The sequence below is a fragment of the Lolium perenne genome, chromosome 4 (assembly GCF_019359855.2).
Source record: "Lolium perenne isolate Kyuss_39 chromosome 4, Kyuss_2.0, whole genome shotgun sequence".
Taxonomy (NCBI): Eukaryota; Viridiplantae; Streptophyta; class Magnoliopsida; order Poales; family Poaceae; genus Lolium; species Lolium perenne.
Window position 1 is genome coordinate 60,034,655 of NC_067247.2, and position 72,089 is coordinate 60,106,743.

The 72,089-nt window shown below is 44.7% G+C and overlaps 5 protein-coding genes across 5 annotated transcripts; 1 reads left to right on the top strand and 4 right to left on the bottom strand.

The window, feature by feature from the left end:
• The first annotated feature begins 24,795 nt into the window (after positions 1-24,795).
• Positions 24,796-28,610, top strand: LOC127292684 (uncharacterized). The gene is made up of 7 exons (XM_051322128.1): positions 24,796-24,981; positions 26,056-26,125; positions 26,672-26,734; positions 26,820-26,934; positions 27,395-27,510; positions 27,604-27,728; positions 28,271-28,610. The coding sequence occupies exons 1-7, from the start codon at positions 24,905-24,907 to the stop codon at positions 28,389-28,391; spliced, it is 687 nt and encodes a 228-aa protein (XP_051178088.1). The 5' UTR covers positions 24,796-24,904; the 3' UTR covers positions 28,392-28,610.
• Positions 28,611-32,670: 4,060 nt separating this feature from the next.
• On the bottom strand, positions 32,671-33,414 carry LOC127292685 (uncharacterized). Its single transcript, XM_051322129.2, has 2 exons — positions 33,255-33,414; positions 32,671-33,174 (listed from the first exon to the last, which is right to left on the bottom strand). The coding sequence occupies exon 2, from the start codon at positions 33,153-33,155 to the stop codon at positions 32,805-32,807; it is 351 nt and encodes a 116-aa protein (XP_051178089.1). The 5' UTR covers positions 33,156-33,174; positions 33,255-33,414; the 3' UTR covers positions 32,671-32,804.
• Positions 33,160-37,396, bottom strand: LOC139838968 (uncharacterized). Its single transcript, XM_071828984.1, has 2 exons — positions 37,000-37,396; positions 33,160-33,197 (listed from the first exon to the last, which is right to left on the bottom strand). Exons 1-2 carry the CDS (start codon positions 37,394-37,396, stop codon positions 33,160-33,162), a joined length of 435 nt encoding a protein of 144 aa, XP_071685085.1.
• Positions 37,397-48,638: 11,242 nt separating this feature from the next.
• Positions 48,639-50,727, bottom strand: LOC139838969 (uncharacterized). Its single transcript, XM_071828985.1, has 2 exons — positions 49,777-50,727; positions 48,639-48,644 (listed from the first exon to the last, which is right to left on the bottom strand). Exons 1-2 carry the CDS (start codon positions 50,725-50,727, stop codon positions 48,639-48,641), a joined length of 957 nt encoding a protein of 318 aa, XP_071685086.1.
• A 16,301-nt stretch (positions 50,728-67,028) lies between these two features.
• LOC127292686 (uncharacterized) lies at positions 67,029-70,561 on the bottom strand. The gene has a single exon (XM_051322130.1). The coding sequence runs from the start codon at positions 70,266-70,268 to the stop codon at positions 67,470-67,472; it is 2,799 nt and encodes a 932-aa protein (XP_051178090.1). The 5' UTR covers positions 70,269-70,561; the 3' UTR covers positions 67,029-67,469.
• Between the last annotated feature and the right edge of the window lie 1,528 nt (positions 70,562-72,089).

Sequence of the window (72,089 nt, forward strand, 5' to 3'; positions counted from 1 at the left end):
GGCCTTGGAGGTATCACTTGATCAACTTGATCATTTGGGTCCCCGTCTTGACCTTCAACTTGAGCTTCCTCAATTTCTTGAGAGTGCTCAACGTCATGTGCTTGATCTTGGACATCATTCGGTGAGAGGAGAATATTGAATGGATACTCATCGGATCCATCATGAATCCTAGGTTGATCTTGTCCTTGATCTTGCACACAAGAGGGAGGGTCTTGTTCTTGTTCTTGGGTTGGTGCATCATTAGCTTCAATAGATGGAGTTTGTTGATGTTGAGAAGATGAGGGCTCCACCGTGGTAGAGCATAGTCCTTCCCGAGATGCCACACCGTGTCCCTCAATGGGGCGGAAAAATCCCACACCCATTCTTACTATGGCATTTTGAGGTATTTCACACCTTCACAAACATCAACTTGCCCCACTTGGGAGCCATCATTTTCCTCGAACTTCACACTACAAGATTCGATGATAATCTTGGAAGATATATCAAAGACTCTATAAGTGTGAGATTTGGCACCGTAACCAAAAAATATACCCTCCAAAGCTTTAGGAGAAAACTTAGATAAGCGAACTCCTTTGATTTTATAGAAACACTTACACCCGAACACCTTGAAGTATGAGATATTAGGCTTGTTGCCGGTGAGTATTTCATATGGAGTCTTGTTCAATCCCTTACGGAGATAGAGCCGGTTAGAAGAGTGGCAAGCGATGGAAATGGCTTCGGCCCAAAAATTATAGCGGGATTTATATTCCGCCATCATAGATCTTGCCATATCCATAAGAGTCCGGTTCTTCCTCTCTGCAACACCATTTTGTTGAGGGGTGTATGTAGTAGAATTATCTCCAAAGGAGACGGTGATATTATTTATGTTGGGACTCAACTCCTTGACGAGATTCTTGCCGCCGGTCATATGACTTGTGCATTGATACGTCTCAAACGTATCTATAATTTCTTGTGTTCCATGCTACTTTTATGATGATACTCACATGTTTTATACACATTATATGTCATTATTATGCATTTTCCGGCACTAACCTATTAACGAGATGCCGAAGAGCCAGTTGTTGTTTTCTGCAGTTTTTGGTTTCAGAAATCCTAGTAAGGAAATATTCTCGGAATTGGACGAAATCAATGCCCAGGGGGCTATTTTTCCACGAAGCTTCCAGAAGACCGAAGATGATACGAAGTGGGGCCACGAGGCGGCCAAACACTAGGGCAGCGCGGCCTGGCCCCTGGCCGCGCCGACCTGGTGTGTGGGGCCCTCGTGACGCCCCTTGACCTACCTCTTCGCCTACTTAAGCCTCCGTCGATAATAGCCCCAGTACCGAGAGCCACGATACGGGAAAACCTTCCATAGACACCGCCGCCGCCAATCCCATCTCGGGGGATTCAGGAGATCGCCTCCGGCACCCTGCCGGAGAGGGGAATCATCTCCCGGAGGACTCTACACCGCCATGGTCGCCTCCGGATTGATGTGTGAGTAGTTCACCCCTGGACTATGGGTCCATAGCAGTAGCTAGATGGTCGTCTTCTCCTCATTGTGCTATCATTGTCTGATCTTGTGAGCTGCCTAACATGATCAAGATCATCTATCTGTAAAGCTACATGTGCGTTTGTTGGGATCCGATGGATAGAGAATACTATGTTATGTTGATTATCAATCTATTACCTATGTGTTGTTTATGATCTTGCATGCTCTCCGTTATTAGTAGAGGCTCTGGCCAAGTTTTTACTCTTAACTCCAAGAGGGAGTACTTATGCTCGATAGTGGGTTCATGCCTCCATTAAATCTGGGACAGTGACAGAAAGTTCTAAGGTTGTGGATGTGCTGTTGCCACTAGGGATAAAACATTGATGCTATGTCCGAGGATGTAGTTATTGATTACATTACGCACCATGCTTAATGCAATTGTCTGTTGTTTGCAACTTAATACTGGAAGGGGTTCGGATGATAACCTGAAAGTGGACTTTTTAGGCATAGATGCATGCTGGATAGCGGTCTATGTACTTTGTCGTAATGCCCAATTAAATCTCACAATACTCATCATGTCATGTATGTGCATTGTCATGCCCTCTCTATTTGTCAATTGCCCAACTGTAATTTGTTTACCCAATATGCTATTTCTTATGGGAGAGACACCTCTAGTGAACTGTGGACCCCGGTCCATTCTTTTACATCGAATACAATCTACTGCAATACTTGTTCTACTGTTCTCTGCAAACAATCATCATCCACACTATACATCTAATCATTTGTTACAGCAAGCCGGTGAGATTGACAACCTCACTGTTTCGTTGGGGCAAAGTACTTTGGTTGTGTTGTGCAGGTTCCACGTTGGCGCCGGAATCCCTGGTGTTGCGCCGCACTACATCTCGCCGCCATCAACCTTCAACGTGCTTCTTGGCTCCTACTGGTTCGATAAACCTTGGTTTCTTACTGAGGGAAAACTTGCTGCTATACGCATCACACCTTCCTCTTGGGGTTCCCAACGGACGTGTGTTTACACGCTATCAAGCATATTTTCTGGCGCCGTTGCCGGGGAGATCAAGACACGCTGCAAGGGGAGTCTTCACAATCCAATCTATTTACTTTGTTTTTGTCTTGCTTTATTTTATTTACTACTTTGTTTGCTGCACTAATACAAAACACAAAAAAATTAGTTGCTAGTTTTACTTTATTTACTATCTTGTTTGCTATATCAAAAACACACAAAAAAATAGTTACTTGCATTTACTTTACTTATTTCATCATGTTTCCTCCTAAGTTCACTCTAAAAGACATACCGGTAGGACAAGGGTCTATTATTGGGAGAGATAATATAGAGGAATTTTTCACTCATGTTAGTATGGTTGAAGATTTTGAAGATAGACACTTGGTAGAACTTGCTCCTACTTATGAAATTGCTGCTGCTTCTTTAGTACACATGATAGAAGCTAAATTTGTTAATCTCAATCCTATAATACAACATATGTTTCTTACACTAGGAGATATGGAAGAAGGAGAAAATAAAGATTTTGTTTTAGAAACCCTTCTCAAAGAATTTGGAGGTATAGCAAGAGAAGCTAGAAAAGTTTTTACTAAATATAATATGCTTAGCTCTTATACCAACTTTGCTAGTATCCTTGAAAAAATGGATATGGATAGAATAAGGTACACTAATATGTTAATGATAGTGGAGAGATTAAAGTACCGATACCTATTAAGCTCCTAGGAATGCATGAAGCACTAGAAAAGAATTTTTATTGGATTGTTCCTGAAAATTTGTTTGATGAGAGTAGCAAGCCTAAGAGTAATGAAAAAGGAGCCTCTGAAACTTACATAGATAAGATACAATGCATTGATGCTTCATCTCTTGATAATACTTGATACACACTTTCTGCGCCTAGCTGAAAGGCGTTAAAGAAAAGCGCTTATGGGAGACAACCCATCATTTTACTACAGTACTTGTATTTTATATTTGAGTCTTGGAAGTTGTTACTACTGTAGCAACCTCTCCTTATCTTAGTTTTATTGCATTGTTGTGCCAAGTAAAGTCTCTAATATAAGTATGATACTAGATTTGGATTACTGCGCAGAAACAGATTTCTTTGCTGTCACGAATCTGGGTCTAATTCTCTGTAGGTAACTCAGAAAATTATGCCAATTTACGTGAGTGATCCTCAGATATGTACCCAACTTTCATTAGTTTTAAGTTTTCTCATCTGAGCAAGTCTGGTGCCTCTTAAAAATACGTTTTTACGAACTGTTCTGTTTTGACAGATTCTGCCTTTTATTTCGCATTGCCTGTTTTGCCATGCTTGATGGATTTTTCGATTCCATTGACTTTCAGTAGCTTTGTGCAATGTCCAGAAGTATAAAGAATGATTGTGTCACCTCTGAATATGTGAATTTTGATTATGCACTAACCCTCTAATGAGTTTGTTTCAAGTTTGGTGTGGAGGAAGTTTTCAAGGATCAAGAGAGGAGGATGATACAACATGATCAAGGAGAGTGAAAGCTCTAAGCTTGGGGATGCCCCGGTGGTTCACCCCTGCATATATCAAGAAGACTCAAGCGTCTAAGCTTGGGGATGCCCAAGGCATCCCCTTCTTCATCGACAACACTATCAGGTTCCTCCCCTAAAACTATATTTTTATTTTGTCACATCTTATGTACTTTACTTGGAGCGTCTGTTTGTTTTTGTTTATGTTTTGTTTGAATAAAATGGATCCTAGCATTCATTGTGTGGGAGAGAGACACGTTCCCCTGTTGCATATGGACAAATATGTCCTTAGCTTTACTCATAGTATTCATGGCGAAAGTTTCTTCTTCGTTAAATTGTTATACGATTGGAATTGGAAAATGATATATGTGGTAATTGGTATAATATCTTGGATAATGTGATACTTGGCAATTTTTGTGCTCATGTTTAAGCTCTTGCATCATATACTTTGCACCTATTAGTGAAGAAATACATAGAGCTTGCTAAAATCTGATTTGCATGTTTGGTTTCTCTAAGGTCTAGATAATTTCTAGTATTGAGTTTGAACAACAAGGAAGACGGTGTAGAGTCTTATAATGTTTACAATATGTCTTTTTATGTGAGTTTTGCTGCACCGCTTCATCCTTGTGTTTGTTTCAAATAAACCTTGCTAGCCTAAGCCTTGTATCGAGAGGGAATACTTCTCATGCATCCAAAATCCTTGAGCCAACCACTATGCCATTTGTGTCCACCATACCTACCTACTACATGGTATTTCTCCGCCATTCCAAAGTAAATTGCTTGAGTGCTACCTTTAAAATTTCCATTCTTCACATTTACAATATATAGCTCATGGGACAAATAGCTTAAAAACTATTGTGATATTGAATATGTACTTATGCACTTTATCTCTTATTAAGTTGCTTGTTGTGCGATAACCATGTTCCTGGGGACGCCATCAACTATTTCTTTGTTGAACATCATGTGAGTTGCTATGCATGTTCGTCTTGTCTGAAGTAAGAGTGATTTATCATGATCAAATGGTTTGAGTATGCATATTGTTAGAGAAGAACATTGGGCCGCTAACTAAAGCCTTGATCCATGGTGGAAGTTTCAGTTTGGACAACAAACCTCAATCTCTTATGAGAATATTATCTGTTGTTGAATGCTTATGCATTAAAGAGGAGTCCATTATCTGTTGTCTATGTTGTCCCGGTATGGATGTCTAAGTAGAGAATTATCAAAAGCGAGAAATCCAATGCGAGCTTTCTCCTTAGACCTTTGTACGGGCGGCATAGAGGTACCCCTTTGTGACACTTGGTTGAAACATGTGCTATGCTATGATAATCCATGTAAATCCAAGCTAATTAGGACAAGGTGCGGGCACTATTGGTATACTATGCATGAGGCTTGCAACTTGTAGGATATAATTTACATAACTCATATGCTTTATTACTACCGTTGACAAAATTGTTTCTTGTTTTCAAAACCAAAGCTCTAGCACAAATATAGCAATCGATGCTTTCCTCTTTGAAGGACCTTTCTTTTACTTTTATGTTGAGTCAGTTCACCTATCTCTCTCCACCTCAAGAAGCAAACACTTGTGTGAACTGTGCATTGATTCCTACATACTTGCATATTGCACTTGTTAGTTGTTATATTACTTCACATTGACAATATCCGTGAGATATACATGTTACAAGTTGAAAGCAACCGCTGAAACTTCATCTTCCTTTGTGTTGCTTCAATACCTTTACTTTAAATTATTGCTTTATGAGTTAACTCTTATGCAAGACTTATTGATGCTTGTCTTGAAGTACTATTCATGAAAAGTCTTTGCTTTATGATTCAATTGTTTACTCATGTCATTTACCATTGTTTCAAATCGCTGCATTCATTACATGTGCTTACAATAGTATTGATCAAGATTATGTTGGTAGCATTGTCACTAAGAAATTATCTTTGTTATCGTTTACCTACTCGGGACGAGTAGGAACTAAGCTTGGGGATGATTGATACGTCTCAAACGTATCTATAATTTCTTATGTTCCATGCTACTTTTATGATGATACTCACATGTTTTATACACATTATATGTCATTATTATGCATTTTTCGGCACTAACCTATTAACGAGATGCCGAAGAGCCAGTTGTTATTTTCTGCTGTTTTTGGTTTCAGAAATCCTAGTAAGGAAATATTCTCGGAATTGGCCGAAATCAACGCCCAGGGGCCTATTTTTCCACGAAGCTTCCAGAAGACCGAAGATGATGCGAAGTGGGGCCACGATGCGGCCAAACACTAGGGCGGCGCGGCCTGGCCCCTGGCCGCGCCGACCTGGTGTGTGGGGCCCTCGTGACGCCCCTTGACCTACCTCTTCGCCTACTTAAGCCTCCGTCGATAATAGCCCCAGTACCGAGAGCCACGATATGGGAAAACCTTCCAGAGACGCCGCCGCCACCAATCCCATCTCGGGGGATTCAGGAGATCGCCTCCGGCACCCTGCCGGAGAGGGGAATCATCTCCCGGAGGACTCTACACTGCCATGGTCGCCTCCGGATTGATGTGTGAGTAGTTCACCCCTGGACTATGGGTCCATAGCAGTAGCTAGATGGTCGTCTTCTCCTCATTGTGCTACCATTGTCTGATCTTGTGAGCTGCCTAACATGATCAAGATCATCTATCTGTAAAGCTACATGTGCGTTTGTTGGGATCCGATGGATAGAGAATACTATGTTATGTTGATTATCAATCTATTACCTATGTGTTGTTTATGATCTTGCATGCTCTCCGTTATTAGTAGAGGCTCTGGCCAAGTTTTTACTCTTAACTCCAAGAGGGAGTACTTATGCTCGATAGTGGGTTCATGCCTCCATTAAATGCAGGACAAAGGTGTGAGAAAGTTCTAAGGTTGTGGATGTGCTGTTGCCACTAGGGATAAAACATTGATGCTATGTCCGAGGATGTAGTTATTGATTACATTACGCACCATACTTAATGCAATTGTCTGTTGTTTGCAACTTAATACTGGAAGGGGTTCGGATGATAACCTGAAAGTGGACTTTTTAGGCATAGATGCATGCTGGATAGCGGTCTATGTACTTTGTCGTAATGCCCAATTAAATCTCACAATACTCATCATGTCATGTATGTGCATTGTCATGCCCTCTCTATTTGTCAATTGCCCAACTGTAATTTGTTTACCCAATATGCTATTTCTTATGGGAGAGACACCTCTAGTGAATTGTGGACCCCGGTCCATTCTTTTACATCGAATACAATCTACTGCAATACTTGTTCTACTGTTCTCTGCAAACAATCATCATCCACACTATACATCTAATCCTTTGTTACAGCAAGCCGGTGAGATTGACAACCTCACTGTTTCGTTGGGGCAAAGTACTTTGGTTGTGTTGTGCAGGTTCCACGTTGGCGCCGGAATCCCTGGTGTTGCGCTGCACTACATCTCGCCGCCATCAACCTTCAACGTGCTTCTTGGCTCCTACTGGTTCGATAAACCTTGGTTTCTTACTGAGGGAAAACTTGCTGCTGTACGCATCACACCTTCCTCTTGGGGTTCCCAACGGACGTGTGTTTACACGCTATCATGCATCCACTATCAAGCACTCATTTAGACCCTCCGGCGGCATAATCCTACATGAGATCAATTCTTGGATTTAGGTACCCATTTTTCAATGGGTCCTCTTTTGTTAGCAACAAGGGTCTTTGGGACCCAAATAGACCAAGCAACATAAATATCATAAGGGCCAACATATTTTTCATACACATCACCATAATAATCTTTAAATAAAACATAGTGAGGGTTAGCAATTCCCGCACTATCATCATTAATAGTTTTGCCTTTGGAGGCTTCACCATTAGTGATAACTTTCTTCTTTTCTTGTGCGGGCTTGGCCATCTTCTTGTTTTCCTTCTTTGCCTTGGCCTTAAAGCCAATGCCCTTCTTCCCATTGTTTGACCTTTGCTTACTCAAAAGGTCATCCAAAGAAAGTTTACTTTGGGGAGAGGAGGCCTTAGCAAGTTCATCCTTCAACCTAGCATTTTCCTCAACAAGATTTGCATGATCACAAGAGGGGGTAGAGGAGCTAGGCACATCATATTTAGCAAGCCTAATTTGAAGTTGCTCATTAGACTTGGAGAGGAGAGAGTTTTCACTCTTCAAAGCTTTGTGAGCCTTGTCTAGTTCCTCTAGATCCTTCACAAGTTTCTCATGATCAACACCAAATTTGGCTTTTTCCTTTTAAAGCACTTTTACCTTAGCCCTAGCAAGATCTCTATCTTTAGTAAGCTTATTAATTTCATCTTGAGGATCTTCAAGAATTTCTAGCCTCTCTTCAAGAGAAGCTATAGTTTCTTGTCCTTCCTCAAGGGCATTTTTAAGAGCATGTATTTCAAGAGAGTCCTCTCTCTCTCTATTTGACATTTTTTATCAAGGGTATCATCTAGTTGTGCTAGTCGAACCATGAGATTTGAAACATGCTTTTTAGTGTCACCTTTCAAGTTAAGAATGAACTCATCAAAATCAAGCATTTCTTGTTTCACTTTTAAACTAGCATGATCAATCCCTAGATCATTTGATATCTTAGGCATAGAGGGGTTAGGGGATGATACCTCGGAAGATTTAGCCATGAGGCAACTTTCTTCCTCCATGTGAATGTCTTCATTGGGGAATTCATTTGGTGATTAAGAGTTAGTGGAGAGAGAAGCAAGAGCAACCAATCCATTCGAAGTTTCATCTTCTTCATGATCATCATCACCGGAGGTGTATTCTTCTTGAGTTGATAGCACAATAGATGTGTCCAAGGAGGACCTAGCCATGAAGCAATGTGCATTCTTGATGTGAGGGTTCTCATTGGGGGATTCAAAGAGAGATGAAGAGGGAATATTGGTGGTGGCAATGGCGGCCACTTCCTTTGAGGTTTCTTCTTCATCACTACCACTCTCAACTTCATCGGAAGAATACTCTTCCTTAGTCATTAGCACAATCCTTGAAGGCCTCTTGTCCTTCTTACCCTTGTTGTAGAATTTCTTGTTGGGAGCCTTTGAATCTTTGCTCTTGTCCTTGGGAATGAGCCTTCCACCGCGAGTTTCCCTATGCTCATAGGGGCATTGTGCGATGAAATGGTTCTTGTCACCACAATTGTAGTACGATCTTGTTTTTGGGCCCAAGCCCTTGAATCCACTTGAGTTGTTTCTCTTGATGTTGTCTTCCTTTGCCTTGGATGGATCAACCCAAAAGGTTTTTGCATGGAATTCCATGTGATCATTGTAGTGGTATTCCAAATCATCCGGATAGGACATACTGCAAGATGCCCTATATGGTTCTTCAGGGTTCACCTCTTCCACGGTATTGACCGTCAAGGCAAGGTTTGTACCTCTAGACATTCCAATGGCACGATTGCGTGAGTCATGGGAGTTTTGTTCGGCCACCTTGAGAGCTTGCAACTCGTGCACAACTTGTTGAGAGGTGAGAGAGTGGTAGATTTCTCTTCCAAGGAGACTCTTGACATCAACGAGTTCAAAAGGCATCATGCAATCGATGTACTTGTCCTTGATCCAAAAATCATCAATATGTTGGGCACCCACATTCCGAAATGCATCGGCAACAGAGGTGAGCCTTCGATACTGTTGGAGATATGCCCAAGAGGCAATAATAAAGTGGTTATTATATATCTTTGTGTTTATGATAAATGTTTATATACCATGCTATAATTGTGTTAACCGAAACATTGATACATGTGTGTTATGTAAACAACAAGGAGTCCCTAGTAAGCCTCTTGTATAACTAGCTTGCTGATTAATAGATGATCATAGTTTCATGATCATGAACATTGGATGTTATTAATAACAAGGTTATGTCATTATGTGAATGATGTAATGGACACACCCAATTAAGCGTAGCATAAGATCACGTCATTAAGTTATTTGCTATAAGCTTTCGATACATAGTTACCTAGTCCTTCGACCATGAGATCATGTAAATCACTTATACCGGAAAGGTACTTTGATTACATCAAACTCCACTGCGTAAATGGGTGGTTATAAAGGTGGGATTAAGTATCCAGAAAGTATGAGTTGAGGCATATGGATCAACAGTGGAATTTGTCCATCCTGATGACGGATAGATATACTCTGGGCCCTCTCGGTGGAATGTCGTCTAATTAGCTTGCAAGCATATGAATGGTTCATAAGAGACCACAAACCATGGTACGAGTAAAGAGTACTTGTCAGGAGATGAGGTTGAACAAGGTATAGAGATACCGATGATCAAACCTCGGACAAGTAAAATATCGTGTGACAAAGGGAATCGGTATCGTATGTGAATGGTTCATTCGATCACTAAGTCATCGTTGAATATGTGGGAGCCAATATGGATCTCCAGATCCCGCTATTGGTTATTGGTTAGGAGAGAGGTCTCAACCATGTCTGCATAGTTCGCGAACCGTAGGGTGACACACTTAAGGTTTGATGTCGTTTAAGTAGATATGGAATATGGAATGGAGTTCGAAGTTTTGTTCGAAGTCTCGGATGGGATCCAGGACATCACGAGGAGTTCCGGAATGGTCCGGAGAATAAGATTCATATATAGGAAGTCATTTTATAAGTTTGAAAATGATCCGGTGCATTTATGGAAGGTTCTAGAAGGTTCTAGAAAAGTCCGGAAGAAATCACTATGGAAGGCGGAGTCCCGAAGGGACTCCACCTAGCATGGCCGGCCAACCCTAAGGGGGTGGAGTCCCAGGTGGACTCCACCATAGGTGGCCGGGCACCCCCTTCCAAGGGAAGGTGGGAATCCCACCTTGAGTGGGAGTCCCTCCTTGGGTAGGTTTCCTACCATATGGAAGTTTTTGGGTTGGGGTCTTATTCGAAGACTTGTAGTCCAACACTTGGGGGTTCCACCTATATAATGAGGAGCAAGGGGAGGGAGCCGGCCACACCAAAGCCTTGGCCGCCCCCTATAGTGGCCGGCGCCCCCCTCTCCCTGAACCCTAGCCGCCCTCCTCCACCACCTCCCCCGCATACGCTTAGCGAAGCTCCGCCGGAGATCTCCACCACCACCGCCACCACGCCGTCGTGCTGCCGGGATTCCAAGGAGGATCTACTACTTCTGCTGCCCGCTGGAACAGGGAGAAGGACGTCTTCATCAACACCGAACGTGTGACCGAGTACGGAGGTGCTGCCCGATTGTGGCACCGTCAAGATCTTCTACGCGCTTTTGAAAGCGGCAAGTGATCATCTTCTGCAACAACGAGATCTAATCTCGTAGGCTTTGGAAATCTTCAAGGGTTAGTCTCGTTATCCCCTCGTTGCTACCATCTACTAGATTGCATCTTGGCTTGGATTTCGTTCTCGCGGTAGGAAATTTTTTGTTTTCTATGCTACGAATCCCATCAGATACATCACTTGATGATCTTCATCCGGCAACCTCATGAATCCTTCGTCTTGATTCCGAAGAGCGCTATACTTGTTTCTCTTCATGCTTTCACTTCCCATGAAGCTAATGGCCAAACCCTCCCATGCTTCCTTGGCGGCTGTGAAACTCCGAACAAGAGCCAAGTCTTTTGTCCCCACACTAGTTTGAATCATGTGCAAGGAAATTGAGTTGAGTTGGTTATCAACCTCTTCTCTTCTAGTCTACTTTTCGGGGTTGTAAGGCTTGTACCCTTCCAAGATGATTCTCCAAAGTTCATTTGAGGCACTGCACACATAAGAGCGAAACTCAAATTGCCATGTACTAAAATCTTTATCATTAAATTTAGGTGCATCACCCCTAGTGTTTATATGAGGATGGGGAACCGGGATATCGGGTGAGCGGAAAGGTGGAGCCACATTATTGTAGCTCACATCCGCACTAGATGCTCTAGGAGAAGCATTGGGGGCTTTATTCTTATCTAAGTTCTCTTCATCCAAGAGTGGGCTAGAAGAGGGTGAGCCCAAAGCATCTCCCTTTTCTAATGCACTCTTGTCCCTTTCCTCTGTGATGGGGATTACAGAGGGAGCCGATGGCAAGCGATCGGAAATCATTTTCATCAAGCTTTCCATTTGAGCTTCCATGGCGGATCTCAAAGATGTTTCCATTACTATGAGATCATCCATGTAAACCGCCTTAGCGACCCCTCCCGTATCCTCATCGTCCGGCATACTCTTAGGCGGTTAAGCCCGAAATAAGAGTCGAGGCTCTGATACCAATTGAAAGGATCGTATGCCGCACCTAGAGGGGAGGTGAATAGGCGCTAACCAGTTTTTAGTTCTTTTTCAATTTAGGATTGACACAAAGGTAAATTCTCTAGATATGCAACTATGTGAATTTACCTATATGACAAGGCCAACTACTAAGCAAGATATAGCTATACAATATAGGTAATAGGATAGAGGTAACCGAGAGTGGAGCACGTGGAGACACGGAGTTAATTCCCGTAGTTCCCTTCCTTTGCAAGAAGGTATGTCTACGTTCGGAGGAGTGTGGTCGCTACGAAAGCCAGACCAACGCCACGAAGGCTTCACTCAGGTCTCCTGTGAGCACCGCCACGAAGGCCTAGCCCACTTCCACTAAGGGATTTCCTCGAGGCAGAAACCAGGCCTTTACAAGGTTCTTGGGGCACACATCCACAACCAAATTGGAGGCTCCTAAATCTGTAACAACAACAACAAGAACATATATCAACTACAAACAACTAGGGTTTCTCAAAAGAGGAACACTAGCAAAGGGGCCCTCAAGCATATGAGGGGGAAATGCAAATCGCTTCTGTGAGGATGTAGATCGGGGTCTTCTCCTTCGGATCTCCAAAGATCAAGAGCTTTGGATGGTTTGAGGAGGAGATCTTGTGAATCTTGTGTTTCTTGAAGTGGCTCTAATGGTGGATGAACTTGGCAAATGATTGAGCAACTTGTCCCAATGGAGAAGAAAGCTATTTATATGAGTAGGTTATTCAGATCTGACCGCTGTGGACGTTTTTGTGTAACACCGGAAGTTCCGGCCACAGGGGCCGGAAGTTCCGGCTGGATCCCTTCGCACCTGAGCAGCTGATGGACTGAGTGTGGGCGGAACTAGGGTGGAACTTCCAGCGACCGGAACAAGAGGGGGGGGGGGTGAATGGCGCTACGGCAAGTTTTAGTCTTTTCCAATTTTTATGCAACGAAAGGTAAAGGTGTGAACTTTAGCAATAGGGGTGATCCTACAATGAATATTGGGCGAGTGCAACAAGTAAAGGAATCAACAAGATAACGAGAGTAAGGAGCAAGACAACCGGGGGGCGCGAGGCGAGTCGAGGTTTGTTTCCCGCAGTTCCTTCCACTAAAGGAAGTACGTCTGCGTTGAGGAGGTGCTAGTCTCACACAAGAGACTAGGCGGCCACACCACGAAGGAAGGCCTCACCTTCTTCCTCGAAAGAGCTCCACGAAGGTGCTCTCCCTCTTCCACTAAGGCACCGGTCGAGGCGGTGATTCCTTCACAAGGTTGGGGCGAGCTCCACACACAAGGATGCTCCCAACACCCTATGGATCTAGTACATCACCAAGCTAGACTCCATAGCTGCACATCTCCAATGCTCCACCACAGGAACCCATCACCAATGCTCCACCAAAGGAACTCTTCCAATGCTCCACCAAAGGAACTCTTCTCCAAGGCCCCACCAAGGAACTCTTCCAATGCTCCACAAAAGGAACTCTTCTCCAAGATCCACCAAAGGAACCCTACCACCAAGATCCACTAAGGAATAGCTAGTATTGGTGAAATCTCTCTTGGTAGAACTATAGATCGGGGTCTCCTCCACCTATCCTCAAAGTTTAGGCATGATTGGTTGGATGGGGAAGGAGATCCTCAAGGATTAAGCTCAACAACAATGGAGGAGAGAGAAGGGGAAGAGATAAAATCGTGTTGGAGAAGAAGGGGCCCTTAAATAGGCTCCTCCAAATCCAACCATTATGTCCAGATTTGGCCTAAGCGGTACTACCGCTTTTGGGAAGCGGTACTGATAAGGGGTGGCCCGATCTTCTCAGTAAGCAACGGTGGTGATGATGATCACGGGGTGATAGCAGCGGAGGAACACGACGATGTAGTGGATGATAACTTGTATGACGCAACGAGATCTCTCGATTGGTCCCTGTCGCCAATGCAACAGCTCTCAACCCTGCAAGATATTCGCAACTCCACACACTTGCGCACGTAGCCGCCGACCACGAAGCGGTAAGTTGCAACCGTCTAATTCCCAATGGAACAGCAGATCACACAAGACTTTATCAGGATCTACACAATATCAAGCAATATGGTGTAGGGATTCAATAGTTTTGCATAAGCAAACAACTAAGAACTAGGGGTTATCTTAAACGTGGTCTAAAGCAACTAGGGGGGCGTCCTGGGCACTTATATAGGCGTCCGGGACAAGTTCAGGTCGAAAAGATACAAAGAAAACCGACCCAGAATAGATCTGGTCGAGACAGACTCGGACTCGTCCGGTCTGGAATCCGGTTGACCGGGCTGTGGACCGGGTCGTCCGGTCTGGGGTCCGGTTCAACCGGGCGGCAACCGGATCGGCCGGTCTGTGGTCCGGTCAACCGGGCGGCAACCGGGAAATTGCGAGGTTTTCCGGTTTTCACCCGGTACGATAAATCCTGTCCGGTTGGCGCCCGGTCGACCGGGCCAGGGACCGGGTCGGCCGGTCTGGCGGCCGGTCGGACCGGGTGCTGGACCGGCCTGGACTTCTTCTTCTCCTCTCGCGCATGCCTCCCGCTCCTCCCTCGCGCGTTCATGAGATATCTTCATGTCCAGCTCCATGTCCAGCTTCACGGCCATCTTGACGTCCGTCTTCATGTCCAGCTGCTCCTCTCCTCCTCGTGCGATGCTCGTCTCTTCTTGATACCTGATGATACATAAGTAATAGGACTTAGGCAGTATAAAGTTCTCATCAATCAAAGTACCGTTGAGAAACAAGTTCACCTGTTGTTTAAGTAGCTTCGCACGAGCCCTTGTAATTGGTCCAATCCGAACTTCATCGGACTTGAGCTTCACAGCATGTTCATCTTCAGCTTGTAATGACGGAGGTGGCATTGAGGTAGGGATGTCCTCATCATCTCCCCCCCCCCTTCAAAAGGCGTCGACCCCGACGCTCCAAGGTCTTCTCCGTCATATGGTGTCAAATCAGCAACATTGAAAGAATTACTGACACCAAACTCATCAATTGGAAGATCTATTGAGTATGCATTATCATTGATCTTGGCCAGCACTTTGTAAGGACCAGCACCACGAGGCTTCAACTTAGACTTCCTCAGCTTCGGGAACCTATCCTTGCGAAAATGTACCCAGACCATATCACCAGGCTTGAACAACATCTCCTTACGCTTCTTGTTCATCCTTGCAGCATTGCTCTTGCCTTTCTTTTCTATCAACTCTTTAGTCTTCACATGGATCTTACGCACAAAATCTGCCCTCTTGGATGCCTCCATATTAACTCTCTCATGTATGGGCAAAGGCAACAAGTCAAGTGGAGTAATTGGTTTGAAACCATACACCACCTCAAAAGGACATAGCTCCGTGGTAGAATGTACTGCCCTGTTATAAGCAAACTCCACATGCGGCAAACAATCTTCCCACTCCTTCAGGTTTTTCTTGATCATGGATCTCAATAGTTGTGACAATGTTCTATTCACCACCTCAGTTTGACCATCAGTTTGTGGATGACAAGTAGTACTGAACAGCAGCTTCGTCCCTAGCTTTCCCCACAGCGTCTTCCAGAAGTAGCTCATAAACTTCACGTCACGATCAGAAACAATTGTCTTCGGGACTCCATGTAATCGCACAACCTCCCTGAAAAACAGGTTAGCAACATGCGACGCATCGTCGCTTTTGTGGCAGGCAATAAAATGTGACATCTTAGAAAATCTGTCCACTACCACAAATATAGAATCATGGCCTCTCTTAGTACGCGGCAAACCCAACACAAAATCCATACTTATATCTTCCCAAGGTGTAGTAGGTGCCGGTAAAGGAGTATACAAACCGTGAGGCTTCAGCTTGGACTTGGACTTGTTGCAAGTAATGCACCTCTTCACATACCTGTCCACGTCCCTCCTCATCTTTGGCCAATAAAAGTGGTCAGCTAGCATGAGTAGCGTCTTCTCACGCCCAAAGTGACCCATCAAACCTCCAGCATGTGATTCCTGCAATAAGAGCAAACGCACAGACGATTCTGGAACACATAGTTTGTTAGCTCTAAACAAGAACCCATCGTGTATGTGATATTTGTCCCATGCTTTACCAAGAGCACATAAGCGATATGGTTCAGCAAAATCATGATCAGTAGCATATAAATCACATAGCACCTCTAATCCAGGAATTTTAACATCAAGTTGAGTTAATAGCATATTCTTCCTAGATAGAGCATCAGCAACAATATTATCTTTTCCCTTCTTATGTTTAATAATGTATGGAAAAGATTCAATGAACTCAACCCACTTAGCAAGACGCTTATGCAAAGTAGACTGAGCTTTCAGGTATTTCAAAGCTTCATGATCAGAATGTATGATAAATTCTTTTGGCCATAAGTAATGTTGCCAAACCTCAAGAACTCTAATTAAAGCATACAATTCTTTATCATAGATAGGATAGTTCAACTTAGCACCAGACAGTTTCTCAGAAAAATATGCAATTGGGCGACCCTCTTGCATCAACACACCACCAATTCCAATACCACTAGCATCACATTCAATCTCAAATTGCTTATTGAAATAAGGAAGTGCAAGCAATGGTGCAGAAGTTAACAATCGTTTTAGTTCATCAAAAGCATGATCTTGGGCTGCGCCCCACTCAAAAACAACACCCTTCTTAGTCAAGTCATTCAAAGGTGCAGCAATAGTACTAAAGTTGGGCACAAATCTTCTATAAAACCCAGCTAGACCATGAAAACTTCTTACTTGACTCACATTCATGGGAGTAGGCCAATTTTGAATAGCTTCAATTTTAGACACATCTACTTCTACTCCATGCTTAGAGACAACATAACCCAGAAATATGACCTTATCTTTGCAAAATGTGCACTTCTCAAGATTACCATAGAGTTTATTATCACGCAACACTTGCAAAACATGTCGAATATGTATAGTATGATCAGATTCATTGCGGCTGTAGATTAATATGTCATCAAAGTACACAACCACAAACTTGCCAATAAATTCCCGCAAAACATGGTTCATCAGTCTCATGAAAGTGCTAGGTGCATTAGTTAGACCAAAAGGCATTACTAACCACTCATATAAACCAAATTTTGTTTTAAAGGCTGTTTTCCACTCATCCCCTTCTTTCATCCTAATTTGATGATAGCCACTACGCAAATCAATTTTAGAGAAGACAGCAGCACCACTCAATTCATCTAGCATATCCTCTAAACGGGGAATAGGGTGACGATATCGAATAGTGATATTGTTTATAGCTCTACAATCTACGCACATACGCCATGTACCATCTTTCTTAGGAACTAGAATAACAGGAACATCACAAGGACTAAGGCTTATGCGAATATAACCTTTGTCGAGTAGCGCTTGTACTTGCTTCTGTATCTCCTTCGTTTCTTCGGGGTTCATTCTATATGGTGCCCGATTGGGTAGCGAAGCTCCGGGAATCAAGTCGATTTGATGCTCAATACCTCGCAATGGTGGAAGTCCTGCGGGTACCTCATCCGGAAACACGTCGCCAAATTCCTGCAAAACATTAGAAACACCAAGAGGAAGAGGGGTCATGTCGTTAGAAACCAAAACTGTACCCCTGTACAAGAGCACAAGAGGCATGGCTGTAGGATCCTCACTAAATTCTCTCATGTCTTCTGTGGTGGCTAATGAGACTAAGGAATTCACTCTCTCACTTTTCGTTATATCACTCACAACATTACAATTCTCTCGTCTATCAATGGATGCATCTTCCAAGTTTACTTCAACTTTCTGACGAGACTCATTGACAATTTGTTGTGGTGTCATAGGCTGTAAGTTGATTTTCTTGCCCTTGAACTCCAAGTGATATGTATTGGCACGGCCATTGTGTTGCACAGAACGGTCATAGAGCCAAGGCCGACCCAATAGTAGGTGACACACCGTCATAGGAACGACATCAAAGTCAATGCAATCCTTATACGGTCCAATAGCAAATTCAACACGCACCATGTGGTTTACCTTCATCTCACCATTGTCGCTCAACCACTGAATATAGTATGGATGCGGGTGCGGTAGATACTTCAACTTCAGCTTGGTGCACAACTCTTTGCTTGCTAAATTGCGGCAACTCCCGCCATCAACAATGACCTTGCAAGCCTTGTCAGGACCAACTAAAGCTTTTGTTTGGAACAAGTTGCAGCGCTGAGTAGATGCACTAGGCAACACATTAAGAGCACGCTGCGACACAACAATGGTGCGAGCATCAGACGGATATGCATCTTCACCATCAGTGTCATAGTCATCATCTTCTGGAGCATTAGGATCAACATCATCTCCAGTCTCATACTCATTGTCCTCATTGATAATCATGACTTTGCGGTTAGGACAATCTCTCTTGAAGTGACCCTTGCCACCACATGTATGACAAACCATATCACGGTTGCGCGCAGTAGACACATTAGAGCCACTCGTACTTGCAGCAGATTCGGACTTCTTTGTGTTAGACACATTGGAGACCGGCTTACTAGGCTGATGAGAGTAAGGGGCGGAGCGCGTCGAAGGCGCCGGCGCCGTAGACGGGGCCGCGCGGGGTGTGTAACGCCCAGCTCCTGTAGCTCGTCCTTTGATCTTTGCTTCGTCAGCCAACTGTGATTCAGCTTCTCTTGCATGATGTAACAATTGATTCATATTGGTGTAATTGTAGTGACGAACAATGCCTTTGATATCATACTTCAAACCATGCAGAAAACGCTGCATTGTCATCTCAAGAGACTCACGGACACGGCCACGCTGAATAAGCATCTCCATCTCCATGTAGTATTCATCGACAGTCTTCACACCTTGTCTCAATAGAGTCAGCTTATCATATATATTCCGCAAGTAATTTGTAGGCACAAAACGAGAAGTCATCGCCTCCTTCATAGCAAGCCATGTGCGTATAGGTCGTTCACCATCCTCTTCACGATTGCGAACAAAAGCATCCCACCAACGCAATGCATAGCCATCAAATTCAGAAGAAGCAAGCTTGATCTTTCTATCTTCAGTGTAGTGCGGATGTAAATTCCACAACTTCTCAATCTTGAGCTCCCAAGTGAGGTATTCTTCAACATCAGCACCTCCTTCAAACTTGGGGATAGAAAATTTGGGCTTACCCAATCCATCTTCCTCATCTTGTCCACGACCATTGCGGCCAAGTGGAGCCCAATTGCGAGCACGATCGCCACGAGGCGCACCACGAGCATTGTGGGCGTCATCTTGAAGCTCAGGATCTTCATCATCGTCTTGTTGTTGTCGTGTAGTCAAATTCTGGACAAGTAAGCGCAAGTCATTAAGATTGCGTTGTATATCCGTCGTTTGATCTTGTATCCTTGTAACGGTCACATTTGTAGCATTCAGCTGCTGGGAGATCTCTTGGACCGTCCCTTTAAGCGCATCATCCTGAGCGTGGAATTCATGTCGCATCTCATTACGAAGAGCCTCATACTCCCTCCATGTCATCAAATCCGCGGAGTTCTTGTTCTCCTGGTTAACAATTTTCTCATCACTAACAGACATGGTTAGTAGGTTAGTGCACGTAAATCAAGAATATATGGTGGTACTCTCACAACTCACTCAAAAACTGATAAGAAAAGGAGATCTTACCGTTCCAAAGTAAATTAGTGTTGCTTACCACTTGTAGTAACAACTAGTGCACGGATGTAGCGAAGCGAATATCAAAGGTATAAGAACAAATCACACGACAAAGCAGGATATATGTGGGGCTGTAGGTAGGCTACCTATTTGCACCAATAACAAGCTCTAGCGCTGACCGTAGACAACCAAAGATACTCACACAAGGCGATGTAATAGGGCAATGCAACTATATGTGGGAAAGGTTGCAAAGCACACGAGAGACGCTAGCAAAGCTCAACGAGACAGGCACAAGATTGCTCAACTACAGGTGCAGTAAAGAAAACTAAGGCCTTCACTTGATTCAACTAGCACTTCACTTCTTTTTGGATTGTTCTTTTTGTAGAACACACGCAGCTATGTAGCTCTTTTTGCTTCTTTTCAATTTTGTGGATTTTTTTTTTTGACTCAACTCCTTGATTACACGGCCAACAAAATATGCAAAGCACCAAACCCTAATGAGCAGCCTGACGAGCAGTAAAACTAGTCTCTTCTGGGGAAGTTCCTAGTCACGTATATCGATAGGCTGTGGCTATGGTTGGGAAAAGCACACTGTACGCTATGTGGACTCGGAGAAACAAAAACGAAAACTAGATGATAAAAAACAAGATGATAGAGTAAACTCAAACCCTAAAACTAGATGGAAGACAAAGATACGCAAAAACAACTACGAAAAGCAACTAAAACTCGAAATTACTGCAATCTAAGGCTATGGCAAACCCTAACCCTAATTTTTTTTGGCTTTTTCTGGATAGGAAAACACTCACAACTCAACTATGGGGTGGATTGTGGATGGCTTACCGAGGAAAACTGGAAATCTGATACCAAGATGATAAGGGGTGGCCCGATCTTCTCAGTAAGCAACGGTGGTGATGATGATCACGGGGTGATAGCAGCGGAGGAACACGACGATGTAGTGGATGATAACTTGTATGACGCAACGAGATCTCTCGATTGGTCCCTGTCGCCAATGCAACAGCTCTCAACCCTGCAAGATATTCGCAACTCCACACACTTGCGCACGTAGCCGCCGACCACGAAGCGGTAAGTTGCAACCGTCTAATTCCCAATGGAACAACAGATCACACAAGACTTTATCAGGATCTACACAATATCAAGCAATATGGTGTAGGGATTCAATAGTTTTGCATAAGCAAACAACTAAGAACTAGGGTTTATCTTAAACGTGGTCTAAAGCAACTAGGGGGGCGTCCTGGGCACTTATATAGGCGTCCGGGACAAGTTCAGGTCGAAAAGATACAAAGAAAACCGACCCAGAATAGATCTGGTCGAGACAGACTCGGACTCGTCCGGTCTGGAATCCGGTTGACCGGGCTGTGGACCGGGTCGTCCGGTCTGGGGTCCGGTTCAACCGGGCGGCAACCGGATCGGCCGGTCTGTGGTCCGGTCAACCGGGCGGCAACCGGGAAATTGCGAGGTTTTCCGGTTTTCACCCGGTACGATAAATCCTGTCCGGTTGGCGCCCGGTCGACCGGGCCAGGGACCGGGTCGGCCGGTCTGGCGGCCGGTCGGACCGGGTGCTGGACCGGCCTGGACTTCTTCTTCTCCTCTCGCGCATGCCTCCCGCTCTTCCCTCGCGCGTTCATGAGATATCTTCATGTCCAGCTCCATGTCCAGCTTCACGGCCATCTTGACGTCCGTCTTCATGTCCAGCTGCTCCTCTCCTCCTCGTGCGATGCTCGTCTCTTCTTGATACCTGATGATACATAAGTAATAGGACTTAGGCAGTATAAAGTTCTCATCAATCAAAGTACCGTTGAGAAACAAGTTCACCTGTTGTTTAAGTAGCTTCGCACGAGCCCTTGTAATTGGTCCAATCCGAACTTCATCGGACTTGAGCTTCACAGCAGGTTCATCTTCAGCTTGTAATGACGGAGGTGGCATTGAGGTAGGGATGTCCTCATCAGGTACTACCGCTCTGTGTTCGAAATCCTCCCAGATCTGGTCAAAGGACGCAGAGCGATACTACCGAACGAGGTACCGCTTGAGGTACCACAATAGGGTCCAGACCTTACTGGATCCAAAGCGGTACCAGAGCGGTACCAGGGCGGTACGACCGTATCTCGTTACGGTACCTAAGCGGTACCGTGAGCGGTACTACCGCCCCAGGTACTGCAGGGGTACCGCAACGTGTTCTGGGGGACGAATTCAGGTCAGACTCAGAGCGGTACCGAGGGCGGTACCTATAGGGGTAGCGGTACTACCGCTACAGGTACCGGTAGTACCGGCCTGGCTAAATCTGGTTTTCTTCCCTTTTTCTCTCCAACCATGTTACCTCGCTAAACACACACAAAACCAGAAAACCTATCAACTACGCTTCAGTCTTCCGATCTTGACGCGTCCGGCGAGGTCACCGTGTACTTGCAAATCTAACAATGATACTCACTACAACAAATGTGACATTCTATGACGCTCATTCCGTGACGATACAGTGAAAAAACGTCAGGGAATAGTCAAAATTTCAGAAACTGTGACGTTTTTTGAATGAAACGTCATGGAATGAGCGTCATATAATGTCACATATGTTGTAGTGACTCAAGGCACACGGTGAGATTACTCAAGTGTTGTCATCAAACACACAAAACTTGGGGTATGAATTTTGCTCTTACATCGGCCACAGGGGCCGGAAGTTCCGGCTGGATCCCTTCGCACCTGAGCAGCTGATGGACTGAGTGTGGGCGGAACTAGGGCGGAACTTCCGGCGACAGGAAGTTCCGGCCAAGTTCCAGCCTACTTCCGGAATCGCGTGAAAACCATACTGGAACCATCTGCGAGTAAAAACGCAATTTTCGGAACTTGCCCGGAAGTAGGGCGGAAGTTCTGCTGACCGGAACTTCCGGCCTACTTCCGCCGAGCTTCATCGTGTGAGGCGCTGAGATTTTGCTGATAAGAGCATCTGGGCGGAACTTCCGCCTGCAGGGGCCAGAACTTCCGCCTGAAGCAAAAATGCAGCAATGACTCCAGTTTTGTGAATCCATTCCACCAGCCATGTATGTATAATGAAACCATGTACCTGTCTACATCAACACACATAAATAGATACCTATTGTTGACATCAAACACACAAAACCCAAAAGGGCGGGAAATGTTCTTTCAGGTCACACCTTAGATTTTCACCATGAAATGTAAGACATTGAACTTCTCATGTGTCAACGCCCCCACTTGCATGGCGTTGCTACGAAGACTAAAACACCAAGCAAGTTGACCATCGTTGCAAAGCCTCGAACCAAAGACACTAGTCCTCAGATCTTGCCTTCCATGCCATTCTCCGCCTCTGACTTCTCCGTGAAATAAAAAAGACATGTCCATGATGGAAATCGATAGCAGAGCTTCGTGCCACTCCCTTCTGAAGTCAAACGATCAGAAAAAACATAGGTGCTCACGATCGAATCCCATCCAATCCAGCAATCTCTAGGCACCGGTGGAGATGCTCTTAGGATCAACACATGCATGATTTGTACTCCCTTTGTTCCATATTTGTTGCCGCAAATTTGGATGTGTATAGATACACCCAAATCAGTGACACCTAATATGGAAAGGAGGGATATCAAAATTTAGCATGTTTAGCTTGATATCAAAATCAAAGTTTCTAGTATGCATGGATTTTTTTATTGAAAATGATAGTTTGCTCTCCAAATCCTATTAATAAAAGCCAAGATTCAAGCTCATGGGTACCAAAAAACAAAAATAAAGGTACTACCTCCATTTATTTTGCTAAAACTGTTTATATTAGGAAACATATGGTGATAAAAATGTGCCAATTTTTGTTGAATGTATGCTTACTATCCTAGGGCTAGCACTGGAACTGCCTCTCCCTCTCACCACCGTCTCCTCCTTTCGTGCTAGACACCTCTCTGCTTCTTCACCCTACCCAACCGTCTATCAGCCACCCCTAATGCTACTACCTACTATCCCCGACCTTAGGATGTCCACCACCGCCATCCTCAAGGAAACATGTTCGATAATTCTTCCATCTCATGACATGTCCAAAGTCATTTTTTCCATAGTGGTAGCCAATGTTGACGAAATCGATTATCGACGTCAATTCAGTCGACTAGCGATTAGCGATTAATAAGCAAATCGGCCAATTAATCGGGCGATAAATGAGTTTATCAGCTAACCGGTGACCATCAAGTAGCGAGTAATCGGTCGATTAATCGTTGAATCGGACGATTTTTTGAACAGTGGCGGTCGCTAATTGACATAGGCATCCCCAATGGGCCTGCCGAAGATGGTACCCGGGGTTTACTAAAGGCCCATGATCCGAAGATTACGAAGCTCGGAAGCCCAATAAAGCGTCAACTATGGAAGTTAGAGATGTATTAGGAATAGACTTCTAATTGCACAGGACGAACTCAAAGAGTCTCCCGTTGTTTGTAACTTGTACATCACGAAACCCTCGGCTCCGCCTCCTATATATGGAGGAGTCGAGGGAGAAAGAAATGATCAATCTCATTGTCAACTCAACCCTAGTTTTTAGCAGTCGAGTACCTTTTTCGGCTGAAACCTTCGAGATCTACTTGCCCTCTACTTCTGCGAAACCCAAGTCTACAACTTATAGACATTGACAAGTTAATACCTTGTCAATTAGCGTCGTGAACTTCATCGGTAACAAGCAAAGCGATGGATGGAGGTAAACAGATCAAAACCGCATCGATTGACACGACGAGGTCAACCCCGTCCTTCCTACTTCTCCTTGTTTCCGGCGGAGTTGTTCACCTATTAGATTTCCCTAGCTCCAGGATACAAACTATTTAAAACTTATATTTTTGTAGGTTTGTGTGATACATCATTGGTTTCATAATAAAACTTGCAATCATAAATTGAAAATAAAACAATCACTGGAGGTTGGAGCGGTGGAGCCCAATTTCATAGAACTCTGCATCACTGTATTTTTTAAGGCCCATCTGCCTATGGACAAAGAGCGAAGCCCACGGGCCGACCACGTGGCCCGACCGTATTGTTACTTAGCTCGATCAGATCCAACTCCAGCCCAGTACTCAGCTGCATCTCGAAATCGTCGCGCACGTACGGCGTCGGGCGAATCGACCTCGCCGTTGCTCAGACGCCGGAGACGACGACGACGACGAGGAAGAGATGACGGTGTTCCACTTCCTCAACTGCGCCGTCCTCACCTTCGGCCCCCACGTCGTCTACTACTCCGCCACCCCCCTGTAAGTTGACTCCCTCTCCCTCCATCTCTCTGTTACCACGAGATCCGTATCCCAAACGTGTTAGATCTGTGTCTGCCCAGAGGTCTGGTATCTGCTTGGTTGCGTGATCCGGGCACGGTGGCGTAGGAATTCCTGACACTGTTTGTTCCACGCTCGTTCTTGGCTTGTCCGATGGGGTTTTGGTCGGTGTAGCTTCACTGAATTTTGCTCAGTTGGGTTGAATCCGGATTTGGGCATCTGTTGGATGAAGTATGCTGTCCGAATTGAACCTCATTAGCTTACTCGTAATTACTTGCTCTGGTGGCAAGTAACTTCAGAGCACATGCCATTTTGTAAGTTACAAGTTGAACATGATATAGCACAAGACTTGCCTCTGAGCTGCACGGTAGGATTAGTTTGATAAGCTATTCAGTGTCCTGACTTTTTTCAACAGAGGCATATATGAATTTGTGCAAGAAGAAACTGAAGTATGCGGTGGTGTAATCGTTTCACTGGATGCTGGTTGCTTGCATTTTGGAGATCTCTCTCAATGACCGCATACTCTGCATTCACATTATACCATCTCTTTAAAACAGCTCTGTGATGAAGCAGTAAGTAGTTTGTGCGTAACCTTTGAAACATGTGAATTAACTTACTATTGATAGTGCGCTAGTGAAATCACATGTTAATATTATTGCTGAGTTATACTGTCATTGTTGCAAAATGTGCCATGTGATAATAAGTGGAGTGGAATAAATAGGTGGTTTTATGATAAGAGAGTTGGAAATAGATCAGATGTATATGTCCACGTGATGTTTGTTTGGATGGTTGCATGGAGCTTGGCCATTATTTAGAGTTGGGGGTTGTAGATTGGCGGTTAGATCGGAAGGAGAGTTGAGATTGGATGTGTCTGCGCAGCAAAGCTTGAGATTCTGATACTTTGAACGTATGGATGAAAATGTTTATTCTATGTCAAGGGACTCTTCGGACTGCCCTTAAGCTTGAGATTATCTGATACTTTGAACTTATGGATGAAAATGTTTATTCTATGTCAAGGGACTCTTCGGACTGCACTTACTCAAATATTTGTTTCAGGTCAGAGTATGATACGATTGGCACTAGTGTAAAAGCAGCTGTTGTTTATCTTGGAGCAGCACTTGTAAAGGTCAGTAACTAGCTGTGGATTCTATTCTAAAATAAAGTGCTAATTCATAAGTGCCATGATTGACATGCCCAAACAGCCCACCATTTGTTGAGCTATCTGCTTGAGAAACTTTTTAGTTGTTTGATCATATACAGTTGGCATCTACTTGATTTAGACACTTCAATATGGTCTTTGCTCTTTAGAATAACCACTCAGTTACTCCTTTACTTTAACAAACATCGATATACCAGTTTTCAGAGCAAACTTTTGGTTTCAGGGTTCTATGTCACTCAGCGGATTCTTTTTCTTTACTTGTTTATAAAATTTCTGTGATTTATTCAAAGGTTGTCAAATGCCTATTATCTGTTCTGCATGGTCTGTACTGGTTATCATCCAGTTATACAGTTCTTTTTGTACAAGAATCAATTGTCCTGATAGTTTCTGTTTTAATCCTTTGTCATACAGCACTATTTTAATTTGATGTATTTTTTATAGCCAATTTCTATCAACTCAGTTGCAGATAAGAGATTTATGAGATTGCTAACCATTGCTATGTCATAATGGCAGCTTGTTTGTTTAGCAACATTCCTCAAAGTACCTGATGCGAATGATAGCTTTGATCCCTACCAGGTATGTTTTATGCACGTTAATAAAACATGCTTGGATTTACCCTTTTTTTCACTGTTAATTACCTATAATTATTTTCCACGTGCAGGAATTAATGAAAATCCTAATTGGGTTTATAGATGTTGCTGGCCTTTATTTTGCTATGACACAGTTGACCCACAGAAACATCTCCCAGAACCATAAGTTCCAGGCTGTTGGTCTTGGTGAGTACATAGTTGTATTTGTTCATTTTCTGACATAATGCTTTTAGCTCAAACTCTAATACTTCATCCATGGTTGCATGTTTGCTTTTATCTTTTTTTCATCTCCATTGTGTATGTTCACCTGCCTTACTACCCATTTTAATTGCTAGTTTTTCGTTCAATAATCTGTGCTCGTCAGCCTTTTCATACGCAAAATGAATTTCTGACGTTGATCTTTGTAGCAATTGCTGCTAGTCTTTTAGCTGTACAGACTACAGAGACATGCTTTTTGGCTACAAATAGAGTTTCTCATGAAATTGAATGTCTTGAGTCTGTTTATTGTTTAAATTGGATTGGATCTCCTTAAGTTTCTTACTCTGTATAAATCAGGAGAGGATGTGATGCTTTTGACCTATTTCCACCTGCAATCTAACTTTATCATGATTATCATTGACCTGTTGGACATTTATGGGGTTTCCAGGCTGGGCTTTTGCTGACTCAGTTCTGCACCGTCTTGCACCTCTCTGGATTGGGGCACGAGGGCTTGAATTTACTTGGGAGTACATCTTTCAAGGAGTTGAAGCAAATGCCAATCTTGTATGTCACTCAGAACTGTTAAAAATATAATCTCAGCTCCTTTGTTGTGGTTGTTTATCCTGAACCCGGGTAGCTTACTTTTGTATTTTATAGGTGATGACCCTTTCCCTGGCTGCATTAGGATCCTTGATGTGGCTGAGGAAGAACAAACCGAAAACTTTAATTCCAATAATTTATGCATGTGCTCTGCTTCTGGCAACAATGCCATCAATCACCAGGTTATTCCGTTTCTATCATGATGCAGTATTCCTAAGAAAAATAGTCATGCTCCAGCATGTGATTATGTTCTTATTTCCTTTTTTTTTCAAGTTCTTGGTTATGATGAAGTAGCAAGTAGGTTTTGTTAAACCTAGCATGATTTGTGTCAATTTAGAGTCATTGGCTGAATACCTAGTACGCTATGCTCAATACTTAGAACAAGATTCCCCTTTCAAACCTGTCATTTGATGTCCTCACATTCTGTCCAAGTTTTAATTCTATCCACATCGTATTAAGTCTAGTATAGGGACTGTTCTCCATTCCATGGAATGTTTTTAGTTACAAGTCAGAATAGCATCTCTTATATGACGATTATTTAGTGGAGATGTCCGGAAGATCTTGATGGATCACATGTCTTATACCTGTTATTCTTCGATTCTTATTCTGTATTCATCGCCGGTTCATTCAAATGTATATTCGCTGCACTTTAGGAGCCCATCTTCTTAATTAATTTTCATGTATTCTTGTTCATGCTGCTAACCATGCTAAAACAATATTGCAGTTACTTGAGGAGATCATTAGAGTGGCAGACTCCCAAGGTGGTCGGCTTCGAGCTCTTTTCCTCGCTGATTATGGCTTTCATCAGCTGGCAGCTGTTCTCTGCTTGTCAGAGGCCGATGTGATGAACGGAAGAACTGCAGAATTTACCAATTACCAGAGATTTGACGGTCCTGAGATCTTTTTGTACTTCGGCAAAATTAGGATGATGCTTTGAGACTTGCATGTCTCAATTGCAGAACATTTTACTTTATTTGTCGGCTATACTGCAGAAACACGTGATCTAAGATGCCACTACTGTAACAGACGCTCTTCTAAGAATCGAGCTGTAGCACCATTTTGTGTGTTGGGCGTCTCATCTATTCTAATCAATAGCATTGCATCATGTAGACTGAATACAAGGCATTCACCTATGTTGTCAGGTTACGACCGAATACACTGACTTAGGTCTGGATGTGTCAGACATTCTTGCATTATGGCTTTTGAATGTTATATCATCAGTGCTGTGAAACAGCTTTTTTCCTTTTGAAGTATATTTCTCCTTAACATGTATTATACAAGCAGTGCACAATCAAGACACATGCTTGCAGCATTTTGCATCCAAAATGGCTTCAGAGGAAGAAACAGCTAGACATGCAGCACTTCGAAGCCAGGCCAGAGTACACTAGTGGGTGCAAAACCTTAGTGTAGGGGAAAAAGATGCATAAAAGTGCTAGAATATTTTATCTTACTTTATTTAATAATTGATAGAAGTCTTTAGATGCCAATTTGTCCAATATGTCAATATCATCTTGCCTGATGGGATTTATTCGTGGGAACCTCTGGATCCTCAGTCCCGTAGTTAAAAAAATCTAATCATCTGGAACAAGAGATCATCAGAAAATTCATGCAGATAATTCATTCAAAGCCAATCTGCTACGACGTGTACAACTCCATGATACTTTCTATTTTGCTCTCTCTTATATGATCTGATCTCATCTATAAGAAACTCAACAACAAAAAATCACACCAATTCATGTCATTTCATTAACTAAGGGGGAACACCCTCGAGAATAGGCAAAAAATCTCTCTCCAGTTGTCGATTGCTCCTTGGAGCTAAGAAAACACAAAACTCTTGCAACATGAATAAGATGCAGTATGTTTCATTGTCTAGATCTGATGTTTTGCCCAGTTATTAGAGCATATAAGTATCATACGATTGACCCATTTTTATCTTATGAAGTGTTTGTGAATTTTTTCTCAGACTATGTTGGAACCCTCTTTGACTTTTGAAACATGTGCTTCCCTCCATTGGGCTGACCTAAAACTTTCTAGGCGAAATCATTGAAATCTATCCTGAAATACCCGGTCTCCTCATTGAAACAATCTAGCAAGCGCTTGACTAGCGAAGTACATGCACTAATTAGTTATATAAATAATACATTTATGTTTATATGCCGCAAAAAATATTTGTTGTTTCTTTTGAAATTTTATGTTTTCAGCACTTCCATGTTATTATATTAAACTTTTATACTTATTTTTAGCACTCCGATGCATCTTAACTAGTACGATTTTATTTCATATTTGGCATAGTTAACATAACATAATAAATCTAAATCCTTGTTTTTTGAACTATTTTCATGTATTTGTAATGCATGTTATTTGAAATAAATTTGCATCATGCTAGAATTAAACTATATTTTGTACGATAATTCTCCTCATCAATAAATGCATAAACTGTGTAGTGTATTTATATTCATGGTAGATATATAAAGTATATGGTCTAAGAAATATTTTAATAGAGGTTTTAGTGTATGATTGGGTAAGCATATTTATAGCAACTTCCAGAGTATAAATAATATTACATATTTCTTTAACCTTTTTTCGTGGTTAAATATGTCATGGAAGTTACACTGGGTTAAGTAATGAGTTGACAATGTGTACATGCTATGTACTTTATATTTTAACACGTCATTGCCAAGAGTATTCACTTATGAATAACAAATCAAATAGGTCCTACTACTTTCATGTAAATACTATTTGACTATGATATGCTCGTCTGCAATCTGCACCATATCATACAAGTACGCATGCCGAATATTGAAATAAATATTTATGTACAAAGTTAAACATGAAAATGTAGTTGACATATATTTCAATTTCTAGTACAAATTGGTTACGACGACGTTGAGTTGGCGGCAGAGGAAGACTCGGCATGAAGGCCAGCCGCCCGGTGGTGTGGTACGTAGTGGTAATAGTATGCGCCCCGCTCCAAAACAAGAAAAAGGTGTGTGTCGCACTCACGAGGGACTGCCAGTGAGATACTGGAGGAAGGTGGGGATGACGTCAAGTCCACATTGCCCTTATGGGCTGGGCCACACACATGCTACAATGGCAATGACAATGGGAAGCAACGCTGTAAGGCGGAGCGAATCCGGACTAATGAGGTCCGACGCCTCTGGAGTGCACAATATCCCGCTGCGTTTGGGCGTTGGCGGATGCAGAGATCCTGGTCGGGGGAGGTGAATGCCCGTGAGTGGCTTGCGGTGATGAACGGGTCACGGGCTATTTGGCATGCACGTCGAAAGACAATTAACGAACAGATCTTTCACGAGAAGAAGAAGAAGTCACGGGCTAAGAAGAAGAATCAACGTCGATGCATCGGTCGGGAAGAATTCTAAAAGGGGCGCTGCAACTGTTGTAGCCAGGAATGTGCTAGGTGTGTTCCTTGGCGCATTGGCGACAATTTTCAGTGGCCGAATTGATGCGGAGACCCTCGAGGCCCTAGCATTTCGGGAAGCCGTTGAACTGGCGAGGGACCTTAACTTGCACAAGGTGATGGTTGCGACCGATTGTCAGAATGTGATGAAGAGCCTGGAAGAGGGATCGTTGGGCTACGCACACGTCATCTAGGAGGTTTTAGGGTCGGCGATATGTCGTCCAGCCATGAACGAAGAACATCTAATAAGGAGGCGCACAATCTGGCGCGTAGTGCTGTTTTCGAAACTGGTGGCCGTAGAGTTTGGGTTTTAGATCTGCCCGAGGGCTTAGTATACCATCTATTGTTGAATTTTAATCAAGGCGAAGTTACTCAAAAAAAAAAACCCATGGTTGACATGTATTCAAGTGGACAGCATACAACAACCACGTTTATATATCAGGACTTACGCGCCAACAGGCCGGCAAGGGAGGCTGGTCACAGGGTATCTGCTCAGCTGTTTCAATCGTCCTTCTCCTCGAAGGCTGCCTCTGGAGCAGCACGAACCCCACGGCGGCGGAGACAATGCAACAATATGATTTTGATTGGGACAGACAAACGTTGCAATATCATTTTCTGAATGTTGCATATTGTAGTCTTCCAAATCTTTTAAATAGTGAATTTCTCCCAAAGAAGAACTAGACAACCTGTGAACATGACAAATTTGCAGGACTCGACTCCAAAGTCCAAACTGGCCTTTCAAAGGTATTCATAATTATCATCGATACAAAACCAAAGTAGATAGAATATAGATCACGTTTATCTATCACGACTTATGTGCCAACAGTCTGGCAAGGCTCATATATTCCTTATCAATAGCACCGGACCTTTCGGACTGAAGCTAAGACATTCATAAATCCATTCAGATTATGAGAGAAAACACACTGCTGTTTCATACTTCCAGTTTTCTACCCTGCTACGAAGTACGTGTAATGTATGATTTCGGTCAGGACTCACAAAAGAAGCCTGAAATACAATGTTGTGATAGGACTTCTGAATGCTGTATTAGGGTAGTCTTCCGAAACCCTCAAAATAGAGACTACCTCCTAACGAAAAATTATACAACTTGTTGCAGGTTTCGCCTTCCAAAATGGCGTTTCCAGTGTTTTTTTCGTTGATACAAAACCAAAGTAGATGTAATGAATGGACAAAAAAAACTGCAGAATTTACCAGAGATTTGATGCTCCCGAGAAGCTCTTTTTGTACTGTAGGACGGTGCTTTAAGCCTTGCCTGTACGATAACTATTTTGGCGGTTCAATTGCAGAACATTTTACTTTATTTGTCGGCTGTAGTGCAGAAACATGTTATCTAAGAAGCCACTACTGTAACAGACGCTTTTCCAAGGATCGAGTGAAAACGTAGCACCATTTTGTGTGTTGGCATCTCATCTATTCTGATCAATAGCATTGCATCATGTAGACTGAATACAAGGCATTCACCTATGTTGTCAGGTTATTACGACTGAATACACTACTGTTGGCGCCCTGATACGAAGTATTTCAGTTAGGTCTGGATGCTGTCAGACAATGTTGCATCATGGCTTCTGAATGTTATGTCATCAGGTCTGCAGAAAAAAAATGCTTTTGAAGTATATATTTCTCCTAAAACAAAATTATACAAGCAGTGCACAATCAAGAGACATGCTTACAGCACTCAGCCTCCAAAATGGTGTTTCCAAGGTATTCATCAATTTGTCATTGATACAAAACCAAAGTAAGATAGTAGCATACATCAATCACGTTTATATATCACGACTTACGCGCCAACAGCCCGGCAAGGAGGCTGGGCACAAGGGTATATTCACTCCTCCGCCTCCTCGAAGGCTGCCTCCGCCCGGAGCAGCACGAAGCCGACGGCGACGCCGACGAGCGTGAGCGCGTTCATGACGACGGCGATCTGAAAGATCTCCCCGGCGGCGTTGCACTGCGCGCCGAAGGTGCCCCCGCGCCTCTTCCCAGCGGGGCTAAGCGAGGCGACGATCCTGGCGAACTTGTAGTCGGCGGACTTGCGCACGCCGAGCATGGTCACCTTGTTGAGCCCCTTGAGGCCGCTGTAGGCGTTCATGCCCTCCACGTACCTCACGCCGGAGCTCTTCTTGGCCGCCGCCGGGGCGGACAGCTGCGGGAGCGTGGCGACGGAGAGCGACGCCATTGAGCTAGCTCGGATGAACCTGCGAAGCAAGGATTGGGTAATCTGCAGTAATGCTCAGTGAAGTGTGATCGGACAAAGGAATGTGGCTTGGGTTATTACCTCTTCTTGGTTGGTTGGTTCTCGAGTTCTTGGCGCCGGAGGAGGAGTGTGGCCGGGTGTGGTGCAGCTTGGAGGGGGGTGGGTCAGATCAGAGAGATGGAGGGAGTGGTTTTGTACGGGAGATCAGGGGAGGATAAGGTGCGGGAGCGAACGGGCGGTGGCCGAAGGGGAGTTTATCCTTGCTCCTGGAAAGGAGAAGGCTCAATTGGTGGCTACATGGATCCTCATTGGCCAGGGCTGGTCCACATGTAGAGGCTTCCCCTCTTTGTTGTTCGTGGAGTGCACACGCTCGCCTAGTAGTACAGTTCACCTGTGTACTGCTTTTCTGATTCAGGAACTTTCTACTTTTACTTTTGTGGTAGTATGCAGAAACAAGTGGTTTCACACCCAGAATGCCTTGAATTTGAACAGTTTTGGTTAAAAAAACATTCTGAAATCCTATAAAATACCTATATTATTCATTTGAATTACACATTTTGATCTTCTAAAGATAGATTAGGAGACAGTAAGTCATGGTCAGATAGATCCTCATTGTGGTACTATGCAGAAAGAAGTGGTCTTACACCCGAAATGCGGAAAATCAGTCTATTTGCTCTAAAATTCTTATGAATACAAAATTGTTTTACATATTATAATCTTCTGAAGACTGTCCAAAACTGAACTTCAGAACTATCTATTCAGTTACACTACACCCATGATATTTATTAGCCTTGTAGAGGCTGTAAACCATTATATGAAGGAGATATTTAAGGATATTGCAGAGCCAAACACATAGGCACACTATAACTTCATTAAGCGGTATCAAATTATAGTGGATTGTGATTTATGTACAATCTCCTTAGGTTCAGGGAAAAAGTCCGCATAACAAAATATTATATTGAAAGTCTGAAACTAAATAAACAAAATTTAAAATGTTTCAAATAAACTTAGTAGAACACAACCAAAAATATTTGTTGCGATAAATAGTGGAGCTATATAATCCATCACATGGTGGTAATAAAATATACTTGTTGATAAGACATATTGAAATATGTATGGAATAAAGACATCCATTTAGCGAGACAATGAGTTATGAAAAAGTAAAAATAAACTTCAAAATAAACATTTCCTTTCACTCGTGTTGAGTGCATAAAGTAGAACCAAGACTTAATCCAGAATATCCATGTACGAAATGGATATTTAGGTATGGTATTACGGTTGATTCTGAGTTTTAATGGGAAGCCCATTTTACGATACCGTCAAATAATCATTTTTTGTCAATCTAGCGTAGCATTATTGTTAATTTTACATGGTAATCCAACACAACTATTAGTGAGTAAGGCTTTAAAAAAATGAATAGTAAGCCCAAGCCAGCAAAAAAGTCTAGATTCTTATGTTTTTTTAGTAATATATGAAATGTATTGAAAATTAGACAAACATGAACTAACTTAGTATTATGTTTATAAAAGCAAGAAATGTTTATCATAATTTTATAAAACATATTGAACTCAAATATTGTGATGAACTGTAAGCCACCATCCTTGCGTCGAGTCGCCTCAGAGACCATGGTGGCTAGGCTTCTATGTACACATTTTGTCTTGCATTTGATGTGAAACTGATGCCATCTCGCGACCGTCTATATCCTAATTTTTATTCCGTTCTTTTGTCTCAATGTCGTGTCATTTAACTTGGATGGGAGAGGTAACATGGTGGTAGGGACGGTAAGAGCGCATGAATGAGCAACTGGTTAAAGTCAAATTAGCATAACCAAATAGTCTAGGGATTTTTATTTTCGTGCCATTCGTTTCGTTAATTCTACTTAGTTTTCCCCATCCTCTAAATCTTTCCTCACTTTTTCCCTATCTCTTGTCTCAAACCCTCACAAATGATTGGATGGAAGGTTGTCATTGGGTCAAAGGCCTTAACCGTTACATGCTTCCGTTCTGATGAGTGGCACGTTGGAGGACCAGCTTCTCTCTCTTCATCTGAAAATGGGGAAAAAGCTTCTTTCTCGATCAGCTCCCACACCACCCCCTCCGACGCTCCACTCACCACCATTCCCTCCTACCTTATGTCGTTCCCCGCCACCGCGCGGGAGACGAAGCAATGGCGACTGTCGAGCCGAGTAAAGCCATCGACTGCGGAGAAGATTGGATTGAATTGGAGGGATCGAACTCATGTATTCCATCTCGGTAATCATCGTTTCCCTTCGAATTTGCGATGTAACTCGAAAATAGGCAGTATTTGAACATTGGGCACGTGAGTCGCTACTTACAACAACAACAACAACAACAACAACCAAGCCTTTCAGTCCCAAACAAGTTGGGGTAGGCTAGAGTTGAAACCCATAAGATCTCGAAGCCAAGTCATGGTTCCGGAACGTGGATAGCTAACTTCCACGCACCCCTGTCCATGGCTAAATCTTTGTCGATATTCCAAACCTTCAGGTCTCTCTTAACGGACTCCTCCCATGTCAAGTTTGGTCTACCACGACCCCTCTTAACATTCTCAGCACGCTTTAGCCGTCCGCTATGCACTGGCGCTTCCGGAGGCCTCCGTTGGATATGTCCAAACCATCTGAGACGATGTTGGACCAGCTTCTCTTCAATCGGCGCTACCCCAACTCTCTCCCGTATATCATCATTCCGTACCCGATCCTTTCTTGTGTGGCCACATATCCATCTCAACATGCGCATCTCTGCTACACTTAACTATTGGATATGTCGTCTCTTCGTTGGCCAACACTCCGCGCCATACAACATCGCAGGTCGGATAGCTGTCCTATAAAACCTGCCTTTTAGCTTTTGTGGCACTCTCTTGTCACAGAGTACGCCAGAAGCTTGGCGCCACTTCATCCAACCAGCCTTGATTCGGTGGCCGACATCTTCATCGATATCGCCATCCTTCTGCAACATGGACCCCAAATATCGAAAAGTGGCTCTCTCCGGTACCACCTGCCCACCAAGGCTAACCTCTCCCTCCTCGTGCCTAGTAGAACTGAAACTGCACCTCATGTATTCAGTTTTAGTTCTACTAAGCCTAAAACCTTTCGATTCTAGAGTTCGCCTCCACAACTCTAACTTTCTATTAACCCCTGTTCGGCTATCATCGACTAGCACCACATCATCCGCAAAGAGCATACACCATGGGATATCTCCTTGTATATCCCTTGTGACCTCATCCATCACCAAATCAAAAAGATAAGGGCTCAAAGCTGACCCTTGGTGTAGCCCTATTCTAATTGGAAAGTCATCAGTGTCGCCATCACTTGTTCGAACACTTGTCACAACATTATCATACATATCCTTGATGAGGGTAATGTACTTTATTGGGACTTTGTGTTTCTCCAAGGCCCACCACATGACATTCCGAGGTATCTTATCATAGGCCTTCTCCAAATCAATGAACACCATATGAAGGTCCTTCTTTTGCTCCTTGTATCTCTCCATCAGCTATCGAACCAAGAAGATGGCTTCCATGGTAGACCTCCCAGGCATGAAACCAAATTGGTTTTTGGTCACGCTTGTCAACCTTCTTAAGCGGTGCTCAATGACTCTCTCCCATAGCTTCATAGTATGGCTCATCAGCTTGATTCCACGGTAATTAGTACAACTTTGAACATCCCCCTTGTTCTTGAAGATTGGTACTAAAATACTCCGCCTCCATTCTTCGGGCATCTTGTTTGACCGAAAAATAAGGTTGAAAAGCTTAGTTAGCCATACTATCGCTACGTCTCCAAGTCCTCTCCACGCCTCGATGGGGATACCATCAGGACCCATTGCCTTGCCCCCTTTCATCCTCCTTAACGCCTCCTTAACCTCAGACTCCTGGATACGTCGCACAAAGCACATGCTGGTATCATCAAAGGAGTCGTCTAGCTCAATGGTAGAGCTCTCAACCTCTCCATTGTAAAGGTTGTCAAAGTACTCCCGCCATCTACGCTTGATCGCCTCATCCTTCACAAGAAGCTGATCCTCTCCGTCCTTGATGCATTTGACTTCATTGACATCCCTCGTCTTCCTCTCCCTAAACTTGGCCATCTTATAGATGTCCCTTTCGCCTTCCTTCGTGTTTAAACGTTGGTAGAGGTCCTCATACGCCCGACCCCTTGCTTCACTCACCGCCCGCTTTGCAGCCTTCTTCGCCACCTTGTACTTCTCCATGTTAGCTGCACTCCTGTCCAGATAAAGGCATCTGAAACAGTTCTTCTTCTCCCTAATAACCTTCTGGACCTCATCGTTCCACCACCAAGTATCCTTAGCTTCCCTTCTACTTCCCTTAGTCACCCCAAACTCCTCTACAGCGACCTTCCGCAAGCAGGTCGCCATACTCGTCCACATCATGTTTGCATCGCCTCCTTCCTCCCAAGGGCCCTCCTTAATAACCCTCTCCCTGAAAGCCTGGGATGCCTCACCCTTGAGCTTCCACCACTTTGTTCTAGCGACTTTGGCGCGCTTACCCCGCTGGACACGGATCCTAAAGCGAAAGTCAGCAACCACCAGCTTATGTTGAGGGACCACACTCTCTCCAGGTATCTGAAAGAACATCTCTCACAATTATGTTTTGTGTGTTTGATGTCAATATATGTGATACACTAATGTTTGTTTAAGTGGTACAGGGATTACATAGATACATTTTCATGTGTGTTGGATGTGGTCGATCACAAAAGAAAGCAGCAAAAAGTTCATCAGGCCGGATAATCCGGGCCAGATATTGTGGAAATATCCGGCCCCCAGTTTTCGGCTAAGTCTTTGAGGAAAAACAAGTCTGTATAGGGGCCGGACATTTGCCCGGATATTGTCCCGGTTTTGTCCCAGGGCCGGAATATCCGGGCCGGACATTTTGGAAATATCCGGCCCCCTCGATTTTGGCTAAGGACCTGAAGAAAAACAAGTCTGGCATGGGGCCGGACATTTGGCCGGATTTTGTCATAGTTTTGTCCCTGAGGCCGGATTATCCGGGGGGGCGGATTATCCGTCCCTTACTTAGGCCGGAATATCCGGCCCCCCGGAAGCTGCAACGGCTCATTTTCTGGAGGGGGTATAAATACCCCCCTTCTTCTACCTTGGATGCTTGCTCAATCATTGCACAAGAAATCTGCCAAGCCACCTCCATTAGAGCCACCTCAAGAAACACAAGATTTGCAAGATCTCCTTCCTCCCCAACCAAAGCTCTTGATCTTTGGAGATTCGAAGGAGAAGACACCGATCTACATCCTCACCGAAGCGTTTCTCATTTCCCCCTCTCTTGTTTGAGGGATCTCATGCTAGTGTTCCTATTTGGTTCCCTAGTTGATTTGTGTTGATGTGTTGTTGTTGATTGTTGTATTGTTACAGATTTGGGAGCCTCCAATTCAGTTGTGGATGTGTGCCCCAAGAACCTTGTAAAGGCCCGGTTTCCGCCTCGAGGAAATCCCTTAGTGGAAGTGGGCTAGGCCTTCGTGGCATTGCTCACCGGAGATCTGAGTGAAGCCTTCGTGGCTGTTGGTTTGGCTTTCGTAGCAACCACACTCCTCCAAACGTAGACGTACCTTCTTGCAAAGGAAGGGAACTACGGGAATCATCTCCGTGTCATCGCGTGCTCCACTCTCGGTTACCTCTATCCTATTCTATCTCTTATATTGCTTAGCTATATCTTGCTTAGTTGATTGCCTTGTCATATAGGTAAATTCACGTAGTTGCATATCTAGAGAATTTACCTTTGTGTCAAGCCTAAATTGAAAAAGAACTAAAAATTGGTTAGCACCTATTCACCCCCCCCCCTCTAGGTGCGGCATACGATCCTTTCAATTGGTATCAGAGCCTCGGCTCTTATTTCGGGCTTAACCGCCTAAGAGTATGCCGGACGATGGACCTTCGGAAGGGGAGGCTAGGTCGGTCACCATGGATGATATCAATTCGTTGAAGTCATCCATGGATGCTCAAATGGAAAGCATGAGAAAAATGATTTCCGAGCTTTTGACTCCTCCCCGTCCCGTGGCTCCCACCATAGAGGTTAATGTCACGGATGCGGTAGTAGAGGGTGATACTTCGGTATTACCTTCCGCTACCACACCCGAGGATGGTGATAACTTAAACACTATCAAACACACCATTGCATCTCCCAAGGGAACTAGTGGATATGAGAGCTACAATCGAGTACCTCCACCTTTTCTATCTCCCGATATACCGGTTCCCCATCCTCATATAAACATCCGGGGCGACCCACCTAAGTTTTCCGTTAATGATTATGATACTTGGCAATTTGAGTTTAGCTCTCATGTTCGCAGTGCCTCCAATGAACTTTGGAGAATCATCGTGGAAGGCTTCAAGCCTTACAACCCCGACAAGTTGACTAGAAGAGAAGCGGTTGATAGTCAACTCAACAACACCGCCTTGCACATGATTCAAACTAGTGTGGGGACAAAGGAGTTGTCTCGTGTTCGGCACTTCACCACCGCCAAGGAAGCATGGGATGGTTTGGCCGCGAGTTGCATTGGAAGTGAGAGCACAAGAAGGAACAAGTTTAATGCTCTTCGGAATAAAGCCGAAGGTTTCATGAGGCTACCGGATGAAGATCATGAAGACATGTATGGGAGACTTCTCGCCGTTGCCAGTTCCTTCCGGAATGCCGGTGCCACTCACATTAATGACTCTTGGATCAAAAAAAGTACATTGATTGCATGATGTTGTTTGAGCCTATAGATGTCAAGACTCTCATCGGTAGAGAATGTTATGCCTCTCTCAACTCTCAACAAGCCGTGCATGAGATGCAAGCTCTCAAGGTGCTTGAGCAAAACTCTCATGATTCTCGCAATCGTGCTCTTGGTATGTCAAAAGGATCCAACCTTGCCTTGATGGTCAACTCCGTGGAAGAAGTGATTCCTCAAGAATCTTATAGGGCATCTTGGAGCATGTCCTATCCGGAAGACTTGGAACACCACTACCATGACCACATGGCATTCCATGCAAATACCTTTTGGATTGACCCATCCAAGGCCAAAGAAGACAACATCAAGAGAAACAACTCAAGGGGTCCCTCAAGCTCGGGCCCAAGAACAAGATCTTGCTACAATTGCAATGACAAGCGCCATTTCATTGCCGAATGTCCCTATGAGAATAGGGAGTCTCATGGTGGAAGGCTCATTCCCAAGGATAAGAGCAAAGACTCAAAGGGCAAGTATTCAAAGCCCCCCAACAAGAAGTTCTATAACAAGAACAAGAAGGGCAAAAGGCCCTCAAGGATTGTGCTAGTCACTAAAGAAGAATACTCTTCCGATGAGATTGAAAGTGCTAGTGATGATGAAGAGGAAAGCTCAAGAGAAGTGGCCGCCATTGCCACTACCAACATTCCCTCTTCCTCTCTCTTTGATTCACCCAATGAGAATCCTAAATTCAAGAATGCACATTGCTTCATGGCAAGGTCCTCCTTGGACACATCTATTGTGCTATCAACTCAAGAAGAGTATACCTCCGGAGACGATGATGTTGATGATGAAGAAGATGCAACCTCAAATGGATTGGTTGCCCTTGCCTCCCTCTCCACTAACTCTTCATCGACAAGTGAATCTCCCAATGAGGTCATTCATGTGGAGGAAGAAAGTTGCCTCATGGCTAAATCTTCCGAGGTATCATCTCCTAACCCCTCTACGCCTAACATCTCAAATGATCTAGGGGTTGATCTTGCTAGTCTAAAAGTGAAACAAGAAATGCTAGACTTTGATGATTTCATTCTTAACCTACAAGGTAACACTAAGAAGCATGTTTCAAGTCTCATGGTTCGTATAGCTCAACTAAATGATACTCTTGAGAAAAAGTACCAAATAGAAAGAGAAGACTCTCTAGAAATACATGCTCTTAAAAATGCTCTTGAGGAATGTCAAGAAACTATAGCATCTCTTGAAGAAAGGCTAGAAAATCTTGAAGAACCTCAAGATAAACTTAACAAGCTCACTAAAGCTAGAGATCTTGCTAGAGCTAAGACTAAAGTGCTTATAAAGGAAAAGGCCAAATTTGGTGTTGATCATGAGAAACTCGTGAAGGATCTAGATGAACTAGACAAGGCTCACAAAGCCTTGAAGAGTGAATACTCTCTCCTCTCTGAGTCTTATGAGCAACTTCAAATTAGGCTTGCTTCATATGACATACCTAGTACTTCTACTCCTTCATGTGATCATGCAAATATTATTGAGGAAAATGCTAGGTTGAAAGATGAACTTGCTAAGGCCTCCTCTCCCCAAAGTAAACTTTCCTTGGATGATCTTTTGAGTAAGCAAAGGTCAAACAATGGGAAGGAGGGACTTGGTTTCAATACCAAGGCTAAAAAGGCAAACAAGCCAAAAGCCAAGCCCGCACAAAAGAAGGTCACTACTAATGGTGAAACCCAAAAGGGAAAAACCATTATTGATGATGGTGCGGGAATTGATAACCCTCACTATGTTCTTTTTAAAGATTATTATGGTGATGTTTATGCTAAATATGTTGGTCCATATGATGGTTATGTTGCTTGGTCTATTTGGGTTCCAAAGACCCTTATTGCTAACAAAAGAGGACCCATTGAGAAATGGGTACCTAAATCCAAGAATTGATCTCATGTAGGACTATGCCGTCGGAGGTTCAAAATGGGTACTTGATAGTGGATGTACAAGTCATATGACCGGCGGCAAGAACCTCGTCAAGGAGTTGAGGCCCAACATAAATGATATCACCGTCTCCTTTGGCGATAATTCTACATCCGAGGTATTGGGTTTTGGCAAGGTTGTGGTTGCACACAACATTACTCTTGTGGATGTCATGCTTGTCAAAACCCTTGGTTACAATTTGCTTTCCGTTTCCGCCCTTGGCAAGATGGGTTTCGCCGTCTTTATTGATAATGATATTGTGGTCCTCTTGTGGAGCAAGACTCTAAAAGTCGCTTTCGTTGGGTATCGCGAACACAACTTGTATGTGGTGGACTTTTCGGGGACCACCACGACAAGTGCGATGTGCCTATTCGGAAAGGCGAACGTGGGTTGGTTGTGGCATCGCCGCCTAGCCCATGTCAACATGAGAACTTTGCAAAGTCTTCACAAGGGGAACCATATTGTGGGACTAATGGAAAGTGTGTCTTTTGCCAAAGATCGTGTTTGTAGGGCTTGTGTTGAAGGCAAAATGCATGACTCTCCGCATCCAAGCAAGACCATTACCTCTTCCAAGAGGATCTTGGAGCTCCTTCACGTGGATCTCTTTGGTCCCGTTACTCATGCAAGTCTTGGTGCGAAGAAACATTGCTTGGTGATTGTTGATGACTACTCAAGATACACTTGGGTCTACTTTATCAAGACGAAAGATGAGACTCAACAAATATTCATTGACTTTGCTACCGAGGTGCAACGCCAACACAACCTCCTCATTATGGCAATAAGAAGTGACAACGGCTCCGAGTTCAAGAACTACACACTCAATGATTTTCTTAGTGATGAGGGGATTCGACATCAATATTCCGCTGCTTACACCCCTCAACAAAATGGTGTTGCGGAGAGGAAGAACCGGACCCTTATGGATATGGCAAGGTCTATGATGGCGGAGTACAAATCCCGCTATAACTTTTGGGCCGAAGCCATCTCCACCGCTTGTCACTCCTCTAACCGGCTCTATCTCCGCAAGGGCTTGAACAAGACTCCATATGAAATACTCACCGGGAACAAGCCTAATATCTCATACTTCAAGGTGTTCGGGTGTAAGTGTTTCTACAAAATCAAATGGGTTCATTTATCTAAATTTGCTCCTAAAGCTTTGGAGGGTATATTTGTTGGTTACGGTGCCGAGTCTCACACTTATAGAATCTTTGATATAGCCTCCGGGATTATCATTGAATCTTGTAGTGTGAGGTTCGAAGAAAATGATGGCTCCCAAGTGGGGCAAGTTGATGTATGTGTAGGTGATGAAATACCTCAAGATGCCATAGTAAGAATGGGTGTGGGATTTTTCCGCCCCATTGAGGGACACGGTGTGGCGTCTCAGGAAGGACTATGCTCTACCACGGTGGAGCCCTCATCTTCTCAACATCAACAAACCCCATCAAGTGAAGCAAATGATGCACCAACCCAAGAACAAGAACAAAACTCTCCCTCTTGTGTGCAAGATCAAGGACAAGATCAAGGACAAGATCAAGGTCAAGATCAACCAAGAATTCATGATGGCTCCGATAAGTATCCATTGGATAATTGCTCCGCACCAAATGATGTCCAAGATCAAGCACATGAGGTTGAGCACTCTCAAGAAATTGAAGTTGCTCAAGTTGAAGGTCAAGACGGGGACCCAAAAGATCAAGTTGATCAAGTGATACCTCCAAGGCCTAGAAGAACCAAGGAGGAGATCGAGGCCCGTCGTCTAGCAAGAAGAGAAAGGAACCTTGAGCTTCGTGATCACACTCATGATAAGGTTCTTGTTGATATAAGGGCAAAGGTTTCCACAAGAAGGCAATTGGCTAACTTTAGCAATCATCATGCTTATATCTCCTTGGTGGAACCCAAGAAAGTATTTGAAGCCCTTGAAGATTCGGATTGGTTGGAAGCTATGCACGAAGAACTCAACAACTTCAAGCGAAACAAACTGTGGACCTTAGTAGAGAAGCCAAAGGGGTGCCGCAATGTTATTGGCACTAAATGGATATTCAAGAACAAGCAAGATGAGTTTGGCAATGTTGTGAGGAACAAGGCAAGATTTGTGGCTCAAGGGTTCTCTCAAGTTGAGGGAATTGACTTTGGAGAAACCTATGCTCCCGTGGCTCGCCTTGAGTCCATCCGTATCCTTCTTGCTTATGCATCGCATCATAACTTTAAGTTACAACAAATGGATGTGAAAAGTGCATTTCTTAATGGTCCTTTGCATGAAGAGGTTTATGTTAAGCAACCCCCGGGGTTCGAGGATCTCAACTTCCCTAACCATGTCTACAAGCTTGATAAAGCCCTTTATGGTCTCAAACAAGCTCCTAGAGCTTGGTATGAGCACCTTAAGGAATTATTGGTAGAACGTGGGTTTGATGTTGGGCTAATCGATCCCACTCTTTTTACTAAGAGGGTCAATGGGGAGCTTTTCGTTTGCCAACTATATGTTGATGATATTATCTTTGGCTCTACTAACAAAGCTTTCAATGATGATTTCTCAAAGCTTATGACCGATAGGTTTGAGATGTCTATGATGGGAGAGATGAAGTTCTTCCTTGGTTTTGAGATCAAGCAATTGAGAGGAGGAACCTTCATCAACCAAGCAAAATATCTCCAAGACATGCTCAAGAGGTTCAAGATGACCGAGATGAAAGGTGTTGCCACTCCTATGGTTACCAAATGTAATCTTGCACTTGATCCCAATGGTAAAGAGGTGGATCAAAAGGTATATCGCTCCATGATTGGATCCTTGCTTTACCTTTGCGCATCTAGACCAGACATAGTGTTGAGTGTTGGTGTGTGTGCAAGGTATCAAGCTTCTCCTAAGGAGAGCCACATGATAGCTCTCAAAAGAATCTTTTGATATTTGGTTGATACCCCAAGATATGGTATTTGGTACCCCAAAGGCTCAAGTTTTATTCTCAATGGATACACCGATGCGGATTGGGCGGGAGACAAGGATGATAGGAAATCAACCTCCGGGGCTTGCCAATTTCTTGGTAGGTCCTTGGTGTGTTGGTCATCTAAGAAGCAAAATTGTATATCTCTCTCCACCGCCGAAGCCGAATATGTTGCCGCCGCAAGTGGATGCACTCAATTGTTATGGATGAGGCAAACTTTAAAGGAATACGGTGTCATTTGTGACAAAGTGCCTCTATTATGTGACAATGAAAGTGCCATCAAGATTTCCTATAATCCGGTGCAACATTCAAGAACGAAGCATATTGAGATCCGGAATCATTTCATTAGGGATCATGTTGCCCGTGGTGATATTGAGCTCATCTATGTTCCTACCAAAGATCAACTTGCCGATATATTCACGAAGCCTCTTGATGAAGCAAGGTTCTCTTATTTGAGGAATGAGCTAAACATCATTGATTCAAGGAGTATAGCTTGATCATCTTGCAAACACACCCTCGTCTCAAAACTTTATTTGGTTTAGATGTGGGCATGGAAATAGGGGGAGTGCGGTTTAAATTATTGAGCTATCCCTCCCCCATAATGCCAACATTAAGAAATCATTCTCTTTATATCATATGTTGATATGTGAGCTTCAATGATGAGTAGTGACTTGGGCCCAAGATATATCTTCGCGGTGCCATGTCACAACACTCATATATGGTGGCCTAGGCCACCACACTCTTCTTTGTGAAGAGTAGGAGTTATTTGGATCTTATCGCCTTTTATTTGACAACTCCATGTCCTTATGGGAAATCACTCTAGTTTGGTCTTATTTGCTCTTATCTTGCAAACTTGAGTGATAATGTACCATTAATAGTTTGTACCTTCTAATCCTAAGCCTACTCTCTCCTATAAGCCACTTCCATCTTGCTCATTTGTCATGTTTGGTAAAAACTTGGAGTTTGAGGATTTTCGGTCGGATGATCTAGGTTGCTCCATCTTATTGGTAAATCTGCATCTTATATGTGACGTGATACATTATTGCATCGCATATGGGTCTATGCAAATAACCAACAAAAGATGGGCCGGATTCCCGGTGTTCTGGAATTTTCCAGAAAACCGGATAATCCGGCCCCAAGGCACCCCGGAAAATCCGGCCCGGCCGGATTATCCGCCCTAAACTAGGGCCGGAATATCCGGCCTGGGCAGGTCTTGAAGGGGTTGAGGACGAGGCCGCGGGGGCAAACGGTTCAGAACCAGCCCCCACGCGCCTCTCTCTCCTCTCTCTCCCCTCAAGGTCGCCGGAACTCCTCCTCCTCGCCGGAGACGCTCCGTCCGCTCCCTCTCGGAGTTTTTGGGTGGATCGGGTGCCTCTCCTCCCTAGCTACCTTCTCCTCCAAGCGGTTTCCACAATGGATGTGGGTATGATTCACAATCTCTAACCCTAGATGTTGTGTTTTATATGTGCTATTTTCTTGGTGGATTTGGTGTCTAGTTGTTCCAAATCAAGTGTAGTATACTCCTCTTGCATGCTATGAGGCCGATCTGGTCTTGGACAAGTTGTTGATTGGAAGAACTGCAAGTTTCGCTGGGCCGGATTATCCGGCCCCCGAGCAGACCGGATTATCCGGCCAGGCCGGATTATCCGCCCCCAGGGGACACCGGATTATCCGGCCTGGAGCTTCATCGCCGCTGCAGTTTTGTTTCAATCTATCATGTCTAGATTTGTACCGACTTATAGTATGTTTCTAGAGTATATTATTGTATCTTACATGACTTATGAGCATTACCTTCTCTTTGCTATCCGTCTTTGCTTATCACAGGTGGTGCTTCTCGGGGTGGTCGGAGACGCCCTAGGCATGATCGTTCAAGTGACAAGTTTGCACCCAATGCTCCTCGCAAGTCTGTCGCTTCAAGGCGGAAGAACAAGGAAGTGAGGGAAAACTACAAGACCATGGACCCTATCTCTTATTCCGCTATCCGCATGAAGAACTAGTATGAAGACCTCCCAAGGGATGAAGAGATAGAGGGCAGGAGATACTGGTGCATGGAGCAGGAGTTCATCTACAGGGACATCTATGAGCCCATGAAGAATCTGAGACCCATGCAAGCTATCGATGTGGACATTCTGGCAGTCAACAATCACTTTAAAGATGCAATCTGGGTAGCTGGCAGGATGGGCTTGATTGATATCATGAAGATTCAATGTGACTATAGCCCAGATTTGGTGAAGCAATTCTTTGCCACTTTGGCAATCAAGAAAGATGAGGAACACACTATGGAATGGATGACTGGCTCCACTCACTGTAGTGCCACTCTGCGCCGATTTGCTGGTATTCTTGGAGTTCCTGCAGAAGGGGGTCGTCGCCTTCATGGACCACAGAAGACAGATAAGAATGCACTGGTTCATCTCTATACCTCAGCGGGAACAGTTGGTTATGCCAAGGGGCTGCTTCCCATCTACAGTCAGTTGCTCCGGTTCTTTCGGGCCACCATTTTTCCAAGTGGTGGTAACAATGATGCTCTCCGGGGAGCCCTTGTGGATCTTATGCACCTCAGCTTTAAGTGTGCTCGTGATGCTAATGAGGAACGGAACTTCACTCTTGATGTCATGGACTTCATCTTCCATGAGATCCATGATGCCATGGTCTCCCGGACCACCATACCTTATGCTCCCAACATCCAGCTTCTCATCAACAATTCTGTGGCTTTGGGTGGTGAAGACTTGAGCGGGTACCCTTTGATGAAGCACGGTGTCAAGAAGGCTTACAGACTTAAGCCAGTCTCCTCTGCTGTACCTGCACCTGACTCTTTCATGGATGATGCTCGTTCTAGTGGTTTTGCTCCTGCTCGCCATCCCGACGTCCCGGCTATGAGGAAACAAGTGAGCAGGCTTAGTTGGTTTCAGCGTCACATCCTTTGCATTAACATTGAGATCCATAAGGAGAACTATGCGGCCAGCCGAGAGCGTTCTGAGATTAAGCATACTCAGGCGGTTATTCTGCACAAGCTCAGTGGTGAGCAAGGACCCCCGCCTCAGCCTCCAGCTCACCAAGGTTATAGTGGATGGCATTCTGCACAGGTTCCATGGAGTGATCTTGATGATTGCCTTCAAAGGTCCAACCTCACTCGCCGCTCTCCGGATGCACCTGACACTGAAGATGAAGATGAGGAAGCGGCATACCAGTCTGATGATGAAGATGCCTCCGAGTGATTCCCATGGGACGTGTAGCATCGCACTTGTCCCCTTTTTGGCGTCTCGATGCCAAAGGGGGAGAAGTGTTCTATTAGGACTCTCGGGGATTTGCATGGTTTGGGCACAAGCATATGCGTTTATCATTCTTCTATTGCTTGTGTTCCCTCTTATTTGAACTATTTGGTTTGTTTGTGTTCCGTTCAAAACTATGTGCTATGTGGTGTGAGACATTGTTATGGTTTTCGGATTTCTATTTGTTGAGATCAAGGATATTATATTATGTGTGATGCTATATCTCCGTATTATATATCTACACATGGGTATGATTTCTTGCATCCTATCTCAACTTCATATTTGTCGATGTCTATTGTTAGAGCTCATGTTGGATACCTCTTGTGTTGAGGCACCTCACTCCTATGTGTTGTGTATTTGTATTCAAATGCAAATTACTTATATGCACACATGTAGGGGGAGTGCCTCTATGTTTTGCCATCATGCTTGTCTCTATAGTGATTCTCTTGCAAATCCGTATATTGTCATCAAACACCAAAAAGGGGGAGATTGAAAGAACATCTCTCACAATTATGTTTTGTGTGTTTGATGTCAATATATGTGATAAACTAATGTTTGTTTAAGTGGTACAGGGATTACATAGATACATTTTCATGTGTGTTGGATGTGGTCAGTTCTGTCAAAAGAAAGCAGCAAAAAGTTCATCAGGCCGGATAATCCGGGCCGGATATTGTGGAAATATCCGGCCCCCAGTTTTCGGCTAAGTCTTTGAGGAAAAACAAGTCTGTATAGGGGCCGGACATTTGCCCGGATATTGTCCCGGTTTTGTCCCAGGGCCGGAATATCCGGGCCGGACATTTTGGAAATATCCGGCCCCCTCGATTTTGGCTAAGGACCTGAAGAAAAACAAGTCTGGCATGGGGCCGGACATTTGGCCGGATTTTGTCATAGTTTTGTCCCTGAGGCCGGATTATCCGGGGGGCGGATTATCCGGCCCTTACTTAGGCCGGAATATCCGGCCCCCCGGAAGCTGCAACGGCTCATTTTCTGGAGGGGGTATAAATACCCCCTTCTTCTACCTTGGATGCTTGCTCAATCATTGCACAAGAAATCTGCCAAGCCACCTCCATTAGAGCCACCTCAAGAAACACAAGATTTGCAAGATCTCCTTCCTCCCCCAACCAAAGCTCTTGATCTTTGGAGATTCGAAGGAGAAGACACCGATCTACATCCTCACCGAAGCGTTTCTCATTTCCCCCTCTCTTGTTTGAGGGATCTCATGCTAGTGTTCCTATTTGGTTCCCTAGTTGATTTGTGTTGATGTGTTGTTGTTGATTGTTGTATTGTTACAGATTTGGGAGCCTCCAATTCAGTTGTGGATGTGTGCCCCAAGAACCTTGTAAAGACCCGGTTTCCGCCTCGAGGAAATCCCTTAGTGGAAGTGGGCTAGGCCTTCGTGGCGTTGCTCAGCGGAGATCTGAGTGAAGCCTTCGTGGTTGTTGGTTTGGCTTTCGTAGCAACCACACTCCTCCAAACGTAGACGTACCTTCTTGCAAAGGAAGGGAACTACGGGAATCATCTCCGTGTCATCGCGTGCTCCACTCTCGGTTACCTCTATCCTATTCTATCTCTTATATTGCTTAGCTATATCTTGCTTAGTTGATTGCCTTGTCATATAGGTAAATTCACGTAGTTGCATATCTAGAGAATTTACCTTTGTGTCAAGCCTAAATTGAAAAAGAACTAAAAATTGGTTAGCACCTATTCACCCCCCCTCTAGGTGCGGCATACGATCCTTTCAGTATCACCTTACAATCGATGCAGGCGCGTCTGTCTTCTCTTCTAGAGAGGACAAAATCAATCTGGCTAGAGTGTAGGCCACTACTGAACGTCACTAGATGGGATTCTCTCTTCCTAAAAAGGGTGTTAGCTACGATCATGTCATAGGCTAGAGCAAAGCTCAGGATGTCTTCTCCTTCTTGGTTCCTGATGCCATAGCCAAAGCCCCCATGCACCCTTTCAAAACCTGTGTTAGATGTACCCACATGGCCATTGAGGTCTCCTCCTATGAAGAGCTTCTCACCAATAGGTACCCTCCTAACCAAGTCCTCTAGGCCTTCCCAGAACTCCCTCTTGGTGCTCTCATTGTGGCCTACTTGTGGGGCATACGCGCTGATAACATTGAGGACTAGGTCGCCAACGACCAGCTTGACAAGGATCATCCGGTCCCCTTGCCTCTTGACGTCCACAACTCCATCCCTGAGGCTCTTATTGACCAAGATGCCTACTCCATTTTTGTTTGAAGTTGTCCACGTGTACCACAACTTGAAACCGGTATCCTCCACCTCCTTCGCCTTCTGTCCCTTCCATTTGGTCTCTTGGACACATAGGACATCAACACGCCTCCTCACCGCCGTATCAACTAACTCCCGTAACTTACCCGTCAGGGACCCTACGTTCCAGCTACCTAAGCGTATCCTCCTAGGCTCGGCTAACTTCCTTACCCTCCGCACTCGTCGAGTCAAATGCGGAGACCCTTGCTCATTTTTCACTACACCGGGGAGTCGGTGCAGCGCGCCACTAAGGATGCGACGACCCGACCCTTGCTCACTTATCACCGTATCCAGATCAAGATACGGCGCGCCACCAAGGGGGTGACGGCCCGGCCCTTGCCCATTTGACACCACACCCGGGTTCCGATGTGGCGCGTCGCTAAGAGGGTTACGCCCCAACGAGGTTCCTTTGGGTTTCATCTCCATAAGAGTGGCTGGGTTTTTTACGTTGGCTCGCCTCGCCTATCACAACCCTCCTCCTTTATCCGGGCTTGGGACCGGCTATGTTGAGACAACATAGGCGGAGTTACGTGAGTCGCTACTTCCATCTAACTAAATTTTTGTGGCGTTGCTTTTCAAATAGGATTGATCCAGTGCTAGCATTTTGGATGGCGGTTAGACTGGATACTAGCATATTGCGTGGTTTTAAAGTCCAACATTAGAATGGATTTTCATACCAAATGGTGGTTGAAACATCCATTTGGTTCAGAGAATTGCAAGAATGTGCTCAGTACCCTTGGAGGCTGGATGATTGATATACAATATTTCAACATTAGCAAGCGAAGATTGCTCCCACTAACTTGCGATGAGCATTTGGGAACATTTTCTCTTTGAATGTTAGTAGCCGTTTTGGTAAAATTCATATCGATGTGCTCCGGCCACGTAAAGTAGGGGACAAGGGAAGGATTGTTAAGGCATCATCTAGCGGTAGGGCATCATCAGGTGTTCAGAGATCATGTGTCTCTGATGTCTCGGCTAATAGTGTGCGGCCTCGTCCTCCTTGTAGGTCCAGCGTTACCATCTATATATCAACTGCCAAGACCGTTCCTACCGCTAATGTGGAGGAAGATGAAGAGCATGATGAGGCAGTGACTCGTCTAGATGATGAGGATGAGTTGATGTTTCCTCAATTGGTAGATAGATTTACTCAGCACGCAATGGAGGATGTATACACGGAGGAACTGAGCCGCCTTGCTAGATTTGATGACACCGAAGATGAGGAAAAGGAGGAGAACAATGACATTCTAATGGCAGCTGACTACAATGGTGATAACATGCCAATCTTCTCCACGGTCGATGGCTTTACTCGGCTCTCCATTTGCCATTGCTTTGTGTCCCTCAACGGGTGCGGGCAACGACATAAGGTAGGATGTAACGACGGTAAGTGGGGCGGTGGAGGGGCGGTGCGGGAGCTGATCGAGAGAGAAGTTTTTTTTCCTTTTTCAGATGGAGAAAGAGAAGGCAGTCCTCCAATGTGTCACTCATCAGAACGGAAGCATGTAATGGTTAAGGCCTTTGACCCAACAACAACCATCTGTGAGGGTTTGAGATAAGATAGAGCGGAAGTGAACAAAAAATTAGTGGCTGGAAAAAACTGAGTAGAAAACGAATGAAGGGCACGAAAATAGAAATCCCTACAAAGTTCTCGTGTGGTACTTTGCAGCGGTTTTACACTCGAAATGCAGAAGGATAGTCTATTTGCTCAAAATCCTTATAAAATACAGAATTGTCTTACATATTTTAATCTTCTAAAGACTAGCCAATACCTGAACTTCAGAACTATCTAGCAGTACTACATGATATTTATTAGCCCTGTAAAAGCTGTAAACCATTATATGAAGTAGTTCAGATTTAGAACTATAGTGTAGCCAGCAGCTGGCTATATTGGTTTGTCATGTCATCTATAACCAATTTATAGCCACTATATACAATAGTTGACTCTAAAAATGTACAACTTTATCAAAATATGGCCTAACTTTCACTCACAAAGTGAATAGGAGCATGCGCTAGAGCTAACTCTTGCATGAGAGCCCACTTACCTTCTCTCTCCTATTCCCACTCCTGCAACTAAGCAAATAAATAATATTTTATCTCTTATAGCTAGCTAACTAGACTTTATTGTACTTGCTCTAAGGATAGTGTAGAGCCAACATAAGCACACCTTAACTTAATTAAGCGACAACAAATTATAGTCGATTGTGATTTTTTACTATTTGCTTAGGTTAAGCAGAAAGTCTAAGTCTATGTAACAAAATATTCTATTGAATGTATCAAACTAAATAAATAAATTTAAAATATGTTTTATATAAATTTAGCTTAGCAGAACCAAAATGTGTAATGATAAATAGTGGAGTTATATATAATGCACAATGTGGTTATGATAAAATGTAATAGTGAAAAAATATGTTGAAATATGTATGAAAAAACACACCCATTTAGCGAAACAATGAGTTATGATATATTAAAAATATAGTTGAATTCATGCTGGGTACAAAATAGTTAGACCAACGCTTGATCTACAATATCTTTGTACGAAATGGGTGTATAGTTCCCCGAATAGTCACCTTTTATCTGTCTCGCATAACATTGTGGTTAATTCCACCCAAAAATGTAACACAATTATTATAGACTTCAAAAAATTTAAGAGTAAACCTTGAAGAGGTACACAAGAAGGATTCTTATGTGGCTTTTTAGTACCCCCTCCGGTTCATATTAATTGACTCTAATATAGATGTATCTAGACACATTTTAGTTCTAGATACATCCATATTAAAGTCAATTAATATGAATCGGAGGGAGTAGTAGTATATTAAATGTATTGAAAAATTTAACATAAAAGAAAAATAATGTTAGTATTATGTTTATAAAATGCAATAATTGTTAATATGATCAATCTTTAAAATGATTTCAAACATGGATTCGATGCATACATGAATGCATAATCTGTAGCGAGAAGAAACCATTTTTTTAATCGGACATTCTATGTTAAGTTGAGGGAAACTAAACTGATTTCATCAAACTCATTGCGGGATAAAGGGTGTGTGTGTGTTCGTGAAACTAAGCAAACAATGGATAATATTCTAAAACTTTAACCAGACCCACCAGTTTCATTAGATGAGATATGATTTTGACGCCGAGGGCATATACCTATCTGACCGAAAGGGAGGAAAAAAACAGAGAAACATTTCTCTATTTTGTCTGGACCGTGATTAACTGAACGCCAAAGAAAGAAAAACACCAAACCTCACATATAAACCAAGTTGAATATCTCTCCACGTGGTTATAGGCCATCTTCGTCTTAGACTGGAGCTGCACAATCCGACAGTGTTGACTAGAAAAGCAAGTAATCTGCATTGGCTTGGTACGTCGTCTTCTTTTTGTACTAGTGCGGTGCCGCAGTGCGTACGTACTGTATGATGCAGGCTTCTCCTAGCTGGCTGCCGTCGATCAGATCTCCCGAGGCAGCGTGCGCTCGTGTGTACAGCTACATGCCTGCAGCGCCTGGATCAGTGGCTCTAGCACTAACTCCGAGCAGCACTTGTCAGACTGCCCCTCGCGGCCTCACGCTATCGCTGCCGCCAGTCAGCCAGTGTCACCCCGCGAGTAAAATCACCGAGGTAAAACCCCCCACGATGACCAGCGGGTCGCGTCCGCTGTCAACCGCGCACGGCCGGTGGTGGTTGACACCAGCGGCAGGCAAGCGGTGAAAGAGTCGTGGAGTGGAACAACTGCAAGTGTGAAACAGCGCGTAAGTATTTAATTCGTGACCCGTGTGGCATATTGACCGGAATACCAGATGGAAGTTAGGCAAAAAAGATGTCCTAGTTTAGTAAAAATGCCCAACTTGTTTGATTTGATTTAAGCAGAGTTGCACATAATTTAACCTTTTTATGGTCCAGACAACATTGGTGTAAAGCATATCTAACGGACCCCGTAAATATCACCCGTGCGGCTTCCCGCGCCCCAATGTTGCACCGCCCCTGGTGTCGTCTCGATGGCCAGGAGGAAGACAGGGCAGTGGTGTTCGCGTCAGCTCCGGGTCAGCGAGGACGAGGCTGGGTCCCGTGGGGCTGCGAGATCAAGTCTATGGAGGGAGCGTGACAGAATTTGACCAGAATTTGGGGCGGTGCGGTGGAAATTGGCCACACTCCGACGAGCCCCACAGCAGAAGGGAGCGGGAGCTGAACCTTCCCCACCGCCAGTCATTGAGCGTTTTAAAGGACATCGGCATCGATTCTCGATGACCTTTTAAAAAAAATTAAGAGTCAGCTGAGTTTTACAGAATCCAGAATGAACAATTTTTTAAAAGCGAAACCTTAAAATCGGTTATTTTAAGGGTTTGATCGCTTTTAAAGGATCTGTTAGAGATGCTCTAGTCTAAGTACTCTCAGAAGTTTGCTTAGGTCTCCAGATAGTAGTCTTCAGAAGTGCTACATACATTTACGGTGGAGGAAAACACGAAGGACTGCCTCATGAGCTTGATAACTGAAACCTAGCTTTTTCAAGTCAGCAACAGTACCAGTACGCCATTTAGATGCAGCAAAAGTGAACACGCAGTCTGCAACAGCTCAACAACAACAACAAACCCACTCGATATGCTTTACAAGCGATCAACGAAGAACAAAACATTGTAATTCACACGCATCAACCAGAAAGCAACACAACATCGGGAAGCAATTCCGTTCTCGTGAGCAAAATCCAGCTTATCGTGGTGCTACTATAACTGAACGTGGCTGCTCGGTAGTCTAGTACGAATAGGCAACAGTAAAGCCAAAAGGAGAAACACAGAAAGGGGAAACAGAGAGAACAGAGTAAACACAGGAAATGCAAGTGCAAAACAGAGGATTCGCATAATTTGCAAAAACTAAATGGACAATACGGATTAGTTTAGATAGAATAGGTACTTCTATACCAAAAAAAATGAGAAGGGTCCTACATTTTTTTTACAATTCAAAGAGCTTATACATGGTTTTTATTGAATGTTTCCGAAGTACCTTGCTCTGATACTGCCGAAGCGCAAAAGAAAGTGTACCAGAACCTACCAGCTCAACAACAAACCAACCCTGTCGATAAGTTTTGCAAGTTATCACCGCAACAGAAAACATGCAACATCGAACAGCAACCAGAAAGCAGCCGCACATTAGGAAGCCAGCCGTTCATGCCAGCAAAATCCATTTTATCGTGCTACTATAAGTCTCCAACAGAACATTACTGACTACCTGCTAATTTAGTGTCAATAGCTAAACAATAAAGCTAAAAGGAGAAACACAAGAACAGTCGGAATGAAAGCATACAAGAAACACTGTAGCTAGTGGCCTGACTACCACTTGCAAGCTAAGATTATCATGTGCTGGCGGCAGAAATGTCTTTCTCCCGTGCACGTGGTTGCCCTTCGATTCACTTTGTTTCCTGCTTTAGATTCGTGCTGCAAGTAACATTAAGTTTTGTTATGTTTCGAAAATCTAAAACGTAATGATTCGGGACGAAATCTAATGTTTTCATGCATTGGACGTCCTGGGCATAGGAGAATCGCCGCTCTCGGTGCTGGCGGATTCGCCACCGCAATATACATCAGACACAACATGAAGGGCTCATTGACCAATATGTTTCATCCATAAGAACATACCAGGACTGCGGATGATTCTGAGTTTGACAAGAGAACTGAAAGAAGGCTGAATCACCTATCATCATGCTATTCATGTTGAAAGAATCATACAAGCAAGCGTACTTCATGGCCAATGGAGCCACCACCTTACAAACAAGTACAGTACATGGAAAGGGTGCCTCATCAAATTATTAGGTGGTACATACCAATATCCAGCAGAATCTACATGCAAAAAAATTGCAAATCTAGAAAGGGAAGAAAAAGAAGAATGAAGAAATATACCAGCCACACCACCATGTATTAATCATTCATGCCAAGTGGAGACATTTTTAGGGATACAAAAGCTATAGGCAAAAGCGCCTTGATATCTCATCTTCCACCCTCTTCACAATTACACCGTCGCCACCACCTTCCTTCTGTACTTATGAAGTAGCTGCAATAGCCACACCTGAAATGCAAAAAATTAGTCTATTTGCTCTAAAATTCTTATGAAATACAAAATTGTTTTACACATTCTAATCTACTAAAGACTGGCCAACAACTGAACTTTAGAAATATCTATCAGTTACACCCATGATATTTATTAGCCACGTAGTGGCTGCAAACCATTATGTAAAGGAGTTCAGATATTTAAGGATATTGCAGAGCCAAACACATAAGCACACTATAACTTCATTAAGCAATAGAACCTGCTTAGGCTCAGGGAAAAGTTGGTGTAATAAAATAATAAATTAAATGTCTCAAAGTAAATAAATAAATGTTAAAATGTTTCCAATAAGTTTAGCAGCCCACAACCAAAAATATACGTAGTGATAAATAGTAGAGCTATATAATGCATAACATGGTTATAATAAAATATACTAGTTGATAAGACATATTGAAATATGCAAGAAATACTATATCCATTTAGCGACACAATGAGTTATGAAAAGGTAAAAAATAACTTCAAACTAAAAAGTTAGTAAGATTTCAAAAAAATTAAGAGTAAGTCTAAGACAACAAACAATCAAGATTTTATGTTTTTTTATTAATATATGAAATGTATTGAATAATTAAACAAACTCAATAAACTTAGCATTATGTTTAGAAAAGTAAGAAGTGTTTGTGCTAAATTCAGTCTTAAGCTCCATCAGGTGTGTTGTTCTTTGGGCTATCTGGTCCTTACGAAATGAGTTGTGTTTTCAAAAAAGAAGTTGGCTAGGAATGGACATGGCCTGAAGCAAGGTGATATCCTATCTTGGAAGATGCAGAGTGCTCTACACGGATGAGTATATAGTTTCTCCGTTTAATCTTGGCTTAATCCAGGAGGTAGCCTATGCTTTGTAAAAAAACATGTACGAGGATGTAGATGTGACATTTTTGGTTGCATGGTAAAGAATCCAGTGGGTGTGCCCTTTTCTCTAAAAAAAACATTCTAGAAGGTTTGAATAGACCGGAAGGAACAAGTGCTCTGAATATTCGGACAAGACACACAACGGGCATGCATCCGAGCTTGCTATAAATCCATGTCAACTAACCCGTCAACGGTTGTTATAATGTTATTCAAATATCAAGTACTGATTGTTTAGGATGGCAATGAGGCCTGAACCAGACCCACCAGATTAATTTATAAGAGACATGGTTTGTGTGGTCCGTGATTAACTGAAGGACAAAGAAAGGAAAAAAAAAAACTCCAATCTATAGGCCATTTTCGTCTTAGACGGGAGATGCACAATCCGACAGTGTTGACTAGAAAAGCAAGTAAGCTACGTTCACTTGGTACGCCGTTTTCTTTTTGTGCTAGTGCAGTGCCTATGATCATCTGGTTATTGGCTACAATAAGCAGCAGTCATCAGATCTCCAGAGTGTGCGCGGGTACAGCTACAGCGCCTGGATCAGTGGATCTGGCACTAACTCCGAGCAGCACGGTCAGACTGCCGGCTGCCGCTCAAGCTATCGCTGTTGACCCCTGGCCGCCAGTGTCACCCCTGCGATTGCGAAGTGCAACGACGACCAGCAGCTCGGAGTCCAGCGGGTCGCGTCCGCTGTCAACCGCGCTGGACTTCCACTCGGGCCAGCGCCGGCGGCACCAACCAGCACGGCCGGTGGTGGTTGACACCAGCGGCAGGCAAGCGGTGAAAGAGTCGTGGAGTGGAACAAATGCAAGTGTGAAATGGCACGTAAGTATTTGATTCGTGACCCGTGTGGCATTGACCAGATGGAAGTTAGGCGAAAAGATGTGCTAGTTTAGTTTATAATCCCAACTGGTTTAATTTGATTTAAGGAGAGTTGCACAGAGTTTAACCCTTTTCTACGGGCCATGGCTGATACAACTTTGGTGTGACTAGTCCTCAGAAGTTTGCCTATAGGTCTCCAGAACTTAGTCTTCAGAAGTGCTGAATACATTTACCATGCAGGAAAACAAGAGGCATTGCCCTGATCAGCTTGATAACTGAAACCTAGTAGCTTCTTCAAGCCAGCAACAGTACCAGTACCCCATTTGGATTCAGCAAAAATGCAGCGCGACGTGTATACCAGCTCAACAACAACCAACCCCGTCGATAAGCTTTACAAGAGATCAACAACAGAAGAAAACATTGTAACTCACACGCATCAACCAGAAAGCAACACAACATCACGAAGCAATGCCGTTCTCGTCAGCAGAATACAGATTATCGTGGTACTACTATGACAGGACATGACTGCTCGGTAGTCTAGTGTCAATAGGCAACAGTAAAGCTAAAAGGAGAAACACAGAAAGGGGAAATAGATGAATAGAGCGAACACAGGAAATGCAAGCATAAAACGGAGGATTTGCATAACTCGCAAAAACTGCATGAAAGGGTCCTATACAGAAAGTCCAAAGGATCGTACAAAAACTCTTATATTTCTACAATCCAAAGCTCTTGCTCAGATACTGATGAAGTGCTCAAGGAAGTGTAACAACCAACTCTGCCGATATGCTTCACAAACCATCACCACAAGTCCACAACAGAAAATATGCGAAATCCAACAGCAACCAGAAAGCAACAACACATTATGAAGCCCGCCGTTCAGGTCAGCGTCAATAGCAACCAGAGAGCAATCCAGCTTATCGTGGTACCTATAACAGAACATGACTGACTACTTGCTAATTCAGTGTCAATAGCTGAATCGTAAAGGTTAGAATGAGAAACACAAGAACAGTCGGAATGAGAGCAAAAGGAAATGTTATAGCTAGTGGTCTCTGGTCTGAAATGTTATAGCTAGTGGTCTCTGGTCTGGATATTATTTGCAAGCTAAGCTTACTATGTGTTGGCGGATTTGCCACCGCAATATATATCAGATTCAGACATAGCATGAGGAGCTCATTGAGCTATAGGCTGCATCCATAAGAAAAAACCAGGACGGCGGATGATTCCGGTTTGACAAGAGAACTGAAAAAAAAGGCTGAATCACCTATCATCATGCTAGTAGTACAATTTACTTGTGTACTACTTTTCTGATTCAAGAACTTCGTACTTTTACTATTGGGGTAGTATGCAGAAACAAGTGATTTCACACCCAGAATGCTATGACTACGACCGTTTGGTAAAACAAAAATGGACTATTTCCTTTGAAATTCTTAAGAAATACCTATAATATTCTGTTAGCATAATACGTGACTCGATCATTGCAAAAAAACAAGCGGGAGGGTATATTTGGTAGCTCAGTTCAATGATGACCGCCTACATATACGGGACATGGTTAATGGGCTCTTCTCCCCTAATAATATAGTACTATCGAGGACAAGCCCGCCGGACGTCAAGATATATAAACACATCAGATCTACAAACGTCACACCAGTATAATATCCCTGACAACGGACCATCCCGAAAACCCGATCTTGTGTCAAACCTAGCTTGCCTCTACCCTAGCTTGGCTACCCCGGACGGCTTTATATATTAAGCCTAGGTTATAAGTTGACTCCAACACATAACAGAGCTATGTACTCAAAATCTACTTGTAGCATGCATGCACATGCTCGAAATAACTTCAACAAATTTATTTAAATTACACCATTTGATCTTCTAAAGATTGACCCTTATGTATCCTTATTGGCCAGGAGTGGTCCGCACAGAGTTTTTCCTCATTTAATTGAGAGTCGTTCGTGGAGTGAACGTGCTGGCCTAGTAGTACAATTTACTTGTCTAGTGCTCTTTTGACTCACGGATTTTGTGCTTTTACTCTAGTGGTACTAGGTACTATGCAGAAGGAAGTGGTTTCACACCTGAAATGTAGAAAAATGGTCAATTTGCTCTGAAATCCTTATGAAATACCTAAATATGCTTTTATAAATTCCAATCTTGTAAAGACTGGCCGACAAGGTGACAACTGAGCTTTAGAACTATTTATTTAGTTACACCCATGATATTTATTAGCCTCGTAGAGTATATGGAGTTTAGATATTTAAGGATATTGCAGAGCCAAACACATAACTTTATGAAGCGATAGCAAATTATTTCTAGTGGATTGTGATTTATAACTTTGCTTAGGTTTAGGGAAAAAGTCCCTATAACAAAATATTTTATTAAATTTTTGAAAATAAATAGAAATATTTGAAAATATGTTTGAAATAAATTAGCTTTGCACACAACCAAAAAATTGTAATGATAAATAATGGAGCTATATAATGCATTAAATGGTTATAATAATATGTACTAGTTTATAAAACATGTTGAAATATGTATGGAGAAAAGACATCCATTAAGCGACGCAGTGAGTTATTAAAAAGTAAAAATAAATTTTATGATAGCAATTGGTTTTAACTCGTGTTGGACGTACAATAGTTGGACCAATGCTTCATCTACAATATCTATGTACAAAACAGATTTATAGTGGTGATACCGGAAATCTTTCCGAGCTTCTGCAGTAGTACTTTTATGATATCCCCAAATAACCATCTTTTGTACATAATACATAACATTATGGTTCATCATTCTACATGGTAATCAACACAAGTATTAACATGTAAGACTTCAAAAAAAAATTAAGAGTGGGCTTGAAACTGTAAACAAGGAATATTCTTTTGTGATTCCTCGGTAATATAGGAAAATGTATTAAAGAGTCAAACAAACAGAAATAATCTTACTATTATGTGTAGAAAAGCAATAGATGTTTGTGATAAATGTAGAAACACAATATTTAACTTACATCTTGTGATGACCTCTACTCCATAATCCTCAAATCATCATATGCAGAGTGCATGACTTCTTGCTACTATGCTAGTGGTCAGGGACATATGTCTTGTCGAGACAGCCTATACCCTAATTTGCATTCAACTATTTTATTTCCCTTTGCCTCTCATCGATCAATGTCACATCATTTGATTTGGATGGGAGAGATTAGAGGCGCTAATAAGAACGGTAAGAGCACTAGGGTGAGCAATATATTTGGTTTTAGTAACATGTTGTGACCGACTCGTCCTAGAGTAAAATTCACAATTTGCAGAATAAAATAGTCTAATTGTCCCTTGTAGAAGGATATCCCAAGAATCCATTTTGACTCAGGTGCATATGCACCCATTGCTAAAAAAACTAATATGAGGTGTATTATGTGTGCGCATAAATCCATTTCAACTAACTGTCAATTGTTGTTGTACTATTATTCAAATATCAAGTAGATTGTTTATATGATGGAAAAATGTCCTAATTAATTTTAATAGTTATTTATGATCAATCTTAACAAACACGCGCAGACATGGACTCGATGCATACATGTTACATGAATGTATAACCTGTAGCGGATAAGAAACCTTGAGTTTTACCGAGCGTCCATCGTAAAATTGAGGGAAACTAAACTGATTCCATCAAACTTTCCCCTAGCCAGTAATGTGATAAAGTATGTGCGTGTGAAACTATTTAAACAATGGACAATGTACTGAAACCTACGTATATGATGATTTGACGCCCAGGCCCGTATCTGGCCGATAGGGAGGAAAAAACGGTGACACATTTCTCTCTATTTTGTCTTGCCCATGATTAAAATTGAACGACAAAGAAAGAAATACAAAAACACCAAACCTCACATATATAAAGGAAGTTGAATATCTCTGCACAATGGCTTTTTTTTTTTGAGACCCCTCGATCTGTGTTACAGCTGTAGCATCTGAACTTATGCACTAACTCAACACCACACTCACACCACACACACGCACACCACTAGTGCACAAGTTAGACTCTAGAACTATACACACAGCACACATAATTTTGGGTGTCCCTAGGAGCTAGTAGTTGTGGCACATATGTGTGGAGGGGATTTTATTTGGGACCCAGAGCCCCGGTGAGACATCCCAAGAAATTCGGCCACAACGGGACTCGAACCTGGGATGGGTTGGATGGCCACTGCCAACACCAACCATCGAGCTATTGCTCGTTCTCATCTCTGCACAATGGCTTGGTACGTCTTTTTTTTTTTGGTACTAGCGCGGTGCCGCAGTGCGTACGTACTGTATGATGCAGGAGCTGAGCAGCAGTGATCAGATCTCCCGAGCGTGCGTGCGTTGGTACAGCTACAGTGCCTGGATCAGTGGATCTGGCACTAACTCCGATCAGCACGGTGTTAGAGCATCTCCAGTCGCGTCCCCCAAACCGTCCCCTAAAGGGATTTGGGGCGCGCCGGACAAAAAAAGCGTTCCAGCCGTGTCCCCCAAAGCCCTTTTTTGTCCGGCGCGGTCCGATACGGTGTCCGGCGCCCCGAGCCCGTCCCCGTCCCACAGGGGACGCTCCGGGGACGCCGGACACAACGAAATGAGAGGCGAGGAGGCGCGGGGCCGACGCGTCAGCGGCACAGTTAATTTTAACCTAACCGTCGCCTACCTCGCAACGGAAGTTATTCGCGCGCAGCGGCATCTTTGCCTTAATGGCGACGGAGGGGCAGGCGAGACGTCTCGTCGGTCTTTGCGCGACCTCCACGCGTCGCCGGCGTTCGCACGCCACCGCCCGTTCCCGCGCGATCTTCCCGCCTCTTCTCGTCTGTTCCCGCGCTTTCTTCCCGACGCCGGCGTCTATAAAAGGTCTCCCGGCTCATCAATGGTAGCCACCGCACCCCGCCGGCAACAAACACAGCCCTCGTCGCTCCACGGCCGTCTCCTCCATCACCGGTGGCAATGGCGAACCGCCCGGCGATGGCCACTTCCCTCCACCGCCGTCTCCTCCATTGACGAGCCGGCAGCGGCGTGCGGCACTCGAGGAGGCACTCGAGGAGGAGGCCCGCCGGCGGCGTGAGGCGCGACGGCGGCGGATCTAGCGGCGTTCTCCGCCCTCGCCTCCGCGGCTGAGGAGGCCGCGGAGGAAGCAGCATGGCGAGAGCGACGGTGCGACACCGTTGCGGCGTTCGACGCCTCGACGGGACAAGAGGCGCGACGGCGCCGGTACCGGGAGGAGATGGAGCAGCGATGGGCTGACGAGCGCCGGCGCCCGGCGCGATGAGCGGCAGGCGATGTTCCGTGAACGGCGTGACTCGATCGAGCGCCGGCGGCGTGAGTCGATCGAGCTCCGCAGCGGCGACGGCGGAGGAGCGTCGACAACGGGAGGCGGCGCTTACGGTGCTATGGGGGAGGCGGGCGGAGCAGTTGGCGGCGGCCGACGCGTTTGCGGCGGCGATGATGGAGGCGCCAACAGATGTGGAGGAGGAGGCGCCAATGGAGGAGGAGGAGGCCGAGGCGGAGGAGACCGAGGTGGAGGACGACGACGACGACGAGTTCGAGTGGTCCGACGACGACGGGCCGCACCCGGACGAGACGGCCGATCAGCAATGCGCCCTCGTCGAGTCCTTCGAGTCGGAGAAGAAGCTCCAGACGACGCCCGTGCCCTCGAAGAGGCGCATATTCGTCGCGCCATCGAGCTCTCCCTCCGGGCGGCGCAGCGAGGGACGGCGGAGGACGCGCGGCGGGAGCGGCACCGTCTGGCCACCGCCGAACGCAAGGAGAGGAGGCGCGCGCAGGAGGAGCTGCGGTGTAGGGGAGGCGACGACGGGGCGGGGCCGTCGAACGCGCCGCCGGGCGGTCAGTAGTCTAGGTTTAGATGAAATCTAGCCGTTTTCATTCAAACTTTGTAATATATAATCAAAATTGAATGAAAACCTTTATTTTCGTGCACAAATATTCATTTGGGGGCGGCGTTTTGGGGGCGCGGCTGGGGAGCGACGTCCCCCAAACGCGGCACGAACAAAACACGTCCCCCAAACGCTCGATCCGGCGCGGTTTGGGAACGGTTTGGGGGACGCGACTGGAGATGCTCTTAGACTGCCGCTCACGCTATCGCTGTTGCATCCTGGCCGCCAGTGTCACCCCCGCGACGACGAGCCCTGTCAACCGCGCTCGACTTCCACTGGAGGCACCAACCAGCACGGCCGGTGGTAGTTTGACACCAACGGCGGACAGGAGATGAAAGAGTCGTGGAGTGGAATAAGTGCAAGTGCGAAATGGCGTGTAAGAGCATCTCCAGTCGCGTCCCCCAAAGCGTCCCCCAAACCGCGCCGGATTGAGCGTTTGGGGGACGTGTTTCGTTCGTGCCGTCTTTGGGGGACGTCGCTCCCCAGCCGCGTCCCCCAAACGCCTCCCCCAAACATTTAAAATACTTTTTTTGGCTTTTTTATTTCAATTTCAACAAACTAATACATAATTTGAAATCGTGATTTACACAAAAACATAATTGGGAACTTGGTTTTCCACAAACTAATACATAGTTTGAACCGTCGTGGACACAAATATAAAATTTTGCAAAGAAACTAAACCTAACTAGGCCGTGCATCGAAGGTTTCGTGTGTTCGCTGCTAAGAAAGAACACTCGAGGGCACACCCAGTCACCTAAACTGGAAAATCCAGCGGGAGGATGGTGCCCTTGTTGGTTCTACCGATGAGGCGAACAGGCAGAAACCTCCGTGCACGTATTCGCTGCGAAGAAACAACACTAGTCGTCCTCCTCGTCGGTGCTGTCGCCTTGGTAGTCCCGGCGGCACCGCGTCTCGTCGAAGACCTTGACGCTCATGTCCCTGTCGCCAAAGTAGGAGAACTGGAGGATGAAGCCGGCTTGGAGGCCGTGGTGCCGCGCGAACTTCTCCCAGCCGATGTTGAGGTACATCTTGCCGCGCGCGTCGTAGATCACGTCGACGATCCACCGGTAGTAGCCGCACGCAGCCTCCCGCAGATGCATCGTGCGCGGGCGATCGTCGCCGGCGACGTAGTCGGCGAAGGAGTCTGGCAGCCTCTGGATGCCGTGCGGGTCGCCCTTGAGGACGAGGACGAACTCGAACTGGCTGGCCGGCTCCACGTCCATCTCCGACGATGATGAAGCCGGCGGCGTGGAGGGCGACGGCGAGTGTTCAGCTCTGCCGCGGCCGCGACCACGACCACGACCGCGACCGCGAGGTCGGCCTCCGCCTCTACCGGACATAGCGTCGAGTCTTGTTGAGATGGTGGCGGCTAGGGTTTGAGAGAGAGGCGCTAGGGTTTGTGTGTGAGAGGGACGATGAGATGCGGCCCTTTTATAGGCCGGAGGGAGGCGGGGAGCGGTGGCGCGCATTAACGCCGGCACGCAAAGCTAGGCGCGACGGGACGCGTCGCTGCGTCGCTGCGGGAGCTGCACCGTCGCTGCGTCGCTGCGGGAACCGCACCGCCAATAACTTTCGTCGCGAGGTAGGCGACGGTTAGGTTAAAAATTTATTGTGCCGCTGACGAGTCGGCCCCGCCACTCCCCGCCTCGCTTTTCGTCGGCGTCCCCGGTGCGTCCCCTGTGGGACGGGGACGGGCTCGGGGCGCCGGACACCGAATGGGGGCGCGCCGGACAAAAAAGGGCTTTGGGGGACGCGGCTGGAACGCTTTTTTGGTCCGGCGCGCTCCAAATCCCTTTGGGGGACGCGGCTGGAGATGCTCTAAGTATTTGATTCGTGACCCATGTGGCATTGACCGGAATACCGAATCGAAGTTAGGCAAAAAGATTTGCTAGTTTAATTTACAAGCCCAACTGGTTTGATTTGATTTAAGCAGAGTTTAACCCTTTTTTATGGGCCATGACTGATAGTACTACAACTTTTGTGTAACTTAGTGCTCAGAAGTTCGCCTAGGTCTCGAGATATTGGTCTTCACTTCAGCAGTGCTAAATACACATTTACCATGCACGAAAGCACGAGGCATTGCCCCTGTCAGCTTGATAACTGATACTGTACATAGCTTCTTCAAGCCAGCAACAGTACCAATACCCCATTCAGATGCGGCAAAAGTGCAGCATGAAGTGTACAAGAGCTCAACAACAACCAACCCCGTCGATAAGCTTTACCAGCGCATCAACACAGAATGAAAACATTGTAAGTCACACGCATCAACCAGAAATCAACACAACATCAGGAAGCAACATCCAGCTTATCGTGGTGCTACTATAACAGAACATGACAACTCGGTAGTCTGGTGCCAATAGGCAACAGCAAAGCCAAACGGAGAAACACAAAAGGGGGAAACAGATTGTAGAATAGAGCACACACAGGAAATGCAAGTGCAAAACCTACATTGACAGTTTAGACGGAATATAGCTACTTCTATACGGAGAATCCAGAAGGATCGTGCAAAAATTCTACTGTACAGTATTGTTACCATCCAAAGCTCTTATACATAGTTCAGAAAATTGTTTCTAGAGTGCAGATGCGAGTGCACCTTACTGTGATACCACCGAAGTGCAAAAGAAAGTGTACCCGAACCTACCAGCTCAACAACAAACCAACCCTGTCGATAAGCTTTAGAAGCTATCACCACAACAGAAACATGCAACATCGAGCAGCAACCAGAAAGCAACAGCACACTACGAAGCCGGCCGTTCAGGTCAGCAAAATCCAGCTTATCGAGCTACTATAAGTCTCTAACAGAACATGACTGACTACCTGCTAGTTTAGTATCAGTAGCTAAATAGTAAAGCTAAAAGGAGAAGCACAAGAACAGTCGGAATGACAGAAAAATGAAATACTGTGGCTAGTGGTTTGACTACCACACCACTTGCAAGCTAAGATTATCATCTGCTGGCGGATTCGCCAGCGCAAAATTTATCAGACACAACATGAAGAGCTCGTTGACAAACAGGCCACATCCATAAGAACATACCAGGACGGTGGATGATTCCGAGTTTGACAAGAGAACTGAAGAAAAAAAAGGCTGAATCACCTATCATCATGCTATTCATGTTGCAAGAATCATACAAGCAAGCGTACTTCATGGCCAATGGAGCCACCACTTTACAAACAAGTACATGGAAATGATGCCTCATCAAATAATTAGGTGGTACATATGAATATCCTGCAGAATCTACATGCAAAAAAGTTGCAAACCTAGAAAGGGGAGAAAAAGAAGAATGAAGAAATATACCAGCCGCACCACCATGTATTAACCATTCATGCCAAGTGGAGACATTTTTGGGGATACAAAAGCTATAGGCAAAAAGCGCCTTGACATCTCATCTTCCACCCTCTTCACAATTACACAGTCGCCACCACCTTCCTTCTGTATTTATAAAGTAGCTGCAATAGCCACAACTGAATTCTCTAAATGCTGCAAAAGCCACAACTGAAATAACTCTAAACACTATCTTTCCGCATCCTCTGGAATCGACGATAGCCTCTCCTGCTCAAGAAATGATGAGTCCAGAAATTTCGCAACAAATGCCCACAACCTGTAGACATCATCGAAGTTTGTAAGGAACCCAAGAGAAGCAGTAACAACTTCAATCCCCACTATAGCATTCTTGCTATTTTTCTTCTCCTGCCGGCTATTTGACGTAGGCCGACAAAGGGAAGAGCTGAGACCTACATCGACCACCCCATGTTTCTGGTTATCCATGAGGCGTATATGACTGAGAAAACCGACACCCAGAGAGATGCCTTCTTTCTCTGCCATTTTCTGTACAGTTTCAGGATTGATCAGTGAAGTCCCAGTGTTGCAGTCCTTTATATTGAATGCAACTGCTGCTCCTCGTTCATATTTGATTTTTGGGCCATAGATATAAACAAGGGATACCCCATCGCCATCTCCTGAATCAGGCAACCGAAGCTGCAGCAGTGAGGTCACCAACCAATTGATCAGGTAACGCAACCTTAGTGTTGTCTTACTAAGACCTAGCATGTTCACATGATCAAGATGCCTACATATAATTTCAGGTTCTCGCCTACCATCCTGAATCTCATCATAGTCGCTGTATGCATCATCATCATCTTCTTCTTCTGCCACTGCATATCCAGATGTCTCCCCAGCATCCGCATTACGGGAGAGCCTGCTATCCTCCATGGTGAATGATACCTTGCGCCCCATACTTGACACTCGTTCTGCTTCTTCCGCTCCAAAGAGCCTACCACCATTGAATCGGCTATTGGGTACCTCCCTCCTTCCCAGTAAACGGAAGTCTCCCTCTGTTTCCCTTCTGATGGCACTGTCTTTAGCTTCAACCTGGTTTTCCGAGCAAATCTCCGAAGTGGAGCCATTCCCATTTGCAGCATAACCCCCAAAAACAGACGCCGAACTGCCTTCTGTGGCGCCATTGGTGCAGGAGAACTTTACGTACCTCTTGTTTTCATGACCATCTTGATATTCTTCAATCTCACTGACCTTGCCATTATATGAGCAATCTTCCTCTGGAATTTCCTTCACATGATCTTGCTCATGTGATACTGACCTCACAGCTGCATCGAAGGACACATGGTTATCATGAATAGGGCTCCTTGCCAGTTTCGATGATACCTTTGGTGATGTCTTGCGTGCATTTTTCGTACCAGAAAACCAGGAAGCTGGCAATGGAGATCCCAGCTTCCCCTTGCCCGACTGTTCTGAATGGTCTGAACCGAGTGGGCTATGGCCCAAATCAACCCAGAAAGAGCTCTCTGACAACTCATCCTCGCTGAATACAGGGCTCTTCATCACCTCGCCAACAGAGACGCTCTCATTCTCCTCATAAATCGTGCTGGCGCCATCCTTATCAGAGCTATCCTGGTCCATTTCGCTCTCAATCACCTCCCTCACCTGAGCCGAGGAATATGCACCTGAAAATGCCGGTAATTGAGATGCATGGTGACTATTGCTGGTCGCTGACTCCTCCTCGACCGGAATGATGGTATCATCCTCAAGTCCATCCAGGACACCATCAAACCCATCGACCGAATCGCTCAGATACTGCGGGAAGACCGGCAGAATCCGCACCATCCCCGCCCCCGTCCCGCCATTTGGGCTCTGCAAGCACGACATGACCGACTTCTTGATCAGCAAGCAGCCAAAGCCTGTTGGATCAGCTCCGAACACCCTGTAGAACGATGTGATGATGAAGTCTGGCCGGAACAACGACAGCCCCAGCGAGTCCATGTCCTTGGGCCCCAATGCTCCGGCATCCAGCAGAACATGCCAGTTGTTCTGCTGCGCCAATGCCATCCACTGGTACGAGTACTTTGCTCCGGTGACCCTGGACTGCACCGGGAACACGAAGAGCCCAGTTGCAGAGTCCTTCTTCCGTCGCCTCTTCTTGGTGGCAATCTGCTTCCGGAGCTCGGTGGAGCAGATCTTGAGGGTGGGCCACTTAAACCAGGCAGAGTAGGCCTTGGCGCCCTTGTCCCGGGCGGACTGAGCCATCCAATTGACGGACTGGGACTCGTGGTCGAACATGGTGAGCAGGCGCTTGTTGGTGGCGAAGGGGTAGCACTCGGCGAGCAGGCGGAAGGCGGAGCCGCGGCTGACGGTGAAGACGAGGCAGTACTCGGACTCGGGGATGTTGAGGTAGTCCATGATGCGGTTCTTGATGTCGTGCTCGGCGGTGCCCTTCTCGGCGCCGCCGTAGAGCGCGTGGTTGCTGAGGTTGGCGGTGATCTCGGAGAGCGTGAAGGAGACGGAGGAGTCGGCGGCGTTGCAGCTCTGGAGGTAGGAGAAGAGCCCGAAGCCGCAGTAGTCGAGGCACACCTTGTCGAGGTGCGGGTACTCGCCGGCGCGGAGGCGGTCCACGTCCTCCGAGGAGGCGTACTTGGGGTACATGGAGAGGAAAGTGGCGAGCGCCTCGGCGAGCGCGGGGAGCGCGTCGGGCGTCAGGAAGGCGCGCTCGGCCGCCACCGCCGTGGCGCGCAGGAACTCGCGCTGCGCGTTGAGGCGCGCCAGGGAGCGGGACCGGCCCACGGAGGCCCCGCCCTCGTCGTCCCCGGCGGCGTCGAGGAGCGCCGCGTCGCGGGACTTGGTGAGGCACCCGTCCTCGGACGCCTCCTCCAGCGCCTCCCGCAGCTTGCTCTCCTGCAGGCGCCGCCCGCCGCCCGACCCCGCCCCCGCCCCCGACGCCGGCGACCGCGGCGGGCGGTGCTTCTTGTCCATGAGCAGCGACGCGCAGTGGGAGAGCGGCTTCCATATCGACAGATGCATGGCCGGACACGAACAAGATGACGCTTTTTCTCCTCCCCCGCCCCTACGCCATCCGATTCGCCTCCGCCGCCCAGCCTGCCGCGCGAATTCTTGGGATCAAAGTAACCGACCTCGCGATCGAATTGGCCGCGGCGGGGCGGGACTCCTCCTAGGGTTCCGGCGGATCGGCGGGGCCGAGCGACCGGGCTGGGGGCGCGCGCCGGAGCGGAATCTGGATCAAGGAATGGTTTTTGTTCCAGCGGAGCAGGGGGGAGAGGAGGAGTGAGAGGAGGAAGGGAAGAGGAGGAGGAGGGGAGTAAATTGGAAGACACCAACTCGGCTGCACAGAATTAAAAGCACAGGTCCATCCATCCAAAGCATTCAATGGCGATCCCAGCCAGCCACTATTTTCCTGCTGTATTTTTTGTCCATCTCCCTAATTTTTATTTTTTACTTCCATTCTTTAACTAAGTCAAAGTTCATGATAGCCAGTTAGCCACCTCATTTTTAGAAATAAAAACTTCACTAGATCCATGCAATATTTTTGTACACTACTTAGTACAATTGCATTCTGGCTCCTTTTTACTACTTAGTACATGATTTTCTTCACCTTTTCGAAAAACAAAGGAGTTCCACTGCATCTGATCTCCATCTCCAAATTAGGTGTCCACTAATCTTGAGGGTTGTTGAACAGAATACTAGTGTCCTGTTGTAATGGTTTGAATAATGGATGGTTTGATCTACAAAAAAAAAATGTTGAAATACGAAGGCTCGTGGTCATTGACTTCTTGCTACAGATATTCTTTCTTCAAGGGAGATCTTCCATTGTAGTCCTCTGTGTTTGCTCGTTTTTCAGCATCATATGGCTTTGGGTCAGATTAGTCCACTTCAGCAACCCCGGTGCATCTTCTAATGGGGCCCGATCTAATTCTGATGGGAACTGAAACTCCTAACTCTAACCCCACATGCTTAATTTTTTCTGACAAAACGATTAATGGTTCCCGCAATTTTTCCTTCCACGACGCCGTACACATTAGAAAAGTATGATCTCTGAGTCCAAATCATATGGTGGTTTTCTGTTTGCCGTATATAGGCCAATGATGCATTGAGATTTGAGAGTGACAAATCTACTCCTAATTACTGTTTCTAAAGTACTTCCTCCATTTTTGTACACAAGACCCCTTTATCATTTCTTAATTCAAATATCCATGACTTTGACTAAGTTTATTACTCCATCCAATTCATATTAATTGACTTCAATATGGATTGTATCTAGAACTAAAATGTGTCTAGATACATCCATATTAGAGTCAATTAATATGAATCGGAGGGAGTAAATAAAATATCGCTAGATTTAGATGAAAATGATTTATCATGCATTTATTAGGTATATCGTGTAGGTTGATTTTTTTTAGATTTAGTCAAACTTAAAATTTTCTGACTGAAAACAAGATTGACTCGTTGATAGCTCCGAATATTGACGCTTTTTACTGAGGATTTTTCACTGTTTATCACTTGATTTTATCGGGTTTTCATTGAATTTTATGTTTCAACTAATGCTAATATCGCAGTCTATGAGAAACCTTGTTTTGAGTTGTGTATTTCAAAAAAAAAATCACTTTTGGAAGATTCCAGGATATTTATGAGCTGATTGCAATAAAATATGAAGATCTCCTATTGAAGCCAATTTGATCAAGGCGCAGCAGGCAGTTTAGCGGGCAACAGTACGGGCAGAGCCGCCCATACTATGCGTCATTGCCTTCCCCATATCAATACAAGTACTTTTCGTAAAATGTACGACACAAATATAGGAGAGACGCATACATCAGACACAACAGAAGA

Coding starts and splice junctions, on each gene's coding strand:
- LOC127292684 (XM_051322128.1), top strand. CDS start 24,905: ATGACGGTGTTCCACTTCCTCAACTGCGCCGTCCTCACCTTCGGCCCC. Junction 24,982..26,055: donor TACTACTCCGCCACCCCCCT/GTAAGTTGACTC, acceptor TATTTGTTTCAG/GTCAGAGTATGATACGATTG. Junction 27,511..27,603: donor TTGAAGCAAATGCCAATCTT/GTATGTCACTCA, acceptor TGTATTTTATAG/GTGATGACCCTTTCCCTGGC.
- LOC127292685 (XM_051322129.2), bottom strand. CDS start 33,155: ATGGCGTCGCTCTCCGTCGCCACGCTCCCGCAGCTGTCCGCCCCGGCG.
- LOC139838968 (XM_071828984.1), bottom strand. CDS start 37,396: ATGGAGAAGTACAAGGTGGCGAAGAAGGCTGCAAAGCGGGCGGTGAGT. Junction 33,198..36,999: donor CAAGGCAATGGGTCCTGATG/GTATCCCCATCG, acceptor GCATTACTGCAG/ATTACCCAATCCTTGCTTCG.
- LOC139838969 (XM_071828985.1), bottom strand. CDS start 50,727: ATGGAGATGAAACCCAAAGGAACCTCGTTGGGGCGTAACCCTCTTAGC.
- LOC127292686 (XM_051322130.1), bottom strand. CDS start 70,268: ATGCATCTGTCGATATGGAAGCCGCTCTCCCACTGCGCGTCGCTGCTC.